General features: G+C 48.9%; 3 protein-coding genes across 4 annotated transcripts; 1 reads left to right on the forward strand and 2 right to left on the reverse strand.

Annotated features, from left to right (window-relative positions):
• Nucleotides 1-24421: 24421 nt before the first annotated feature.
• Nucleotides 24422-29978, forward strand: LOC136451046 (serine/threonine-protein kinase ATG1a-like). 2 transcript variants are annotated; one of them, XM_066451786.1, is made up of 13 exons: nucleotides 24422-24777; nucleotides 24894-25011; nucleotides 25106-25164; nucleotides 25600-25664; nucleotides 25905-25998; nucleotides 26075-26155; nucleotides 26253-26364; nucleotides 26557-26611; nucleotides 27666-27778; nucleotides 27843-28186; nucleotides 28576-28864; nucleotides 28931-29001; nucleotides 29444-29978. In XM_066451786.1, the coding sequence occupies exons 1-13, from the start codon at nucleotides 24532-24534 to the stop codon at nucleotides 29666-29668; spliced, it is 1872 nt and encodes a 623-aa protein (XP_066307883.1). In that variant the 5' UTR covers nucleotides 24422-24531; the 3' UTR covers nucleotides 29669-29978. The 2 variants fall into 2 exon arrangements, with proteins under 2 accessions (XP_066307883.1, XP_066307892.1); XM_066451795.1 differs by having other exon boundaries at nucleotides 27666-27754.
• Nucleotides 29979-30357: 379 nt separating this feature from the next.
• Nucleotides 30358-32974, reverse strand: LOC136451060 (uncharacterized). Its single transcript, XM_066451805.1, has 2 exons — nucleotides 32175-32974; nucleotides 30358-31147 (listed from the first exon to the last, which is right to left on the reverse strand). Exons 1-2 carry the CDS (start codon nucleotides 32972-32974, stop codon nucleotides 30523-30525), a joined length of 1425 nt encoding a protein of 474 aa, XP_066307902.1. The 3' UTR covers nucleotides 30358-30522.
• A 31114-nt stretch (nucleotides 32975-64088) lies between these two features.
• On the reverse strand, nucleotides 64089-64391 carry LOC136470412 (uncharacterized). Its single transcript, XM_066468269.1, has one exon. The coding sequence runs from the start codon at nucleotides 64389-64391 to the stop codon at nucleotides 64089-64091; it is 303 nt and encodes a 100-aa protein (XP_066324366.1).
• Between the last annotated feature and the right edge of the window lie 6816 nt (nucleotides 64392-71207).

The following is a 71207-nucleotide window of genomic DNA, read 5'->3' on the forward strand; positions in this document are numbered from 1 at the left end:
CACTTTGAGCAAGATGTCTCATGGGGATGGACCTCCTCCTATCTTTGAGGGAGATGATTTTCCATATTGGAAAATCCGCATAGAGGCGTACTTAGAAGCTCTAGACATTGGTATTCTTAGAGCCGCCTCTCAAGGCTTCCCAAAACCTCAGGATGCTACTAACCTACAAGGCGATGAGGTTAACTATGAAAAATGGAATGCAAAGACACGAAACACCATATTTAGAGGCCTTTGCAAAGATGTGTTCAACCATTTAAGGAACCACAAAGACGCCCATGCACTATGGTCAGACATTTGTGCGCTCCATGAGGGAACCAAGAGTGAGCGTGAGGAATGCTATCATCTAGTAATAAAAAGCTAAATTCATTTGAGATGCTTCCCAAAGAAAGTGCTAATGAGATGTACTCTCGTTTAAATGTTCTTGTAGAGGAAGTCAATGGGCTTGGACTTACTCAAATGTCACCATCCGACGTTGTGAGAAAGGTCTTGAGTGTCCTCCTCATTGACAAATATGGGCGCATTATGACCATGCTACATCAAGGTGATCTTTCCACCGCTACACCAACACAAATCTTGGGAAAGATCAATGCTCATGAGATGTACATGCACATCACGCCACAAGATGGCTCATCCTCTACAAAGAAGAAAGAGAAGGACTTAGCATTCAAAGCTAGCCAAGATAAGGGCAAAGCAAGACTTGAGTATGAGAGCTCAAGTGATGAAGATGATGAAGAGAGTCTTGCTCTCATGGTGAAGAAGACTGCTAAGATGCTAAAGAAGCTAAACAAGAGTGGCATCAAGTTTGACGGTAAGAAGAAGAAGTTCTTCACTAGCTCAAGAAGAAAGCCAATCTCCGAGATAGATTGCTACAATTGTGGTGAACTTGGCCATCTAGCTCATCAATGCACAAAGCCCAAGAAAGACAAGTTCAAGAACAAGAGCAAGAAAGATGACTCAAGCAATGAAGATGAAGATGAGAAGAAAAAGAACAAGCCATACAAGAAGAGAGATGGTAAAAAGAGGGACTTCTACAAGAAGAAGAAGAAGAGTGGCAAGGCCTACATTGTCGGTGATTGGCTCACGGACATTGATTCATCAAGTGGATCATCCAATGATGATAGTGACAATGAGAAGATGGCCGCCATTGCTATTGATCTTTCATCTTCACCGCCACCATCGCCATCATCCTCTACACACCTATGCCTTATGGCCAAGGGTGAACGCAAGGTATCAAGTGATGATAGTAGTGATGATGATAGTGATAGCGGTAGCGATGATGATGATTCACCTTCATATGATGATCTTGTCAAAATACTAAGAAAATACACTAAGATCATTAGAAAGAGTAGAGCTAAAAATAAAAAGCTTGACGTTAAAAATGATTCACTCTTAGCTAAATGTGATACCTTAGAAAAGGCTAATGTTGAGCTCAAAGAAACAAATGATTCTATATCATCCAAACTCAAGAAGCTCAAATCTTCTAAGAAAGAGCTTAAAGATAAACATGATAAACTTGAGTGGGTGCACAACGAGCTCATCACTAGTCACAACAAGCTAAAAGATGAATATACAACTCTAAAGATCAATTATGATACTCTTGTTATTGCTCAAGAATTCTTACCAAATGAGCCACATGATGCTACTAACCATGTTGTTATGATTGATATAGCTACCTCATGTGATGATTTAATTGATGAGAGCATTGAGCATGGATCTAGTAGCAAAGGCAAGCAAGTGGTTGAGTGCAATGACTATGATGAGTATGTCAAGCTCAAGAGTGATAATGAGAAGCTCATGAAAGATCTTGAAGAGATGAAAAGCCACAACACCATTGTGCTAGAAACTCTTGATCATGACAAAGAGTTGATCCTTGAGAATGAGAAGCTTAAAGAAGAAAATAAGAAGCTCAAGGAAGAGAAGAACAATGATGTTCTCAAGGAAGAGAACAAGAAGCTCAAGATGGAGAAAGAGCATCTCAAGGTGGGATTGAGCAAGTTTGCTAGAGGCAAGCATCTCCAAAGTGAGCTACTCATGAACACCGTCATGAAGATGGATAGAAGTGGCATTGGATATGTGGCAAGTGTAGAGAAGAAGAAGGCTCAAGCTCAACAACAACAATCAAAGCCAAAGCCAAAGCCAAAGAGATGTTTTGAGTGTGGACAAGAAGGCCACTTTGCTCATGAGTGTCAAACTCCACCGCCACAATCCTTGCCCAAGCATGCTAGACCCTTTGCTTTCAATGCTCACTACATGCTTAGAAAAGATTCTAGTGGAAAAATAAAAGTCATGTTCTTAGGACCCCCTAACAAGAGTAGGCCTAAGAAGATTTGGGTGGCTAAGTCACTTGTTGAGAAGGTGAAGGGCCCTCAACAAGTTTGGATTCCTAAAGCTTGAATCTCTTGTGTGTAGGTGAACTACAAGACCAGTGGAAGTCATTAAATTATTGATAGTGGTTACACTCAACATATGACTGGTGATCCTCGTATGTTCACCTCACTAGATGAAGAGGTAGATGGACAAGAGAAAATAACATTTGGAGATAATTCAAAGGGCAAGGTTAAAGGATTGGGCAAAGTGGCAATATCAAATGATCATTTCATCTCCAATGTGCTCTATGTTGCTTCATTGAGCTTCAACTTGCTATCCATTGGGCAATTGTGTGATCTTTGCTTCCAATGCTTGTTCACCGAGAAGGAGGTTGTTGTATCCAAGGTAGATGACAATCAAGTGATATTCAATGGATTTAGATACAACTACTTATATCTAGTTGACTTCACCTTCGAAGATGCAAATTTGAAGACTTGCCTATTTACCAAAACAACACTTGGGTGGCTATGGCATAGAAGACTTGCTCATGTTGGGATGAGCTCACTCAAGAAGCTTATGAAGAATGATTTGGTGAGAGGGTTGAAGGATGTGAAGTTTGAGAAGGACAAGCTTTGTAGTGCATGTCAAGCCGGCAAGCAAGTTGCAAATACTCATCCAACCAAAGCTTTCATGTCAACCACAAGAGTGCTAGAACTCCTACACATGGATTTATTTGGACCAACAACATATAAGAGTTTGGGAGGGAATCTCTATTGTCTTGTGATTATGGATGACTATTCAAGGTATACATGGGTATTCTTCCTTCATGACAAATCTGAAGTTGCATCTTGCTTCAAGAAGTTTGCAAGAGAGCTCAAAATGAATTTGAAGTGAAGCTCAAGAAGATTAGAAGTGACAATGGCAAAGAATTTGACAACACAAACATTGAAGCCTATTGTGATGAAGTTGGAATCAAACATAAAGTCTCCGCAACTTATACTCCTCAACAAAACGGTGTAGTTGAGAGGAAGAATCGGACTTTGATCACTCTTGCAAGGACAATGCTAGATGAGTACAACACCCCCGAAGTCCTATGGGCGGAAGCAATCAACACCGCATGTTATGCATTCAACCGCCTATTCCTTCAAAAGTTCCTTGGCAAGACACCTTATGAGTTGCTCAATAGGAAGAAGCCGGACGTCTCATTCTTTAGGGTGTTTGGTTGCTAATGCTACATCTACAAGAAGCGGCAACACCTAGGGAAGTTCCAAAGACGTTGTGATATATGTTTTCTTGTTGGTTACTCATTGAAGTCTAAAGCATATAGAGTATTTAATCATGCCACCGGCTTAGTTGAAGAAACATATGATATGGAATTTGATGAATCTAACGACTATCAAGGAGCACATGAGAATCTTGATGATGTAGGTGATGAACCATTGAGGGAGGCTATGAAGAATATTCCGGTGGGTGACATCAAGCCAAAAGATGATGAAGATGATGTACAAGTCATTAACCAACCTTCTTCATCAAGTATGCCACAAGATGGTGAAAAAGATGGGAGAGTAGAAAATAAAGACACTCATATCTCCTATGAGCAAATGGTGGTACAAGCACAAAATGTTGATGCTCCATAACCTCTTCCTCAAGTGGTCAATAGAAGAAATACACCTCTCCTACAAGATCATCCACAAGATCTCATCATAGGGAGTCCATCAAAGGGTGTAATGACTCGATCTCAAAAACTTACTTCATTTATTGCTCATCACTCTTTTGTCTCTTGCTATGAGCCTACCAAGATAGAAGAAGCTCTTAAAGATCTGGATTGGATTAATGCCATGCATGAAGAGTTGAACAACTTCACTCGCAATAAAGTTTGGACTATTGAAGAGCGACCAAAAGGTGCAAGAGTCATTGGAACAAAGTGGGTGTTCCGCAACAAGCAAGATGATCAAGGTGTTGTTGTGAGGAACAAGGCAAGACTAGTTGTAAAGGGGTTCTCCCAAGTTGAAGGTTTGGATTTTGGAGAGACCTTTGCACCGGTTGCAAGATTAGAAGCCATCCATATCCTACTTGCATATGCATCACATCATGAAATGAAACTATATCAAATAGATGTGAAAAGTGCATTTTTAAATGGCTTTATTAATGAACTAGTCTATGTTGATCAACCTCCTGGGTTTGAAGACCCTAGATATCCTAATCATGTTTATAGGTTGTCCAAGGCACTATATGGGCTTAAGCAAGCCCTAAGAGCTTGGTATGAGCGCCTTCGAGACTTCCTCATTGAGAAGGGCTTCACCATTGGGAAGGTCGACACCACACTATTCACCAAGAAGCTTGATGGATATATCTTCATTTGTTAAGTATATGTTGATGATATCATTTTGGATCATCAAATGAAGACACATGCAAAGAATTTGGTGAATTGATGTCGAAGGAGTTCGAGATGTCAATGATTGGTGAGCTTACATTCTTTCTTGGTTTTCAAGTTAAGCAAATGAAAGAAGGCATCTTCATCTCTCAAGAGAAATACACAAAAGATCTTCTCAAGAGATTCAAGATGGATGAATGTAAGCCAATCAAGACACCAATGCCTACCAATGGACATCTCGACCTAGATGAGGGAGGTAACCCGGTTGATCAAACTCTCTACCGTTCTGTGATTGGTAGCTTGTTATATTTAACCGCATCTAGGCCCGACATCATGTTTAGTGTATGTATGTGTGCTAGATTTCAAGCTAGTCCTAAGGAAACACATTTAATTGCTGTAAAAAGAATCCTTAGGTATCTTAAGCGCACACCAAGCATTAGCCTTTGGTATCCCAAAGGAGCGTTATTTGAATTAATTGCCTATTCCGATTCGGATTACGCCGGATGCAAAGTTGATAGAAAAAGCACATCCGGAGGGTGCCATTTGCTTGGTAGATCACTTGTGTCTTGGTCCTCCAAGAAACAAAATAGTATGGCTTTATCCACCGCCAAAGCGGAATACATTGCCGCGGGTGCTTGTTGTGCACAAATATTATACATAAAACAAACTTTGCTAGACTATGGTGTGGTTCTAGAAAAGGTACCTCTTTTGTGCGATAATGAAAGTGTGGTAAAACTTACAAATAATCTGGTTCAACACTCTCGCACCAAGCACATAGATATCCGCAATCACTTTCTAAGAGATCATGTTGCTAAAAATGATATATCACTAGAAGGTGCAAGAACCGAAGATCAATTAGCGGATATCTTCACTAAACCGCTAGATGAGGCTACATTTTGTAGATTGCGGAATGAGCTCAATGTACTTGACTTTAGCAACTTCACTAAAAATTGAGCTTGTGTTGTCCCTTGCATTCATTGTAATATACAACATGTTTAATCTTTGGCAATGCATATAGGGCTTGTCTAACATGGTTAAGATAACCGTCGGAAAGCGTGTGAAGAAGCTTAACCTTGAATCAAACTTGACAAGCAACTAGATTTACTTACAAAGTATTGCATATGCACGGATGTGTTTTGTCGTTTTGTTCCATTTGCCCTCTTATTGCCTATTTTCTTAAAAAGAATTATTGCCTAAGGCAAAATATTTTGAAAAATATGAGGGTTTGAGAGAGGTCTCTCACATCAGTCCTAATTGGTGTTTATTTGGATCTTATTCAAGTTGGGACTTGATTGGGAACAGGCAGCACGAAGGAACTTTAAAGATTTGCTGGAAAAGGTGCACTGGACGCTGCTGTCCAGCGTCCGGTCAGTTCACAGGAGGTGAAATGCTGCTGAAGGAGTGACCAGATGTTGCGTTTGTGTGTCCGGTCAGGAAGGGATCTAGCATCCGGTCATTTGAAGAAGGAACAGGCTGTATTGACCGGACCCTACCTGCATCCAGTCATGGACCACTAGACGCGTCCGGTCCCAATTCCAGAGGAATTGGACCTCTCTAGAATTGACCGGACACTGTGTGGTAGCGTCCGGTCGCTACCACCGGAGCGTCCGGTCAGTGGATCTCGCGCGGCTTCAGGACTCTTTTCCGTTTCCTTTCTTGTCATGTTGGGGGACCTATTTAATCCAATCGGCCATACCTGCTAACCTATTCCGCCGTGACCTAGCCCCTGCTCGAGCCGTCGTCGCCGCCGTAGCTCTCCCGTGCCAACGCCGCCGTCCTGCTCCATGCGCCGCCAGTCAATCGTAGCCGTGCGCCTCCCGCCTCCTGTGACCGTGCGCCTGGCTCCGTCAGCCAGCGAGCCCGCTCCAAGCACCTTGCCACGCCGCACGCCTCCCGCGCCTAAGCAACAGCGCGCCACCACCGTGACGCCTGCAGCGCCATCCAACCCTAGCCCTTGCCTCCTTGTCGGTTGGTAAGGCCTAACCCTGGCTTTCTATTTGCCTTGCTTGTGATCTAGATCGATTGCAAATCACTGATTTCAAATAATCCAGGGCCGCCGGTTCATCGAAGTTCTTCGCAACCCTAACCCCAGCCGGTTCCGAGGTTTCCCCCGCGTGACATCTTTTCTTTTCCCGGATCGCTGATCGTCAGGTAGCATGCCTGTCATTTCAATTTCGTACCTACATTACTTGCTTCCTAGGTCTTTCGCATCTATTAGATATATTGTATTTATTTGTATATCCATCTATTCCATCATGCAGCGAGTCGGTGCCATTGAGGTTCCTGTGGCAGTTGTCAGACAACTTGGAGCCAAGCTTGTGAGTAAGGATCGAGGCCAAGCCTCGGGAGTGTCAGTTTGATAGTTGATCTTCATCAGCGGTAGTTCATCCTCTTGTCAGATCAGATGGCTCGCACAAAGAATGTTGGTGGTGGTCCGGGAGATGACGATCGGAGGCCCCCGCCTCGCCAGCCTGCAGGACCGAAAGGCAAAGCCACAAAGCAAGTGACATCCAAGAAGCACAAGTACCCCGACGTAGAGACAACGAGAGAAGCAGCAGTCGCTGAGGCAGCAGAGCGTGCCGAGAGAGGCGGTGCTCGCAGTGGTGTGGTCATTGTAGATCCGCAGCTTACACCAGCACAGAGGGCAGCAGTCGAGGAGGCTGAGCGTCGTCATGGTGGTCCACCTAGGACTGTCATGATGGCAGGATGTTGACTGGCTATTGAGGAGGCCTGACCTCAGGGGGAGTCCCAGCAGAAGCCACAGTAGCAGCCCCCACCAACAGAGCCTCAGCCAGCTCAGGCGACTCAGGAGGGCCAACAGGCCATGGAGACCGAGCCAGCACCCTAGCTATGCTGCTCTGGTCGTACCAGTGCTATAGTTCCAGCGAGGCTAGCTACACAGCGCAGGGGTTCACGCCCACCGCCCAGACCACAGGGTCCGTCTCTAGTGGTACACCTTTACTTGAGGGCCGCAACAGCCAGACAAGTTCGCCAGCTGAGGTTTGTTGAGTTCGATGCGTGGTTCCCTCTGAGGAGGGATGAGAGAGCAACAGAGGGGTTCTACATGCCGCTCTAGGAGGATTTCTATAATGCTTATCTCAATAGTGGGGCAGTGTTCAGATCTCAGTGGGTATGCAGTATAGAGTCTATTATGGCAGCAGTCGGAGAGCATATCCGCCCCTACTTATCATATTTGCCGGGGCTCACAGATCTGATTGGCCGGACAGGTGTATATGTACCATCTTGGGTTTGGCAATTTTATGCTTCGCTCTACGTTGATCCGCATCACAACTTCATTCAGTTTGCATTCAACGGCAGAGATTACAGGGTGATGAGTTTCAAGGCCTGGGAGATACTGAGGCTACAGGATCAGCCTGTCAGATTACATGAGGTATGCTATGGACATCAGGAGCCTCCCAGACGTCCTCATGGAGGGTTGGTACCCCCTACAGATCTGGTGCGACATTGCTTCAAGGAGCCCTTTGGTGAGGGGTCGAGTAGGAACCCTAGTGACCTTACTCCTACAGCGTGAGTGCTAGAGGCCATTATTAGGAGGACACTACTTCCCAGGTTGGGATACAGGGAGGGTCTGACTCGCTTACAGCTCTGGCTCCTTAATGCCCTGATGCAGCAGACTGTGTTTGACATTTGGGACCTCCTTCTATCAGAGATGGAGGATACTATAGCTAAGGGATTCAAGGGTCACAGACAGCTTCCATATGCACATTGGATTACTTTCCTGATGCTCCAGTCTATGCAGGTTTGGACCCCTGAGATGGTTGCAGAGTACAAGGGTGCCACCATAGAGTTTCTAGCATATAACATGGCACAAAGGATCAGGCACAGCACTCCACAGGCACCCGCTCAGCCCAGTCGTCGTCCAGATGTTCTCAAGTTAGTAGCTCAGCAGGATGAGATCATTAGAGGCATAGCCGCTATAGAGGAGCAGCTTGAGGCACAGCAGGGGATGACCGAGTCCAGTGATAGTTCGGATGATGACTATCAACCGATTCCTCAGATACCTCCACGCAGACATGATGCAGAGGCCAGCAGTTCCAACTCAGCTCCACCTGGACCGCAGACGAACCCCGCATTGATTGCCATTCTTGAGCGGATGCAGCGGGAGCAGGCACGATAGGCTCAGGAGACAGCTACCAACTTTGCACAGTTTCAGGCTCGTCAGGACAAGTTCTAGAGGCAGCAGCAGCTCCTTCAGCACTAGCAGTTACTTATGCAGCAGCAGCTCATGGGATTTATGCAACATGTAGTAATAGCACTTGGGGCCCCACTGCCACAGCCTTCGCCCTAGCTTGCTCAGCCTGCCACCACTTCGATGACTCCAGCTGTATAGCCCAGTGGGCTTTAGAGTCAGGGACAGCATCTAGCTCCATTTGCTTCACCCACAGTTTAGGTGTCCCAGTGGTTGTCCTCACTAGTGGTAGCCCCATAGTTCACTCCATATCACACGGGCTTCTCACCGGAGCAGTCACCCTCTCTTTTTGTGCCTAACACGTCAGTCTCTAGGAGTCTTGGAGCATCCTTCAGTGAGTTGACCGGCATGCCTACACCGCCACATATGCATACCGTCGGTCCTTCTACAGCAGCCCCAGTCGCAGTGACTACTCAGCGGCTCCCCTCATCTGTCGCCTCGTCAGATCCTACGACAGACATCCTAGCAGCATCACAGGCAGCACCTACCCTAGCTCAGACCCAGATCGCTTCACAGACATTGCCAGTCATAGAGGGTTAGTCAGTTCAGAGCTCAGGGTCAGATGATGATGGCGCCTAGTTTCATCTTGCTCCACGTACTTCAGTGCCCGGCTCATCCGCTACAGCCCCACCGACCGACCCTTAGGTTTTGGTGTTTGATGCCAAAGGGGGAGAGGGTTCGAGTATGTAGACTCAGGGGGAGCGAGATTTAGGGGGAGCTAGTTATCTAGTAGTTGCTTATTATATACATTTGGAGTTCTATTTGTGTGATACACTATTACTATTATGCATTCGTGTGTTACTTTCATGCATACTATTATATCTATATGATAGTGCTATCTATGTGATTGTGATATATGACATGTGTACTTTCTACTTTGCATTATTTATATGTCATATCACTTTGTGTTATGCTCATTTGCCCTTGCTTTCGCGTTTATACTTCGACGCAAATGAGCTTTATTACTTGTACTCATGCTTAATTCATATCCTTTGAGTATATTGTGTTGGCTTGGGTCATATAAGCTTGCCTAACTCTTTTGTTCTTAACAACAAAGGCTTATATGAACCAAGCCCGTCAAAAACCTCACTCTTTCACATACTCGAGGTGGTATTGTCATCAATCACCAAAAAGGAGGAGATTGAAAGCATCTAGGCCCCTAGTTGGATTTCAATGATTAATGTCAATACAATATTACTATGACTAACGTGTGTTTTGCAGAGGCAACTAAGTTAGGTCATGGTAATGGAGATCGATTGGGCAATCAAGGTGGTCATGCCCCTACGATGGAAATTGTTTCAGTTTTCAAAGGATGGACTACAAGGTTAAGGATGACTAGTTCTAAGTGTCGATTGGAGTTGGAGTGACACTTAGAGTAGTTTAGGACTTTGTTTTTTCTTTGGCCGTACTATTAAGGGGGTATGGACGGGTAGCTTGACCTAGTTGAGTCTAGTGAGTTAGGTGTGGTGCACACTTGTTAAAACTAGCTCTAGGTAGCTCCTATGAATGCCTAAGATCCTTTGGAGCAAACTTCATTCACATATGTTTGAGAGTTGGAAGTGAATGGAGGGTCAAATGCCGACCGGACGCTGGCTCCGGTGCGACCGGACGCTGGCCGTAGGGTTCGGTCAGTTCATTTGATCAAGAGACTGTGTTTGGTGCGACCGGACGCTGGAGAGGTCAACTGACCGGACGCTGAAGTCTAGCATCCGGTCGACTCCAGTAAGGTTCTAGAGAAGGGAATCTGCGACCGGACGCGTCCGGTCAGTACTGACCGGACCCTAGGGGTTCAGCATCCGGTCGAGTACAGTAAGGTTCCAGTAAGGGTTTAATGCGACCGGACACATCCGGTTAGTGGTGACTGGACCCTGCCAGTGTCCGGTCAACACATTTTCACTGGTTCGTGGGTTGACCTGACCGGAGCGTTCGGTCACCCCGCAGAAGCTCATAACGGTTCGTTTTTCAGGCTGTCTTATAAATAGAAGCTCCACTCATGTGTGGAGTTACTTTTGCTCATTCCAACAGCTGAGAAACACGTTTGTGAGTGTCAAGAAGAGCAAGGTCCTAGTGAGGTGATTGAGATTTGAAAATCCAAGAGAGTAGCCTCATTAGTGAATCAAGAGTAGCAAAGTGTGCATCCATCTTCTCATTAGGCTTCGCGTGGTCAAGTGAGAGTTCGTGCTTGTTACTCTTGGTGATCGCCATCACCTAGATGGCTTGGTGGTGATTGGGAGCTTGGTGATCACCCGACGGTGCTTGTGGGTGACCCAACTCAAGTTGTGAGCGGCTTTGGGTGATTCGCCGCGATGAAGTGACGAAGAATCAACCCATAGAGAGCACTTGATCCTTGCACGGATCAAGGGGGAGCTACACCCTTGTGTGGGTGCTCCAATGAGGACTAGTGAGGAGTGGCGACTCTCCGATACCTTGGTAAAACTTCGCCGCGTTCCTCTCTCTCTTTACTTTGAGCATTTACTTTGAGTATTTACTTTGAGCAATTCAATACTTGTCTTTACATTCATAGAATTGCCATGCTAGAGTAAGTTTGGAACATAGGTTGCAAGTCCTTTGTGCGTTAGTTTGATAGAAACACTTTTCTAGGCACAAGGGGTTAATTGGGCTATCCGTAGGATTTGATTATTGAAAGAAAATTTAGAATTAGCCCAATTCACCCCCCTCTTAGGCATCTTGATCCTTTCAGCCTTGAGCCTTTTATTTTTCTCTTTCTTCTTTTCCAAGTTCAAGCCTTTGATCATAACCATGCCATCACCATTGTCATAATCTTTGTCATTGCTTCATCACTTGGAGTAGTGCTACCTATCTCATGATCACTTTGATAAGCTAGGTTAGCACTTAGGGTTTCATCGATTATCCAAAACCAAACTAGAGCTTTCAATCTCCCCCCTTTTTGGTAATTGATGACAACCCTTATACAAAGATATAAAATAAGATTCATTTGAGTTCATGTTGCAGCGCATCACGATGAGTGGTGGGAGGAGTGGAGACCCAGCTTGTAGCGCATCACGATGAGTGGCGGGGAGAGTAGGGTGGCGGCGGTGTGACCTTCCCCTCAGGGGGTTGCACCCTCCCAGCCGATCGTGGGCTTGGCGGCAGCGGCAGCGACGGTGTTGGCAATGATCCCGGTGGCGACGGTGGAGGCTGGGTCGGTGGTGACCCTTACAACCCCTCCCCCAACAATCATGGTGGAAGAGAGGAGGGAGTCCGGGCTCCCTGCCTCACCCGGTGGAAGGACGCATGGCTTGCCCTCCTAGTCGGAGCTATCATGGTCAGGAGGAGACATGGACAGGCTAGAGGCAGAACAACAACCGATGGGCTATGAGGTTGAGGAGGTGGAGATCCCCTACTCCGGTGAGGCGGGTGCTAGGGTAGAGCCATTGGCCATCCCGCCATCATGGGAGTTGGCGGTGGTCTGGTCCTTGGCTAGACCTTCCAGCGGGTCGAGAGCGACCCGTGAGCTGGTGTGGCCTTGCCCCGGTGACCCAAGGAAGGCTAGGTTCATCCTTCAGGATGAGGAGGAGGTGCAGCTGTGGGACATTCTTGGGGGGAGTGGACTCACGATGGAGTGTTATCTCGCCCAAACTAGGGCAAGGCTCGAGGAGGCCTTGGAGCGGGTCAACGTCCATCAGGCAGTTACGGTCAACCTGCCCCACGTCGTAGAGGTAAGTTTTTTGTGTTCATCCTTGACTCCTTGGTCTTTCGTTGGTTGCCTCAGCATGCTCGCTTCTCGTTTTGTAGGGTCTAGAGGATATGTCGAGCAGCAAGTCCCGTTTCCTCCGAGAAGAGCACGCTCAAATGGAGCGGGAGGCCACGGTGTCATGGTAGGTCACCGAGCTGGAGTGCTAGCTGGAGTCCACCCGCCATGAGTCCCAAGACTAGGCGGCCGAGACGATGGAAGCGCAGGCGGCAGAACTACTCGTGGTGGAGCGGCTGACTACTGCTGAGCGAGGACTTGACGCAATGAAGGTCCACCAGGCAGAGACCAAGGCAGTGCTCTAGAAATCCCTAGCGGAGACTGAGGTGGCACTCTAGGAGTCCCTAGAGGATCTGGAGTTAGAGCGGAAGGCCCGGTTGGAGGTCGACCAGGAAGTGCTCACGCTCCAAGGCTAGGTGCTTGGGATGGAGGAGTCGAATGCTCGGCTAAGTGAGCAGGTGACTTGGTAGGAGGAAGGACTCTCCATCCTCGAGAACACCCACCTTGGTATGTACCTATTTCTGTTTTGGTTGATGTCTTGGTTTTTCCTTTCCCTTGCATCTGAGCTTGTCATCCTTCTTCTAGAACTGTGCGGAAGGGTTGGGTCACTAGAGCGGGACCTGGAGATGACCAAGGCGACGATTGGTCAGAATGTGGAGGTGCTAGCCAAGTCCCTTGAAGAGCGACGTGCTCTCGAGGGGGAGCTCGACTAGATCTACAATGTCGCCTAGGTCGTCGTCTCGGAGGTGTTCGGGTCAGCGTCGAGCACCAGCACGCCCACTATCCAACTGGCGGAGGTCTCGGATGAAGTTTGGGCACTTATCTCCAATGGGGTGTTCTATAGGATGTCGGGGGTGCTGACATCGATGGCGACGCACCACCCGAACCTGGACTTTGCTGCCATCTGTAGCGGGTATGCCGATGGCTAGAGCCCGGATGCTGTCCATGCGCTTGGGGAGAGCTTGTTGCCATGTGTAGTGGGTGATGGATGCTCGCCGCGCGAGCGTAGCCGAAGGTGCACATCCAGAAGATGTCGTCCAGCCTGCGGATGGAGTGGAGCCCAAGTCGGAAGCGAATGTCATCCCACCTCCAACCGAGCCGAATGTCGTCCCATCGGAGACCGAGCAGCCCTTATCTTCGTCGGTCGAGCCAGTAGCCTATGCCACCGAGCAGCCACAATAGTATTTAGAGTAGAAAAAAATAGTCAATATATGTAAGGGATAAGTTCATGGGGAAGCCCCCTGTGTAAACATTTTTGTATCCATGAATACATCAACTTTGTTTTGTAATGGAATCACTTCGTAAGGGGAAGCTTGTCCCATACGTTTCTTATTTTTACCCTAGCATAACTTTGTTTTTTATCTTTCTTTTTTGCACCTGCCCGTTTGAACCGTAGGCTACTACCTTAAGAACCCAGGCCTGGCCTGCGAGGCTTAGCTGCTCGTAACCGTAGGTCGTGGCGGGGTGTGATCGGTCGGAATGTTTAAAGCAAAGTTACGTAAGGTAATTAAAGGAATGGACTACCCTTTTGTTCGGGTAAAAAGGTATTTACCATATGATAGTAAAAAAGAGAGGTGGTATCGCACCCCCGTGGAGCCCCCGAGTGACCCGAGCCAAAAGTGTTCAGGCCGGAGTGCTTTGTAGGAGCAAACGTTGAATGAAAGAAAGCGGTAAGACCAAATTTTTAGGGGAAGAAATGGCATAATTGTTCAATGTTTCAAGTGTTGGTGAGAACATTGTCGTTGTCGTCCTTCAGTTGGTAGGTGCCCGATCGGATCACCTTGATTGCCATATAGGGTCCTTCCCATGGTGGAGAGAGTTTGTGTTTCTCCTTGGTTGATTGAGTCCGTCGAAGCACGAGGTCTCTGACCTCGAGGATTCTCCCTCTGATTTGTCTTTCGTGGTACCTACGGAGAGTTTACTGATAGCAAGCGGAGCGGATGACGGTCGTCTCGTAGGCCTCCTCGAGCAGGTCAACTGCAGCTTGTTGAGCCTCCGTGGCTCGGTCATGGTCGAAGGCCTTCACTCTTGGGGCGCCGTGGTCGAGGTTAGAGGGCAGCACTGCTTCAGCTCCGTAGGCCAGGAAGAAGGGTGTGAACCCTATGGACCAGTTTAGGGTCATTCTCAGGCTCCAAAGGACCGCTAGGACCTCTACAACCCATCCCCCGGCGTACTTGTTGAGTCGGTCGAAGATGCGTGGCTTGAGTCCTTGGAGGACCATGCCATTGGCTCGCTCGACCTGACCGTTAGTACGTGGATGTCTGACCGAGGCCTAGTGGATCCTGATGACGTATCCATCACTGAAGTCCAGAAACTTCTTCCCAGTGAAGTTAGTTCCATGGTCAGTGATGATACAACTAGGAACGCCAAACCGGTAGATGATGTCGAGGAAGAATTTGACCGCCTCTTCCAAGCAAATGTTGGTGATGGGCTTGGCCTCTATCCACTTGGTGAATTTGTCGACCGCTACTAGTAGGTGAGTGAAGCTGCCTGGGCCTTTTTGGAGGGGTCCTACCATGTCGAGGCCCCAGACCACAAATGGCCAGGTGATGGGGATGGTTTGAAGCTCCTGTGCCAGCAAGTGCGTTTGCCGAGCATAGAACTGGTATCCCTCACACCTGCGGACGACCTCCTCTGCATCTCATAGCGTGGTGGGCCAGTAAAAACCTTAGCAAAAGGCTTTTCCGACCAGCGACCTCAGGGTCGCATGATGTCCGTAGATTCTGGCATGGACCTCGAGGAGGAGCTGCTTGCCTTGGTCGGTAGGGACGTACTTCATGAGTACTCCTGACGGACTTTGTTTGTAAAGTTTGTTACCGAACATGATGAATATCTTGGTGCGTCGAGCGATCCATCGTGCTTCAGTCCTTTCAGGTGGGAGAACCTCCTCGAGAAGGTAGGTGAGTAGCGGTGCTCGCCAGTTGGCTTGATTGAGTGCCATCATGGCAATGTCGGCGGGTGACGTCATCATGGAGGCACTGGGGGTGGAGCCCCCGAGCGCAGGGTCAGCATCGAGGTGTGTCTGGATCAGACCTTCTAGGATGCGGGTAGACGGTTTGTGAAGGTCATTGATGAAGACCCTGTCCAGAGATAGAACTCGCCAGGTAGCCAATTTTGCAAGAAAATCGGTGGCATCGTTGTCCTTTCAGGGGACATGGTGTAGCTCGATCCCCTAGAATCTATCCTTGAGCTTGCGCACCTCTTGGTAGTATGCTGCCATGAGGGGCTTTTGCAGGAGGACTCCTTCATGACTTGGTCGACGACCAACTCCGAGTCACCACGAACATAGAGTCATGTATCGCTGAGCTTGATGGCGATGCGCAGTCCGTTGATGAGGGCCTCATATTCTGCGGCGTTGTTTGAGGCCAAAAAGTGGAGGCAGATTGCGTAGCGGAGCCTACTCCCATCTGGGGAGATTAGAACCACTCCAGCCCCCGAGCCAAGCGCCATTATGGACCCATCGAAGTACATCGTCCACTACTCGTGGGTGACATCTAGGGTCAGGAGCTCGACCTCTGTCCATTCGGCGACAAAGTCTACGAGAGTTTGAGACTTAATAGCAGTATAGGGGATATACCTAATGTCGTGGCCCATTAGCTTGAGTGCCCACTTGGAGATTCATCCTACGGCGTCACGGTTGCGGATGATGTCTCCAAGCGAGTATGAAGTGACGACCAAGACTTCATGGTCAGTGAAGTAGTGCAAGAGCTTCCAGGTCGCCATCAGCATGGCGTATAGGAGTTTTTGCACCTAGGGGTACCAAACCTTGGGGTCAGTGAGTACCTTCCCGATGAAGTATACGGGTCATTGGACCTTAAGGTGGTGTCCTGGCTCCTCCCTTTCGATGACTAGGGCGGCGCTCACCATGTGGTTGCTTGCCATGACGTAGAGGAGGAGGGGTTCAGGAGTGACGAGGATTGGGGCTGACATCAGTGATGCTTTAAGGCCTTCTAGAGCCTATTGTGCCTCCTTAGTCTAGACAAATGTGTTTGTCTTTTTGAGATGCTTGTAGAGGGGCATCCCCCGCTCACCTAGCCAGGAGATGAACCAGCTCAGGGCGACCAAATAGCCGGTGATCCTTTGTATGCCCTTAACGTTGCGTATGGGGCCCATGTTGGAGATGCCCATGATTTTTTTGGGTTGGCCTTGATACCACATTCAGGCACAATGTATCCAAGCAGCTTCCCCTTCGAAACCCCAAAAACATATTTTTTGGGATTTAATTGGATGTTGAACCTTCGAAGGTTCGTGAATGTCGCGGCCAAGTTTGCGATCAGGTCGCAAGCTTGAGCTGTTTTGACCACTATGTCATCAACATAGACGACGGTTGTTGGTTTCGGCCACTCGACTTGGTCAGGCTAATCGAGCGGGTCGATTTGATCGGTGAAGCATTGCTACATGCACCGTTGATAGGTGGTGCAAGTGTTCTTTAGACCGAAAGGCATGGTTACGCAACAGTACGAACCATACGGAGTGATGAACGAAGTCACGAGTTGGTCGGACTCTTTCATCACGATCTGGTGGTAGCCTGAGTAGGCATCTAGAAAGGAGAGGATTTCACATCTCGAGGTGGAGTGGACTATCTGGTCTATGCACTGCAAAGGAAAATGGTCCTTCAGGCAAACCTTATTGAGGCTAGTATAATCAACGTACATTCTCCATTTCTCGGTTTTCTTCTTAACAAGAATAGGATTGGCAAGCCAGTCAGAGTGGTATACCTCCTTAATGAACATAGCTGCCAGGAGTTTGGCGACCTCCTCGCCTATGGCCCTACGCCTCTCATCATCGAAGCGACACAGGCGTTGCTTGGTAGGCTTTGAGCCCAGGACGAGGCGTAATGCGTGCTCGACGACCTCCTATGGTATGCCTCGCATGTTAGAATGTTTCCATGCAAAGACGTCACGGTTGGCGTATAGAAAGTCGGCGAGTTCGCATTCCTATTTGGCCAGGAGATGGGTCCTGATCCGCACCATCTTGGTTGGGTCGGTGGGGTCGATCCCTACTTCCTTGGTCTCCTTGAGTGGGTGGAAGGCAGTCAAGGAGGTTGGCTTGTTGCAGTCTGGGACTGCTGGGGTCGACAACTCTCTGAGCTGAGGGAGCTCGGATGAGTTGATGATGGCAGTGGTGAGCTCAAAATGCTCATGGTCGCACATGTAGGCGTGCAAAAAGGTGCTACCCACGGTGATGACGCCGTGCAGTCCTGGCATCTTCAGCTTAAGGTAGGTGTAGTTGGGGATCACCATGAACTTGGCATAGCATGGCCGCCCCAAGATGGCATGGTAGGACCCTAGGAAGTCCACCACTTCAAAGGTGAGGACCTTCGAGCAGAAGTTGGCTCAATTGCCAAACATGACGAGCAGGTCGATCTGCCCGAGTCGATATGCCTACGTCCCCGAGATCATGCTGTGGAAGGGAGAGCTCACTAGGTGGAGCTCTGACCGGGGGATGAGCATGGCATCGAGGGTGTCGACGTAGAGGATGTTGAGGCCACTGCCTTCGTCCATCAGCACCTTGGTGAGGCACTTCTTGCGGGCAATGGGGTCGATGATGAGCAGGTAGCGACCTGGTCTAGCGATGTGAGAAGGGTGGTCCCTCTGATCAAAAGTGATCGGAGATTGCGACCAGCTAAGGAAGGAGGGGACGACCGTCTCGTCGACACATGCCTCTCTGTAGCGCACTTTGTGCTGGCGCTTGGAGTAGATGGCATCAGATCTCCTAAAGATCATGATGCATTCCTCAGGGTCGGGAAAACTGACCCCATCCTTGCCCGCCGTGCCTCCTTTCTTGGCTGCTACCTCCTTGCCCTTTCCTTTTTTCGGCCCACTGGCCTATCATAGGAAGCGCTTGAGGAGCTCGCAGTCCTTGTAGAGGTGCTTGATGGGTTAGGTGTGGTTGGTGCATGGGCTATCCATTAGCTTGTTGAAGTGATCAGGCTGGCCCTACTAGGGCTGCTTGCCTGCACAATCGGCCACGGCGACCAACGTGGAGTTGTCCAGTCAGCGTCGATCCTTCTTGTTCTTTTTATCCCTCTGTGTGGAGGGGCCCTCATCTTGATCCTCGCGCTTTGCCTTGCCCTTGTCTCGGCCTCCGTTAAAGACCGCTCCGATCACCTCTTGCCGGAGGCATGGTTCATAGCGATGTCGAGCAGGTCATGGGTGGTCTAGGGCTTCAGACAACCAAGCTTGTAAATCAAAGACTCATAAGTTGTCCCGGAGAGGAACACGTTGATGACGTCTACGTCGATGACATCAGGGAGGGAGTTACATCATTTTGAGAAAATACGGATGTAATCCTGTAGGGACTCATTGGGCTCCTGTTGGTAGCTCTTGAGATCCTAGGAGTTGCCAGGGCGGACATACATCCCCTGGAAATTCCCGACGAAGATCCTCTTGATGTCCGCCTAGTCGCGGATGCTGTCATGCGGGAGGAATTTGAGCCACGCTCGAACAAGTTCCCCCACATAGATGGGGAGGTATTAAATGATGAAGTGGTTATCATCCAATCCTCCGGCTTGGTAGGTGAGCTGGAAGTCTTCGAGCCATATACCGGGATTTGTCTCCCCGGTATATTTGGCGATGTTCATAGGCGATCGGAAACGCTGTGGGAACGACGCTCTCTGGATGCGTTGGCCAAAAGACCATGGTCCCAGGCCACCCGGGCTAGGACTCCGATCGTCAGGTCAGTGACCATGCCTGGGGTACGTTTCACCGGTCCCCTCGATGGTCCAGCCAGAGCCCGTGCCGCCTGCTCTTACCGTCGCCTGATAGATGTCATCATCACGTCGGGCCTGATGCCGGTTTCTAATGATGCTGCGAGCATCTCGGTTTAGCCTAAGGCATTCGCGCACAGGTGGCCAGTGTGGAGCGGGCGCCGGGTCAGGCCGTGGCATAGCTACGGCCTCCTGTTCCACACCTAGCGACTGTAGAGGTGAGTGGATGGAGCGATTCGTCTGGTGCGTCCGCACTCCCCTGGTGTGGAGAGAAGCTGCGAGTTGGTGTCGCGACACAGAGCTCTCTGTCTGTCGAATGGTGGCGGTCTCCACCAGTGCCCGAAGGTTCTGGTGGACCACCTACTCCTATGGGTCGATAGGCTTGGGAAGGCCATGCAGAAGTATCGCCGCCGCGGTGATGTTCTGGCCAGCCTGAGCAAACTATAGGGGATCGTTCCCCCATCGATGATGTTACGCTGAACCTAGCGGGGGCGACCTCGAGCGCCGCTCGCCGGGTTATGCGCACGAGGCGCAACATGGTGTGCCGAGCGCGCCGGCGTAGGTGGCGACTAGTTCTGTCGCCTTTATCGTAGCTCCTCGCCGTGCTCCTACGCACACGCGAGGGCCTCCATGCGAGGGTCTAGAGGGGTGTGGGTCTGTAGAGACTTCGCTACCACCGGCGGCTGTCCTGGGGCATCTACCATAGCGCATTCCCAGGACAGAGGGTGGCTGGGCGCCATGATGTCGCCAATGCTGGAGCCGTCGCTCTCAACATAGTCATCCATGAGGTCATCGAAAGAGGTGGGAGCGTAGCCCACCATCCCCACGAATTTAGATGTGAGAGGGGGCGATGTCAGTATCTTTTGGAGCCCCCATGCATACGCATCCACGGGGGATGCGAGGCCATAGGGGAACCAGTTACATGATGGTCGCGCGTGAGGGCAATGGGGTCCCTCCGGAGAGTCGGTGGAAGATATGTAATAGCGAGTAAAGAGCCATATGTACGTTACTCACAGCGAGGTTTGAGCCCAGCGTAGGCTCAGAGCGAAGCGCAGATGCAGATGCCTCATTGTTGAAGTCATCGGGTGTCCTAGAACCGACGTAGGGCGCTCCTCCTCCAACGAGCGTCGGGACAAGTGCCTCCTCGCGGAGATGAAGTACGCCAAGCCAGTCGGCGATGAAGTCCAGGCTTCCGACGAGGAAGGTCTAGGGTGGCTCGAAGACGGGAGAAACCCACATCCCAATAGGTGGGAGTGTAGGAAACTCTAGCGAGCCGAAGCGAGTCGTATCGCTTGAGCCCGCCATGCCAAAGACGGCAGAAAGGTGGGCCATCCGATGACCAAAGGTGTGAACGTACGACATCTTCCCCACGGACGGCGCCAACTGTCGGTGCGAAAAGTGACCAACTAGTAAATATTTGTCGTTTTGCCGTACGTTGTGACCGGATGTGGCTAGCACTCAATGACACCGTGTTTATACTGGTTCAAGCAAAGTGCTCTACGTCCAGTTTGAGTTGATCGGTGACTTTATTCCTGAGCCTAGGTGCTCGAAGTTTGCTATGGGGTTACAAATGAGAAGGAGTAAGTGGGGGTATTAGAGGTCCGATCAGACTCCGGACCAAAGGGCAAAGAGTGACGGGAGCTTCGGCGTGCGCTAAGTGTTCGAGCATATGCTCTGTGTAGCTTTAGAATGTCTAAAGCTAGCAGAGAGTGAGTCGGAATGATCCGTGTGGTGTTTGTTGTTTGTTGAATCGATCCCTCTTTGGGGAGAGGGCATTTCCCCTTTTATAGATGAAGGGGACGACCTTACAAGTGAGAGAGAGGAAGTGTGTGCTACCTAGTCTTGTTGCCCACACCGTCAGGTACGAGACAGTTTGTCGGCGTTTACAATACTGTTGACGCCCTGATGCGTGTGGTTGGTTCCATCGTATTTTTCTAGTATGGCAAATGTCGGCGCCTACTGTACTGTAGGACAAATATCGGCACCCATAATATTGTTCGTTTTCTGACATGTCTGGAAGGTTACAGAGCACCTTTCTGACATGACCTGATGGTACTGTTCAATAGGCGTGCATGGTACGGTCCTCGGTATTGTAGTTTGACTTCAGCTTCCTACCTTACTTGCTCCGCCTAATTCTTTAGGTCCTTACCGAGCGGGCGTCCCCGTTCGATTGTTTTTCATCCTGCTCCGACCGTGCCGGTCGGAGAAAAGCTATAAGTAGAGGTTCAGTGTACTCTCAGTCGGAGAAGCGGGTCAAAGTCGGAAGCGAGCGTCGTCCTCTCCTTGGACATGCCTTCCGGTCGAAGAGGCAGGCCGGAGTTAGAACCGAGCGCCGTTCCTGCTTGGTCAGGCCTTCTGGTCGGAAATGCGGGTCGGAGTCAGAAGCGAGTGCCGTCCCTCCTTGGCCAGGCCTTCTTGGTCGGAGAGGCGGGCCAAAGTCGGAAGCAAGCACCGTTCCTCCTTGGCCAGGCCTTTCGGTCGGAGAGATGAGTCAGAGTCGAAAGTGAGCGTCGTTCCTCCTTGGCCAGGCCTTTTGGTCGGAGACTGGATCACCCTTCTAGCCTATCGTTTAGGTATTTGGGCCGGCCTAGGAGTTGTGCATCGTTCACAACGTCGTCTGCTAGGCCGAGCTTTTTACCGGGAAGCAGGTCCATGAGGGACCCCGAGTTTATGAACCCGATAATACTTGTGTGGATTTTTATTGTTTGGTAGAGGAGAAATGATTCTCACGAAGAAACTACTTCAATGAACACGGATAAACGACCCTATATATATATATATTTATATTTGTACCTAACATAAAAGAGCGAAAATAATCTTTCTTCCGCCTCTCACTCTCTCCCGCGTTGTACATTTGTCATCCATTAGTCTCTCTATTCCAATCGTTCCTCTGTTGTCTCATCCTTTACTCTAACCATTTATCGCTTTTGTGTTTGGAGTTATAAAATATTTGTTGGTGTTGCACCTCTCCTGGCATGGTTTGGCCACTCGAGCGTGTTCGCGCCGTGGTGTGCTTGCGGGCGTGTATCTTGCCTACCATCTTTTTTTGTACTCACAACATGTACACGCAATAGCCACCTATATAAGTTGAGTAATCTCATCGTTAGGGCCGTACCGCACGCCGGTGGCCGCGACCCCTTCTCCATAGAGCTAGTGTTCGCATTGGCAACCAGGTTGTAACCTTTCTGCTCTGTGCTAACGATGGCCCTCTCTCCCCCACGTTGGTGGTCGAGAGGCCTCACGTTCCTCCCCTTCTACGTAACACTCCTCCATCCCTGTGTTGACCACCCAATCCTTCCCTTTTCTCCTGCACTATCATTAGCGGATCCACGTCTCTCTTTTGCCGATGCGATAGCCGTTCCTCTCCCCTCTCATTAAGTCAAGGTCCGCCGCCATGAGCTGATGGAGGCGGTGTTCGACAGCCACAACAATCGACACCCAGTCAGTTTCCACATCCTCCACGTGGAGGAAGACGATACATGTGAGGTGGCCGTGGTGTATCCACAACAAGCATGGCAAACACCTCGAAGAGTAGTTCCACACAATTGGCCCTACGAGCTCCAGCGTTGAGCCCATCCTCCGCATCAAGTATGTGTGGTGTTGGGTCCACACCGTGTGGAATAGTGGACTAGACGTAGGCAACATTTTATCTCTCCTAGGTGCTATTCTTATAGAGAGCTTATCGATATCGTTATGGGTACCCTTAGGTGTTTGTCACATAGATGTAGTTTTTTCATGACAGACAAAGATCTTCCATGGAGTAGTGTCCACGGAGTATGAGCATCTATGCCTATTTTTCAGAAAAAATATGAGGGTTGGACTAGTACTGATTAGAGAACTTTTCAGGCGAGGAAACTATCACCATATTCGCTTGTTGGTTTCAGCCAGGCTTATTTAACCAGCCAACAGTGTTTTCCTCTCACAACAAACCAGCACCGTCAGCCCAAACCAGCCTAGAAACCAACCAGCGAACACGCTGTATGTGAGATTCCACGAAGTCAGCGAGTTCCTTCATACTGTTATATCGTTCGACGACCATTCCATTGTTGAGTGAAAATTTAATGAATATACATCATCATCATCATCGTTATTACTAAGTCTCAAGTATACTCCCTCCATCCCTTTTAACCGTCGTTTTTGCTTCCCGAGAAACAACTTTAACTAAATATATATAGAATATTAATATTTATGGTACATAATTAATATCATTAGATAGGTCATTGAATCTATTTTTATAATAAATCTATTTGGAGGTATAAATGTTACACGTATTTTTTTTATAAATCCAGTCAAACTTATGGGCACGCAAACCGTGAACAAAGGAAGTATATCTTTGGAAAACGTGACAAATCTGATATCTACATATCTAGATTGACTTGTTTATTGTAATTATTAAGGTTTGTAATAATAGATGCATGGTGCCGCGCGTGCACGTACACTCTAGCTGTTAAAAAAACCTTAGCTGATGGACTTTTCCCATCGAAATCCAAAGGCAAATGTCAACCACAAAAGAAGAAAAGATAAACCAGGATCCAGCGTCTCAGCACCCCACCTTTTTGACGGCCCAAGCATCTCTTCCGCGCGGGCCCGACTCACCGCACCGCACCGGCCTCGACCCGGTTCGCATCGCACACCACACCACACCACCGTCCGACACCGCCGCACCAAACAAAAGTTCGTGGCAAGCGCCGCGTCGCGCGCCACACCTGTCGCGTCAGCAGGGTACCCGACGCGGAGGCAGCAACTTGTCCCACACGAAACCCCTCCGCAGAAAACTTCGTGCGAAAAGCTTCGGAAAGGTCTCCCAGGCCCACACCGGCTGGCCCAGTCCGGGTCCGGCACCCAGTAAATAAAAAATACAGTTGCTAAAAAAAACAGAAACTAGATAGCGGCTCCCACGCTACCACTGACATCTGGGGCCGCTGAACACGCATCCCGCTCGTCAGTGTGACGGCTATCTGAAATCCGAGTGGTTTTGCGCGGAGAGATATCTGGGAAACGATCTGCTGCGGGTGGCTGACGTGCGGGACCGGAACAGATAACTCGAAGACAAATTCACCGCCTCAAATCTGCGCACCCGACCCCGGCGCGGGTCCCCTAATCCAAACCGCCCGTGCACGTTGGCTCCACCTGAACGGAGCCCCAGTAGCCCCCCCAAAACTACTCGCCGGCGCGGCACGGAGGTGGAGGCGGAGACGACTGCGAGTTCGGCGGAGGCGATGGACGAGGAGGAGGAAAGGGAGGAAGGGGAGGTGGGGGAGTACAAACTGCAGAGGGTGGTGGGGAAGGGCTCGTTCGCCGAGGTGCACCGCGCCGCGCACCGCCGCACCGGCACGCGCGTGGCGGTCAAGGCGATCGACCGCCGCCGCGTCGACAAGCGCGTCCACGACGGCATCCTGCAGGAGAGGGAGATCCTCAGGAGCATCGACCACCCCAACATCCTCCGCCTCCTCGACACCATCGACGTACGCTGCCGGCTGCCCCCCTTTGCCAAGTCCCAATCGCGATCGAACTGAATAGCACGCTGCTTAGCGATTTGACACGAGTGTGTTCTGTGTTGCCGCGTGCTTTTTCGCCGCAGACGAAGAAGATGATGTACCTGGTGCTGGAGTACTGCGACGGAGGCGACCTCGATGCGTTTCTGCACAAACACGGCCGGCTGCCGGAGGCCGTAGCCAAGGACTTGATGCGGCAGCTCGGTACGGCCTTAATAGGGATTTATTATTTATTTTTGAGAAAAAAAAGGTTATCTGGATATGCTTTTGACGTTACCCGGTTGTTTTGGATGTGTAGCCGAAGGACTGAAGGTGCTGAGGGGGAGGAACATCGTGCACCGGGACCTCAAACCACAGGTATTATTTTATTCACTTCATTCAGTTTTCGTGGTTGGGGATACTAATGTCCATGGGCGGATCCTGCTCCTGATTTGTCGGTACTACCACCTGGGATGGATGATTGTCAGTTTGTGTACAGACGACCCTGTTCGCTTGAACTACTTCACTGGTACTTTTCAGCGAAGGAACGGTGTTTTTCATGAAACAACAAATCAGCATAAGCCAAATTTCAGCGAAACGTTTTGTAAATAGCCACTAAAATTTAATTGAATGTGTTAGTCTCAATTAATTCCAGTTCCACCTAATGTGAAAGACCACAGACATTTACTGAAAGTAAATGATTACACATTGTACTTTTCCACATGTTCATTTGTTTTGGCTAACTATGGTTGATTACTGTCTTATGTTTCTGAGATACTTGCTTCAGTACTGATCAAGATGCCAAACTTGCAGAACCTTCTCCTATCAACCAACGGTGATGACATCGTATTGAAAATTGGTGACTTTGGGTTTGCCAGGTGAGAGCAGTATGTCCCTCATTATTGCATTAATATTTATTCAAGCACAGTTTTTTTTTGCCGCCTCCACTAAATGGCATGATTTCATCAGGCTATTTATCGTCGCTATCCTTTTCAATCCACAGTGATATTTGTTCATACTGACTTTTATCATCAAAATGTCTGCTTTTCTGAGTACTGTATTATCCTGAACTTGCTGTAACTGAGCAATGTGTAGTGATTTTTTTTTGGTGATTTTAGGTCACTGGTGCATGAAAATTTAGCTGCCACAATGTGTGGGTCGCCATATTATATGGCACCAGAAATTTGGCAAGGGAAGGACTATGATGCAAAGGTTGGCTCATTTCCTTCATTAAATTCGTAGGTTTTAAATAATTGTGTAATTGACTCTACTTGAAAAAGCTTTGCAGTCAGACTTGTGGAGTGTTGGCGTCATTCTTTTTCAGCTAGTCACAGGGAAGCTGCCATTCACTGGGAGTAATGCTTTTCAGGTTTGTTGCTCTTGTATAACATATTCAAATGCATATGACCTAGATGGCTACATGTGCCTGCTAAAACTAGCTGTTGCCCATTCTTTTCTGAATACAGCTGCACCAAAATATCCTGGCTACCGATGATCTTAACTTCCCTTCAGAAATTGAAGCTGATTTATGTCCTGATTGCATTGATTTGTGCAGAAGACTCCTGTGCCGTGATCCAAGTGGGTCTCTTGTCCACTTTATTTTTTGCTTGTGCAAAACAGGCGTGTGTTAACAATTTATTTTCTGCAGCAGTTGTAGTTGGTCATTTCTTGTTTCTTGTGATCGTCCTTGATTCTAAGTCATTGGTGTGATCAGTTCAATTAATTTTTACCAATTGGAAAATCAGGCTGAATATACATTTGGTTTTGCAGAGAAGAGAATAAGTTTTGAAGAATTCTTCAATCACAAGTTTTTGGCTACAACAAGGTCGACTCTTTACTCTGGTTCTAGTGTTGATCCATATGACATTGTTGCACCATCTACATTGCTTTTACTAAAAGAAAAATGCTGCAGTTTTAGCTTAGCAATGCCTGCTGCCCATATATGCAGCTATCCTTATGTTTTTTTTTTTCACGAAGACGGAGGAGATCTGCATATCTTTATATTATGAAGATGAAAATAGGGGGTAAAGAGCCCCTACAAAAAACCATAACCAAAACTAGTCACCCAAAGACAGCAATGCACAAAACACACTCCAGACTCACTCACGCACAATCTTTAGAGTAAACGGAGGAGCAGACGCTTCAAAAGCTAGGGAGGGAGACTGCCAGATCATCACGCAAATAAGGTCTAGTCACTACCAAGCAGCAGGGCTGTCGGCTAAGTTATGCCCTTAACTGCAGCTATAGACTCCAAAGCCTCATATCTTCAATGGCTGAGGCCATGACATTTAACACATCAGGTGAAGAATGTGTGCTTACATAAATTTGAATGATAAATTCAAGTGGTGTATAGAGGAGTAAAGAAGACAAACAGTGCTCACGAACAAATCATAAGGCACATATATGCACTCATATTTTTGTTCTACTCTTGTGCCCACAGATGAATTTTACCTAAGAATTATGCTGGTGTGAGGCTGCATCATGTTTACTTAATTCTTATAAATTTTCAGTGATTTTTAGAATGTTGCATTTTGCACTTCAATAAATGAACATTGCAGCTCATATATGCAACAGCCTGCTGGTTTTTTTCTAGATAGATTTTTCTTTATGTTTTGGAAGAGATTTTGCAACCAGCTGCCTTTCCTTGATTTTTTTCCATTTATGTTTGCAGCAGTTTTAGTTTTTATCATGCCAATATTTCCACCTGCTTTTGAGGAAGTAATGCTTTTAGTGCATTATGTACTTCTATAAATGGAGTTACTCATATGTGCCACAATCTTGCAGCCTTTTCAGATTTTTTTTCTGTATGTTTAGAATAGTTTGGTTTTATCATGCTATACTTTCTTCTGTGTTGAAGCTGACTAATTATAACATTTCAGGAAATGCGACGAATCCTCTCATGCTGTAGAATTAAGGGATAACTGCCAGACAATCACCTCTCCTGTTGCCCTAAAAATAAAATCTGAAAGTATTGAATCTAAAAATTCGAAAGGTACATTACACTCTATCTTTGAATCATAAAGTGTAGGCATTAACTTTTTACATATGTTTTTCAGTTTTTGATTCATGGGAGTGGATTGAGCAAGAATATGTGCTTGTTCCGGTAAACTGTACTTCTATGGAAATGTCTTCACTCAACATCAACAAGTCCACAAAGGATGATACAGAAACAAGAACTGCCAGCTATGATAGGTCTACTGGCAAAGGGTCTGTTCAGAATCAAATCAGAGACTTTACTGCCACAGCTACTGGTGTACATAGCCATGGATGTGCTCCTGTGCTCATTTCCCAGGAGTCAGCCACTGTGGATTGTAGACGAGGGAAGCCACCTGATTATATTACAAGGCTTCATTCTCTGAATCAATATGTTCTTGTTCTTACAGAACTTGCTCGGGAAAAGGTACTACTACTGCTATGCTGGCAACTATCACTGTGGCCCTAAACTTGATGTTCATTATCATTCTGTCTTAGTGTGCTTTTACAGTTCAGTATTGGTCAGGCTTAGACTTCACAATGTGCTTTTTATGTAATGTCAAAGTTGCAGCCTTCAAAATATATTATCTTAATATTCTGTGGCAAAAAATATCTTTCTGAACAAGCCAATGGTATTTTCAGTAGAACTCTTCTCCTTTAATATATATATCAGACAGATATTTGATTTTTCAATGTTAGTCATTTCCAAATTTCAACACTACTATACCCCACAAAACCTCTTTTGAATAATTGTAGAAATGATATTTGTCATTTGATGGATCAGATATGATAACCCCTATTTTCTGTGTCACTCAGCTTTCTAAAGGCCTGTACCTGGAGGCGTTATCAATTGAACTTGTATTATTAGCTATCTGGAAAGAGGCGCTTGATGCATGTAGCTTACTCATGGATGCATCAGATGGTGAAAATTTCTCTAAATCTTCTCAAGAACATTCCCTTCCTAAGAGTGGCCACTCAGCTCTGAATGTAGTGCGAGGGTTGGATTTCACTAGGCCGGCTTCTGTTTTTTCCTGGGTTGAAAGTGGGTTCATGAAGGCATATGATCGCGCAGAGAAGATATCGCATGTATTGAGGAAGAGTGATGGTTAGGAACGCTGATCTTAACACTTTTTTGTATTGATTCTTGATTCTAACCAACATTTTTTTCCAGATAACACCGAGATGCCAGATGCAATGGATGTCGTATTCCAAACTGCTTTGGAATATGGAAAGAGTGGAGCTGTAAGTTCACTATATGGTTTCTTTGATGGTTTCCGTGGAAACATTTAGCTCTTTATTTATGCACACTATGGATATGGTTGCTGCCTTTGTTTTCCCATATAATTAAAGAAAAAAGGAAAGGGAGTTTTTTGTTTTAATATTACCATGAATAGTGCACTAACAACAAGCAAACACATCCGTGACATGCCCAAACTTGATCCATAGTGTGCATAAACTGTGTGATTCCCTACTACCTGTAAACAATTTGCTTTCACTTTTCAACATCTTCAGTAAAATCTGTTAGATATAGATGGAATAGTAGATACCCCTAGTCGGGAAGTATTGCACTTCTATTATTCAAATTATGCGAACATTGCTGTGGGTTTACAGGCTGAATGTATTTATCCAGTAATTGGCTACAGCTGATACTTCCAATTGACTTTTTATTTACTTATCTTTTCAGGCAAATGAAGTTCTGGGACACCAAAGCAGATCCACAGCGCTATACTCAAAGTCTATCATCTTGCTCACATTTTTAGTGCAGGAAGCACCTATGTTGCCACTAAATCCACCGCTGTCCCTTTCGCCGTCGGATCAGCAACGCATCCATAGGTACATAGCTAATTTGAAGAGCCATCTCTGCAGTGCTCAGGTTGCAGGGCAACAACAGAGATCAGTTCATAACTGAACATGCTAGCTCAAGGATTGAAAGATTAATTTATCTGCATCTGGTGAGGCTTTATTGTGCTCTGGTGCAACGTTAGTCCACCATGTTGTTTTTGTCTAGGAGGTGGTATTCAATGCTTTGGTGTCATGAACCTTTGTAAAATTGTAGTTGCCGAACACCATGATACTCCCCACTCTTTTGTGTAATAGATAACACCTACGAGTAACAAGCTCTATATGGTTGTTCCTTACCATACGCCTCTGAACTTGTATATATTTGTAAGTGCCTTGTGCAAACATGTAAATAGAAACTGGTTCGAACCTTTTCGTGACTGCATACTCTCCGATCCTTTCTAGTACCAAGTTTTGCAGCTCTGAAGCAATATCTGTTCTGAGGTAGTATGATGTATGGGAAGTTCCCATTTTACATTACTGCACAGGGGTCATCTGAAAGCACGGTCGACTACACCTTCATTCAGGATTCTTGCATATAAAGATTAGTTGGGCCCATACCACCAGAAATTGGAAGCTGCCGGATAATCTACAACTGAGTACTCTTTGCAAAGTTTCCTTTTTGTTGTGTTAAAGACGTAAGTATATTAATATAAAGTTTATTTATGTAATAAAGCATTGTTTCTAACATTTTTCTTTTTTGTCTATATGGACATCTTAGGCACATATATGGTAAACTGTGTGACAGAAACTAATTGATTGGTTTGTGCAACTGGTGAAGTTATTTTAGTCCGGATCGCTATCGTTGTGTGTTGCATCGTGGCAACCAGCTAATGTCAAACATATAAGATTAGAAAGATGAGCAGAACTCAGTTTGGCCTCATCAAATCAACTAAATGGAAAGGAATCTATATTAATGTTAGATCAAGGTGAGATAATCCCAAAAGCAAGTGAAATCAACTCGTTGGACAATAAAAATCCATCTGGGTCGCTGAGACGGATGAATGCAACTCTGCTTCCAAAATCATCTTCATTTTGCAGGTCCAACTCAAAATCAATATGTGGCAAGGCTCGTCGATCCATATCCATGGCAATTACAAGCCCACTCTCCACAAAAGGCTTAAATGTGTTACACAGTGATAGCGCCAGGCTTTTCCCAAAGGATTTACTGAAACTTTGCAAATCAAGCCCCCAAGCTGTTCGCAGTGATAGCATAACCACATCCAGTGCCATGTCCTTCATATCAGAGCTTCTAGACTCATGGCTCCACGTTCCATCCTCTAACTTCTGAACCCACTCTGCATACTCCTTTGTTCTTCTGGGCCTAGAGTACCTGACATCGTTAATGTAGCTTGCAGATCCAAGACCAAAGGCATAGAAGGGGCGGTTTTGCCAATATGTTAGGTTGTGCTTGCACTCGTATCCAGGCTTGCAGTAGCTACTGATCTCATAGTGGTTATATCCTGCTTCAGAAAGCCGCTTCGAAGCAATCTTGTAGAAGTTTGCAGACTCAGTGTCACTCGGAAGAGGAAAGACACCAGGAGAATACCTGCAAAAAGTTACATATGCATATAATATAAGAATCAGTGTAAATTCGTCTCTTCAACTGAAGCACAATGGTCTTAACAAGGCCCAAACGTACACACACAACAATTAATATTGCTGGTTTGCATCTACCCATAGTGTCGAAATACTACATTATGGAATCACTGAACCTATCATGAAACATGCACTTCGGAAGGATTTTCTTATGCACCGTCCATAATAGGCAACCGAAGTAAACATGCCCTAAGCACATGGTGATAGTAAATTACTCTGCACAAACTGGAAATTTATGGGTGTATATGGTGGCAGATGCCCTAAGTACATGGTTACGCCCAAACTGAATTAAAAGGTGAACTTTTAGTCCACAAACTAAAATAATGTCTTGTAGTAAGCATTGTAAAATTAACAAAGAAAAGAGCGTTACTGACTTTGAGTCAGTTGCCCGCAGGTGGATCATCAGTAACAAGAAGAATGGCATTTTGAACTGTGCTTGTGCTGCTACTTTATGGTGCTTATGGAAAACATATAATCTATTTGTTTTCAGGGGTGATCATGGTCAGGGATCAGTCAAGTCATTGGAGATATCGTGAGGATGCTATGGTGTTGCCAAGTTTCATTTAAGTCCAAGAAGTTGGTGAAGATGGAGAGGATCAATGGGACATTGGAAAAGATGGCAAAATAGCTGCCCAAAGTTGGGGGAGGAACAATACAATGATGTGTGAACTACATCAGATTTGGAAGTCTGGATGGGGCATGGAGATCAGAGCCAGGAGGTCTCTTCAACTACCAGTTCTCTTATGCAGAGTGGCCGGAGTATGAATGCAAAGCTTGAGGCGTTGAGTGCATCGGTGCATCAGTGCAACCGGAAAGTAGGAGGATAGATGGCAGTTCGAGTAGTGCTGCTTGTTTAGCTGAGATTGATTGCTGTGATGATGTTGTTTATGGCAGGGCATAAACCACAAATACACAGTAACTTGAATTCAATAAAAAGTTGTAGAATTCACAACACAGGAAGAAGAAAAATCACTTACATTTGCCCAAACTTGGTGCCCTGCTCAATTTGCAGATCATACACGGAAACGTGAGTGGGCCTTGCATCCACGGTGCACCTCAAGCTTTCCTCCCACATCTCCTGGGTCTGATTCGGCAGCGAAGAGATGAGGTCCATGCTCCAGTTCTGCAGCCCCTCGCACGCCGCGACGATCGCGACGGCCTCGTGCACCTCCTTCACGCCGTGCGCGCGTCCACACGCCCGCAGCAGGTCCTCCTGGAACGCCTGCACACCGAGCGAGACGCGGTTGACGCCGACGCCCACGAGCTCCCTGAGCTTGGCGGCGTCGAACGTGCCGGGGTCCATCTCGATGGAGACCTCGGGGCACGCCGACAGGCCGAACCTGGCCCGCAGCGCGTCGAGGACCGTGGCGACCAGGCGCGGCGGGACGAGCGACGGCGTGCCGCCCCCGAAGAAGACGGTCTCGAGCGGCACGCCGTCGTCGGAGACCGGGCGCGTGGCGGTGACCTCGCGGAGCAGGAGGCGCACGTAGTCGACGATCCTGGGGTCTTCCGCGGCCTCGCCACCGCCATGGGAGGGGGCTGAGGATGAGCCGAGGGCGACGATGGGGAAGTCGCAGTAATGGCAGCGCTTGCGGCAGAAGGGGAGGTGGACGTAGGCGGAGGCCGGGGGTAGCTGCGGTAGCAAGGGAGAGGGAGGGGTGGAGAAGGCGGAGGCGGCGGAGGAGGCATATCGTCGAGCAGGTGGAGGGCGTGGGCGGACTGCGGCCGGTTTCCTGCGTGGGAAGTGGGAGACGAGCGGGAAGGCCAGCCGGAGCATTGTGTGGAAGCTGTGGCGTACGTACCTGCCGGATAGGACCGAATCGGTAATTTGGCCGCGGTAAGCCGCGTGGGTTTGCTTCGAGACGGGGATGCCTTAAGCTGGGCTACGTTGGGCTGTAGCTGGGCTTAGGCTACGAAGTAGCCTATTTGAGTGACAGCGAGCGTTTCTATTCAAGTTGGACCCATTCTTATAAATTTTCAATGATTTTTGGAATGTTGCATTTTGCACTTCAATAAATGAGCATTGAAGCTCATATATGCAACAGTCCTGCTGTTTTTTTCTAGATTTTTTTATGTTTTGGAAAAGATTTTGCAAGCAGTTTCCTTTCCTTGATTTTTTTCCATTAATGCTTGCAGTAGTTTTAGTTTTTCTCAAGCCAATAATTCCACCGGCTTTGGAGGAAGTAATGGTTTTTAGTGCATTATGTACTTCTATAAATGGGAGTTACTCATATGTGCCACAATCTTGTAGCTTTTTCTAGATTTTTTTTCCTTATGTTTAGAATAGTTTGGTTTTATCATGTTATACGTTCTTCTGTGTTGAAGCTAACTAATAATTATAACATTTTAGAAAATGCAATGAGTCATATCATATTGTAGAATTAAGGAATAACTTCCATATAATCACCTCACTAGTTGTCCTAAAACAAATCGGAAAGTATTGAATAAAAAAATTCAAAAGGTACATTACCTATCTTTGAATCATAAAGTGTAGTATCTTCTCGTTAGCGACTTTCTACATATGATTTTTCAGTTTTTTATGGATTGAACAAGAATATGTGCTTGTTCGGGTAAACTGTACTTCTACGTAAATGTCTTCACTCAACATCAACAAGTCCACAAAGGATGATATAGATACAAGAACAACTAGCTATGATAGGTCCAGTGGCAAAGGGTCTATTCAAAATCCAATCAGAGACTTTACTCACACAGCTATTGGTATACAAAGCCATGGATGTGCTCATTTACCAGGAGTCAGTCATTGTGGATTGTAGACGAGGGAAGAAGCCACCTGATTATATTACAAGGCTTCATTCTCTGAATCAATATATTCTTGTTCTTACGGAACTTGCTCGGCAAAAGGTACTACTGCTGCTATGCTAGGAACTATCATTGTGGCCCTAAACTTAATGTTCATCATCATTCTGTCTTAGTGTGCTTTTACAGTTCAGTATGAATATAGTCAGGCTTAGACTTCACAATGTGTTTTCTATGTAATGCCAAGGTTGCAACCTTCAAAATAGATTATCTTAATATTCGTTGGCAAAAAATATCTTTCTTTGTATGCTACTCTCAGAACAAGCGCCATGGTATTTTCTGTAGAACTCTTCTCCTTTAATATATATTATCAGACAAATATTTGATTTTTCAATGCTAGTCATTTCTAAGTTTTCAACACGTACTACTATACCCCCACAAAAGCTCTTTTGAACAATCGTAGAAATGGTATTTGTACATTTGATGGATCAGATATGATGTCGGTGTTTCGGACCGGCGAGCCCTCAACCAACTAGTAAATTTATACTGCGTGTTCCCAATCCCGGATGGTGGTGCAAAGATACACAAGGTTTATACTGGTTCAGGCGGTGGGTGCCCTACGTCTAGTCTGAGAGTTCGATCTTGTATTCCTTGCACCGAAATGCTTATATTAGGGGGTTACAATCAGGGCGAGAGAGGGAGCTAGTCCCAGGTCTCTACGTGGAGCCGCGTGGTTTGCTTGAGATGTTGATCTCAAGCAGCGGGGGAGCTCGTGTGTTCGTCCGTGTGTTTATGCGTGAATTCGTTGGATGGGCGTAGGCCTAAATCGTCCACCTTCGATCCCCCCGGAACGGCCCTGGTCCCTCCCTTTTATAGTTGAAGGGGGGACAAGGGTGATACATGCGCTAGCTACACGGCGTCGTGCGAACGGAGGTGGCATGTCCGAGCCCTGTAGCCTGTTACTGTGGCGGCGTGGTCGATGGAGTGGTCCGTCCTTGAAGTACTGGGGCGACGCGCCGGTCACATCCGATCCTGTGTGTCGTGGGGCTCCAGTGTTATCTTGAAGCGGGGCGTGGCGGTCGACGTGCCGGTCACTGTGTGTTGACTGCGTGAGAAGCCGAGACTCTGTTGGTGCCGAGGCCGAGCCATCATGGGAGGCTCGGTAGACGTAAATCCTGAGGTTGCCGAGACCCTGAAGCAGATTGTCGTGTTGTTTCTAGGGCGGGGGTTAGGTGGCACAGTGTAGTGCGGGTGCTGATCGTGGGCACAGCACCAGAGCATAGTGGCCGGTAATCCCTGCCCCGTCCTGTCCCAGTCGGTATGGCGTTGACGCGACTTCCTGTCTCGTCGGCCGCTCCACAGTGTCGAGCTGCCGTTCGGCTGATATCGCGGGAGTAGTTGGCGCATTAATGGGACGCGACGCGCTGTCGGGGAGACTGGTCGAGGCGGAAGCGACGGGTTGTTGCCGAGCTAGCTTCGAGCGAGACGGAGAATCAACATCTCGTCCGAGGCTTTACGCGTGGGGCCTCAGGCGAGACGGAGAATCGGTTCCCCATCGAGGCCCCCTGTGCGAGGCCTCGCGCGAGGTGGAGATTTGACAGGCCGTCGAGGCCTCCTGTGCGAGGCCAGGAGTGAGGCGGAGAGCCGGTGGGCTCGGACGAGGCCGGGGGTTAACAAATGTCTTACCCTTTGGCTTTGTTTTTGATGGGGTTTAAGTGATTCTTTTGGTATATGCTCGGGGTACCCCGTTTTATGGTACCCGACAGTAGCCCCCGAGCCTCAGAGAGAGCATGAGCGCTCTTCTTGAGGTTTTGACTTGCGGTAGCTCCTGGCGGGATAGTGTTTCGTATTTCGAGGCCTTGGTGGGTGCGCGCGAGCGCACCCACCGGGTGTAGCCCCCGAGGCCCTGGGGGAGTGGGTTCATTCCTCCAGGGTCTTTTTCTCACATTGAGCGAGGGATTTTATCGCATTCGTCGAGCCCACAAGTGCGAGTTCAGGTCGCAGGGTCTTGGCAAGATCACAGGAAGAGCCCCCGAGCCTCTACACGGAGCGAGAGGACGATCAGGAGTTCCCCTAACTTTTTATGCGACCCTCACACTTCCTTTTTGCTCAGAAGGAGGGGTGGAATATGCCAGGCTACCCTCGGTGGGCGTGAGCGGTGACACTTCCGGTGAGCTGTTATCGGGTAAGTCCGAGTGGAGGCCCGTGCCCCGTTCGCTAGGGGTCGGTCAGCGGTCCAGAGACGCACTCCAAGAGTACCAGAGGGTTTCTCTAGTGGGTGCCAGGGCCGTTCACTGGGCCCCGGTGGCTTGGTGCCTCCCTACGGTGGGATTCCATTCGGAGACCTCCCTACCGGTCTCGGACACGACTTTGGGCATCCCAAGCGTTTCGCTTACTTGGGTCTTGGCCCCGTATGGGCTCGCCCGTAGCCATCCCTGACTCTGTTGTCCTAGGGCGGCTGTCGAAACCCTCGAGGGCCCAGCCTTCGAACCCCTGGACCGTAACGGGCTCGATGCCCGTTATCGTGTTTTTCTTGAGTTTTCAAGTGCGGGCTTGGGCCGTTTGTCTTCGTCTTGGGTGCAGGAGGAGCCTCTGAGCCTCCGCACGGAGCGAGAGGGCGGTTAGGGATCCCCCTGACTTTTTTGTTCGACCCTCGTACATCCTTTTCGTTTGGACGGAGGGGTTGTTTGCCGAGCCCACTCGTGTGCGAGCCTAGGTCGCTGGGTCTAGGCAAAGTTGCAGGAAAAGCCCCCGAGCCTCCGCACGGAGCGAGAGGGCGATCAGAAGTTCCCCTAGCTTTTTTACGCCCCTCGTGCATGAGGGTTTGTTTGCCGAGCCCTCCTCGGGTGCGAGCCTGGGTCGCGGGGTCTCGGCATATCTGCAGGAAGAGCCCCCTAGCCTCTACATGGAGCGAGAGGGCCATCGGGAGTTCCCCTGACTTTTTATATGACCCTCGCGCATTCCTTTCGCTCGGAAGGAGGGGTTATTTTGCCGAGCCCCCTTGAGTGAGAGCCTGGGTCGCTGGGTCTCGGCAAGGTTGTAGGAAGAGCCCCTTAGCCTCTGCACGGAGCGAGAGGGCCGTCAGGGGTTCCCCTGGCTTTTTGTACGACCCTCACACTTCCTTTTCATTCAGAAGGAGCAGTGGAATATGCCAGGCTACCCTCGATGGGCGCGAGCGATGGCATTTTTGGTGAGCTGTTATCGGGTAAGTCCGAGTGGAGGCCCGTGCCCCGTTCGCTAGGGGTCGGCTAGCGGTCCAGAGACGCACTCCAAGAGTACTAGAGGGTTTCTCTAGTGGGTGCCGGGCTGTTCATTGGGCCCCGGTGGCTCGGTGCCTCCCTACGGTGGGATCCCATTCGGAGACCTCCCTGCCGGTCTCGGACACGACTTTGGGTATCCCAAGCATTTCGCTTGCTTGGGTCTTGGCCCCGTATGGGCTCACCCGTAGCCGTCCCTGACTCTGTTGCCCTGGGGCGGCTGTCGAAACCCTCGAGGGCCCAGCCTTCGAACCCCTAGACCATAATGGGCTTGGCGCCCAGTCCCTTCGTTCGAAAGGAATCGGGTGGGGGGATATCTCCCCCATCGGCTGGACAACGGCAGGTGCGCCTTTTGAGGCGATTTTCTCGAGGAGGCGTGTAACACCCCGGTGTTATGCCTACATTTAGGCACTGCAAATCACGCATATCATGCATCATCAAGCATCCGAATCATACATGCTTAATCATGTGAATATCAATTGAAACATTGCTTTGAAACATCTAAAACATGCGTGAAACCTGAATGTTGCATACACCTGTTTAGGAATTGTTTTGCCCTGAATTTTTCTTGCTAGATTAGTAAAACATGTTTGGCTACTATTGTAAATCATCTAGCAATGTTTAGTTAAATTTTTGGAGCAATATTTGTATTCAAATTAATTCAAAATTTGGCTTCAAAAATAAATTCCAAAAATTAGGGTTTTGAGCTAAACGTGGACTTTGATGTTACAATTCAAAATCTAGAAAGAATTTGGCTTTGGTCATAAAAGCAAAGTTGTAGAGAATTAAATTCTAAGCAACTTTCATTTTTGATACATTTTTAAAAGAGGTCATTTTCTTGCTCAAAATAATAATTGAATGATAGCATGTAAAAATTCATTGAAAATATATATGAAAAAGGTTTTTCCCTCCTTATCGGGCCGCCGCCTCGTTTCTGGCCCGCCTGCCGAAGCCGGCCCAGCGCGCCAGCAAGCCGCCCGCAGCAGCGCGCCTCCCGCGCCAGCCCACCTCGCCTCGGCCCAGCCCAGCCCCGCGCCGTTCCCCTGCTCACCGCGCGCCCACACGTCGACCGCGGTAGAGGACTCCCGCCGCGTGGCGACACTGTGCCGGCGTCGCCCGCCGCGCGGCAGCCACAGCCTGACGCCGCGCCCACGCGCCCGCCTTCATCTGCCGAAGCGCTGCGCTCCTCTCCACTCCATCCCGCGCTGCCTTCTTTCTTCTCCAAGCCGAGAGCCCAAGCTCTGCACTCGCCGCGCCCGCAGCTCCGCCGGCGTCGAGCTCCCGCACCACCGCGCCATTCCCCGATTCCTCGCGCCCGCAACTCCGCCTCGCCTTCCTTCAAGCCGCGCTCGAGCTTGCGCCGCCTTCTGAGCACAGGTCGAGCCTCCCCGCGTCTCGCCACCGACGGCCATGGCGCCGCCGTGCTTGGCCACCATGGAAGCCGTCTTCCTTCTCCTCTCTAGCCTCGCCTAGCTACCCTACCGCGCTCGCCTTCTCCTCGCACATCCCGTGCGCTCGCCGGCTCGCCCTGCCGTGGCCGGAGATGGCCGCCGGCCGCTGGCCGAGCCGCGCTGCCGTGCCAGCGCGCACACCGGCGAGGCACTCTGCCTCCGCCAGCCAGGCCGGCCAGGCCAAAAGCGGCCGTGGGCCGAGGCCCTACCTGGCCGCCGCGCTCCCCTTTTTCGCTTGGGCGGCGTAGGCCGGTTGTGGCCGTGGGCCAGTTCGTTTCCACGGGCTGGCCCAGTAACGTTTAAGTGATTTGAATTCCATTTATTCTTTATTATTTGAAATCTGAAATAGTTTGAAAAATGTTTGGGTGATCAAACTTGCTCCAAATTTGTTGAAACAAATTTTGCTAGGTTCCTTATCACCAGATCTACTTGGGATAATTTTTGCATGTCATTTTTGGGATACTTTTCTGTAGGATTTTATTTAATCATGGATATTGCTGATAACTTGAAAAATATGTAGAAAAATCTATAGTCTACAGAAAAATATGATTTCAAGTTTGTTAATCTTCTTATGTCATGTACTTCCTAGGAAAAATATGTTTCATGCATGTGCTGTGGAAAACTTTGGAGGTGTAGTTCAAGTACCTTTAATGGCTGATTTTTGTTATTTTTGCTAGAGAGCAAACTTTGTATAAAACATGCATGTGATAATTTTTGTACAGTCATTGTATGCTATGAAGAACCTAGGAAAAAATATTAATTCTGTTGTTTGACACTTTTCACAGTTCAAAGTATTTTTATGTACAAAATCATGCCATAGTTTGTGATTTTTGTGTAGGCTAATCCACTCATTCAAACACCATGAAAATTTGATGGTAGTCTACTTAGAGTAGTACCATGCTACTGTAATTTTCTCAGATTTTTATAAGCACCAGAAATAGAGATTTTTGTTGTAGCCCTAATTAAAAAGAAAATAAAATAATCCTCTTTAATACAAGGTTAGTTAATAATAATAGCTTTGGTGTATCTTTGAAGCATTTGATAAGGTGTGTTGACTTAAACATATTAGTAGTAGAAGAGAATGCAGTAGATGACATGTGCTTGTAGTATAATTTCTTGGATGATGTTGACTACCTTGCGTTTAAACATATCCATTGCATTCATCTCCTTCGATGCACCGTTTGCATAATCACTTACGCGCATTGCATCATACAGGATCGCAAACCGAGAACCCAGTCGTCATACCCGAGGAGCCCGAGGAGCAGCTCGAGGTGCAGCAGCAGGAAGTGCTAGAAGCCGACGAGGAGGACGTTGAGGAACTTCCGGAGTGCCCCGATCACCGTCCGAGCTCCTTCGAGAGAGGCAAGCCCCGGAGCATTTTTCTCCCGGTTTGCAATATTTAATTAAATACTTTACTTTAAATTGATGCATTACGTTCAGGAGTTGTTTGCAACCGTTGCTGCATTATACCTTGCTTACCTTTGTTATACTATATCCTTGTTACCCTGGTATCCATAGTCGAGTCAATGCTTAGCTGGCTTAGACCGGTAGAAGTCAGGTGATTTCCGGTCACCTGCGAGCTATAGGTGGTTACTTGGATCTGCTTGGATGACTATGAAGTCATGGTATAACTAAGTGTTAAATGAAGTTGAGACCGGACGGAGACTTGCAGAGTTTTAGACTGTAGTGTTTCCGTCTGTGTCGATTAAGGACCGACCGTTGTTGGGCCTCGAGTCATGTTGAACGCATGCCTTACATTTAGCTGGCCGGATAAAGTACCTTCCGACCGCGAAGCTGGGAGATTTTTCGGGCCGAGTAGATGTGGTAGGACACGGGGGCGGGATGATAAGGCCAAAGTGCAGTCGGTCGGCCCCCGGGTACATGTGGTTCCTGGCAAACTCGAGATTCCTGGAAAGTTGACTCGGTGATCAATATCTCACTTTAGCGGGTGAGTGAGGTTTGTGTAAGGAATAAATCACCAGCTGGTTAGGAATCGATTCGAATCGCCATCGCTCCTGGACAGTGAGCACTTGACTTGAGTTACTTCATCGTAGTAAATGTTATGGAACACTTGGACAGTTATAATGAATATGACAGTATGAAAGTTGTTTAATGATCATTGGTTATCATTATCTGCTTAATCACATGTTTACTCTAGTATAGGTGCAAATCTAGTCGACAGGTTAATATTAATTAACTTGGCAATAATGCTTTTCGAAAAGTTCTTGAAATGCTAAAAATGCTTCTTTCTGCAAATGAGTCAGCTACCCTACTATAAAGCCCTTCATAATCCTTGGTGTCAATTATTTTCGGTTATGTCGGGTAAGTCAGGCTGAGTACCTTCTCGTACTCAGGGTTTTATTCCCACTTGTTGCAGATGGGCAGATGTATTACGGCTACTGTATCAACTGCCTTTATCCTGCGATGGGTGATGCTTAGGACCATGGGCATGGTCATTCCTTACATCTCATCTGATGCTTTTGTTGGAGATGATCATTCGCTGGCACTATATTTAAACTCCGCGTGAGTGTGTGTGTGTGTGGTTTGAACAAATGACTTCTGCTACTTTTATTCGAACTGGTTTGTAATAACTATGTTAAAACTCTGATGTATCTGAGGTTGTGAACTTTTATGTAATATGTGATGGTGACCGCTAAACTTATTACGATCTTGGCTGGAATGGAAGTTGGTTTGAAATCCTTCGTGATTTCACGGACTATCGGGTTATACGGGCTTAAGTTTGCTAAATCGTCTGCTCTGGCGGATGATTTTCTTACTTAATTTCGTATAATTGGTCGGTTCTGTTACAAGGCGGAACGGTGTCTGCCGCTGCAGTAGTTGGACGCGATGTGGTGTCAACGGATGGAACATAACTATTCCTACGATTAACGAGGAAAAGGTGGGCACGTGGGCGGTAAAATCAGATCTGGATTAACCATGCCGGATCTGAGGGAAACTTCCCCGATTTCGTCGCTCGTCCATTTCGCCTTCATCCTGCATAAATACGCAACAAGCCTCGCCCCTCCCCTCCTTACCTTGCCTGCATTAGCTTTGCCGCCCTTGAGTCGTCGCTAGAGCAGAGAGCACCAGGTGGAAGAAGGGAGAAAGGCGAGGCGGAGAGAGAGAGAGGAAGAGAGAGACTCACTGCCGTGGTCGAACCCTCCATGACACTCATGGCTAGCAACATTGTTGTCATCAAGGCGGACCCTTGGGGTCCATCCGATGTCACCATGGAGATGCTTCAGTCGCTCGTCGACAGCGGACTCCTTCGTCCGGTTACCGACCCCAACAGGCCGGAGTGGATTGCTCCGTCGGGCGAGCCGGAGCCGAGGCTCCGCGACGGTTACGTCGTGAGCTTCGTGTCTTTTTCATGAGCGCGGCCTCGGCCTTCCGGCGGACCGGTTCATGCGGGCGCTCCCGCACTACTATGGTGTAGAGCTCCACAACTTCAACCCTAATTCCATCGCGCAGGCGGCCATCTTCGTCGCTGTCCGCGAGGGGTATCTGGGGATTGCTCCCCATTGGGAGCTATGGCTCCACCTCTTCCGGGCGGGGCATACCACCAAGCCGATGGGTACGTCGGGCATGAGGAAGGCGGTGAGGGCCGATGGCTGCACTCTCCAAGTGCGCCAGGATCGTCAGCACCTCTACATCCTGACCCAGCTCGCGTCAACCAATCACCGCTGGTACACGAGCTGGTTCTATATTTGCAACGATGACGGTGGACTTCCCCCCTACACCGGGCAGATCATGGGGAGTTGCCTAGAGAGGTGGAAGTATGGCGTCCCGAGGGAGGATCAGCCCAAGCTGCAGCCGCTCTTGGAGGGGCTAGAGAGGCTATGGGACCGCGACCTTACTGCGGCTGTGGTCGTGGCTGCCTTCCACCGCTGGAGGGTGCTGCCGCTGATGGCTCGGCGGTGGCACTTGTTCGAGATGAGGCCGAATGAGCCAATCGAGGGCATCCGGATGTCTGCCTCTGCCCTTTCTGACGAGGAAATTCTTCATCGGGCGAGGGAGATGGTGGAGGCAAAGCTGAGGAGCAGTGGCCTAACCCCCTTCGCGATGCGCCCGTCACGGGGGTTCCTCTCGCTGGTAAGTCACGCGCCGCTATAGCCCCCGAGGCCTCCCTGTTTCTCATTGTTTCTTGTTCCCTTATCTGTGTTCGCCGTTCCTGCAGGGGATGAGGGACGTGCGAGCCTCCTCGCCACCCATTCCCGAGGATGCAAGGCGGCGGGCGGTCAACCGAGCGCACGCCGAGGCGCAGAAGAGGCGGAAGGACGCCAAGGTGGCAAAGCGCATGAAGAAAATCCTTGCACGCGAGGAACTAGAGAAGCGCCGCCGGCAGCAAAGGAAGGACGGTCTCCCATTGGAGGCGTCCCCGTCGCTGTCGCTATCGATAGACGCTTCGGACGGAGATGACGAGGGCGAGATAGGGCGGGGTCCCCTGGACCAGCTCCCTGACGTCGGGGAGACGGTGCCCGGGGCGTCGGCAAGCAGCCCGGTGCTCCTAGGGGGAGGAGGAGGAGCTGCCTCGGGGCCAGCAATCGCCCGCCCCGGGGCCGAGGCCGACACGCTCGAGACACGGGCGTTGGGAAAGCATGCCGTCAGCCCGATGGAATCGACGGCAGCGGTGGAGCAGGTGGCAGCGGGGGCGACACAACTGCCTCCGCAGGGGACCGAGGGGGTGCCGGGGTTCGTCGAGGACCGTGTAATAGAACCGACCAATTATACGAGATTAAGTAAGGAAATCTTCCACCAAAGCAGATAATTTAGCAAACTTAAGCCCATATAACCCGGTAGTTCGTGAAACCATGAAGGATTTCAAACCAATCAACATACAAATCAAGATCGTACAAGTTTAGCAAGTATCGTCACATGTTACATAAAGTTCGCAATGACAGTAGGATATATCAGAGTTTAGAATATAAAGTTATTACAAACCAGGTTCAATCTAAAATAGCGGAAGCAAATAGTTTTCAAGTCACACACACACACACACTTTTAGTTCCAATACAGTGCCAGTAGGTAGTCATTTCCAACAAAAGCATCAGAGGAGAGATACGGAGTGACCATTGCCCTTGATCCTAGTTGTCACCCATCACCGGGTACAGGCAGTTAATGCAATAGCCATAGTACATTTGACCATCTGCAACAACAATGGGAACAATGCCCTAAGTACGAGAAGGTACTCAGCTAGACTTACCCGTCTTAAACCAAAATAAAATGACACCAAGGATTATGCAAGGCTTTCTTTAGTGGGCTAGCTGACTGGTTTGCGAAAAGCATAAGCTATCATGAAGAAACCATTTTAAGTACTTTGCATCATCTTTATTATAACCTATCCATCTAGGTAAGCACCTGTACTATAGCAATCACTTGATTAACCAATAACATCCAGTTACCAATTTAGATTTAGCATATCTCATACCATCCAGATAACCATCATTGTTCTATAATAATTACTACGATGCCGTAGCTCGAGTCAAGTGCTCACTATCCAGGAGCGATGGCGATTCAAATCGATTCCGAACCAGCTGGTGATTTATTCCTCACACAAACCATGCTTCCCCCGTTAGGGTCGCTTAGATCACCAATGACACTTTCCAAGTAGCCGCGGGATAACAGCTGGGACCGCACTACCCAGGGACCGCCCGACTGCTAGGACGCACCTTGGGCTCACTCTTTGCGTCCCCGTAATACCCCCTTCAGCACTAGTCTGCCAATCTGGGTTTATCCCGGCTCGAATAGTGTCACTAGCTTTACGGTCGAAAGGTACTTTATTCGGCCAACTAAATGTGAGGCATGCGTTTAACATGATAAGAGGGACGAGCAACGATCGGTCCTTAATCGACACATACGGAAACTAACAGCACCCCAGAACCCGGTCTGGTTGCCTCCAACTTTTTCCGTCTAGTCTCCAATTATCCATCACACATGGTTAATTCCAGGATATCATTCTTTCTATAGCTAAATTCTTCCAGTAACCACCTATAATGTAGGTGATCGGGTTATCACCGATCGCTACCGGTCTAAGCAAGGCTAAGCATTTATTCGATCCTGACCTAACAGGGTAACAAGGTAATAAGGTAGGCAAGGATAGTAATAAATGCATCAACGGTTTCAATCAACTCCTACAACTTAATGCAACAATATATAAACTCATATATATAGAAAGAATTGCTTTTATAAAGTAGGAGACTTAGAATGCTCCGGGGCTTGTCTCGTTCGAACGAACTAGGTTGATGATCCACGCACTCGGGCAAGTCCTCTCCCGACTCCTCTTCCTCTGGCACCTCCTGTGCCTAGACTTCTTGTGGATCTGTCTCGGTCTGCTCTTTTCTAAACTACTGCTAGCAACTCCTCCTGTGATCCTATATGACGCAGATATATGAGTGCTAATGCATAGGTGCATCGAAGAGATGACATGTAATGATCATGATACATGAAATGTAGATGAACATGTTCAACTGTATTGGGCATAGTAGAAGTAAAGCCCTTCTACAAGGTAGCCAACATCATTCAAGAACATGTACTACTATACTACTACTGCAACCATGGTACTAATAGGCCAAGTCACCACAACAATCTAAGATGCTTCAAAGATACACCAAAGCAAACATTATTAACTAATCATGCGTTAAAGAAGATTTGTTTATTTCATGTTAAACTAGGGCTACAACAGCAACATATATTTCTGGTGCTCATAAAAATCTAAGAAAATTACAGTAGCATAGTACTACTCTAAGTAGACTACTATAAAATTTTCATTGCATTTAGATAAGTATAAGAGCCTACACAAAAATGACAAGCTACAGTGGATAATTAAGCATGGAAATACTTTGTACTACGAAAAGTATCAAACAACAGATTTGGTATTTTTCCCATGATCTATAGAGTATACAATTACTGTACAAAAAGTTTCACCTACATGTATTATTCATATTTTTAGCCCTAGAAATTTTACAAGAAATTAGCAATTAATGCACATAACCTACCTAGCCATATTTTCCCACATAACAGGCATGACACATATTTTTCACAGAAAGTACATCTCAAGAATAGATCAACCAATTTGTAATCATATTTTTCTGATACATATAGAATTTACTACACATTTTACAAGATATTAGCAATATCAAGAATTAAATAAAGCTCTATATTAAAGTATCTCAAAAATGACATGCAATATTTTTATCATGTAGATCTGGTGACAAGGAACACAACAAAATTTGTTTCAACAAATTTGGAGCCATTTTGAGCAAGTTATAAATTCCTAAAGCATTTAAATAGAAATCTGAAAATCATTTCTTAAATTCTTTCTGAAAATCCATGTTCAAAACTGCTAGATCCACCCGGATTTCCACCTAGGCGTGCACCCCTATGGCTGACAGTGGCCCCCATTGGTCAGCCGGCCCCACCTGCCAGCCCCTAAGGTAGAGGAGGCTGCGCTGACCGGCGTGAGCTCGCCGTCGGCGAGGTGGTCGGCGATGAAGTCACCACCAACGTGACCTCCTTGCCAAGGCGGACACGGCAGTGCAAGCGGCAGGACTGGAGGAGGTCGAGAGCGAGCTGGCCGACGGCCATGGCGGCGCGGTGGTGCGGCTCACCGTCGGCCGGCCATCTCCGGCCGAGAGGTGGCGCGAGAAGTGGCGTGGGAGCTTCACCGAGCTCAGGCGATGCTCGTGCGCGTGAAGGGAGAGCGAGAAGGAGGACGGAGGGGCGAGGTCCATGGAGCGGAGTACTCCGGTGAGCTCGACCATGACTCCGGCGAGGGATTCTCGGGGAAGGGGAGCTTCCCATGGCTTACCGAGGCGAGCACGTGGTGCGCGAGGTGGAGGCGATGCTCAGGGCAAGACGGAGCTAGACCTGGCGAGCTGGAGCGGGTGAAACGACCAACTCCGGTGATGGCGCGTGGCGGAGGCGAGTGTTGCGGCTGCTGCTTGCGCTGGTGAAGCGAAATGGCGGAGTGGGGAGGAGCACGGTGCGGACGGGCAGGTGAAGGTGAGCGCGTGGAGTGGCGGGGGCCCACCGGGGTGCCACCCGTACGCCGTCGCCGGCGTTCGGCGGCCACGCGGCGGCTGTGGCCTGACGCCGGTCGGGCGCGGCGCGCTGGCGAGCGTGTGAGGCGCGGGGCAGGCCGGGCTGGCTTGCGGTCTGGACCGGGAAGCGAGGCGCGAGGCCCACTAAGGTGAAAATGATCTTTTTCAAATTATTTTCTATTCCTATCCCAACAAATGTAAATTTTGAGTAATTTCAAACCAGTTTCAAAAGTTAGTGTAAAAATAAAGTTGTTCCATTTTTCAAGATCTACAACTTTGATTTTATGACCAAAGTCAAATTCCAAATAGATTTTGAACTATAGATTTAAAGTAAATTAAATCCCAAAACCCTAATTTTGAAGAATTATTTTAAAAGCATAATTTGGCAAAACTTTGAATATAAACTTTGCTCCAAATTGCATCCTAAATATTTCCAAGTTAATTTAGTGATCAAAACAAGTAATCATGGCATCCAAACATGAGCATGGCATTTCACTTTGTTTTAAACATAAACGAATTTCAATCAATTTAAGCACCACATGAAATGATACTTTATTTCTTTCGAAATGAAATGCATGAATGATGCTTATGCATGAGGTGATGATGATTATGCTCATGGGATGAAATGGTAATGCATGCTTAACACCGAGGTGTTACAGCCCTCCCCACTTATAAGAATCTCGTCCCGAGATTTTGAGTTACGAACCATTTGTTATAAAAATCCATATAAGCGTTTTGCAGATATTCTCTTGTTTCCCACGTCGCATCACCATCATCGTGATGACTCCACTGTATCTTATATGTTCTTACCACTTTATTCCAAGTGACTCGGTCCTTAGTTTCCAAAACTCGAACCGGTTGCTCACGGTATTCCAAGTCTGACTTGAGCTGAATGCTCTGAGGTTCTATTCTCTCTTCCAGAACACGCAAGCACTTCTTCAACTATGATACATGGAAGACTGGGAAGATTGAACCCATCGCTTCTGGTAACTGTAACTTATAAGCCACGGGACCCTTCTTCTCTATGATCTTGTACGGTCCTACAAATCTAGGAGCAAGTTTTCTCTTAACTCCAAACCGTTGTACTTTCTTCATTGGAGTAACCTTCAGATAAACGTAGTCACCTACCTCAAACTCAAGCGATCTCCTTCTCTTATCGACATAACTCTTCTGGCGTGACTGTGCCGCTTTCATGTTTTGTTGGATAATACGGACCTTTTTCTCAGCCTCGTCAACAAAATCGATTCTATAAAACCTTCTTTCTCTAGGCTCAACCCAATTCAATGGTGTCCTACGTTTCCTGCCATACAATGCTTCAAATGGAGCCATCTTGATACTTTCTTGGTAACTGTTGTTGTAAGCGAACTCTGCCAAAGGTAACCATGATTCCCATGGACCTTTAGATGATAACACAGAGGCTCTAAGCATATCTTCTAGGATAGCATTAACTCGCTCTATCTGCCCATCTGTCTGTGGGTGGTAAGTTGTTCTCCGAATCAAGCTAGTACCCAAAGCTTTATGAAGATGCTCCCAAAAATGAGCGGTAAACTATGACCCACGGTCAGACACTCTTTGGTATACCATGTAATCGGACAATCTCTGCAATGTACTTCTCAGCATACTAAGGTGGTCGAAATGTTGTTTTGACTGGTAAAAAGTGAGCGGATTTGGTAAGGCGATCTACAATTACCCAAATCGAATCATTCCCCTTTTGTGTGGTGGGGAAACCGGTGATAAAATCCATACTTATATCATCCCATTTCCAATCTGGTACTGATAAAGGTTGCAACATTCCTGCGGGTCTCATGTGAAGAGCTTTCACTCTACAACATAGGTTGCAATGAGCAACATACGCTGCAATCTCCTTCTTCATCTTTGTCCACCAATAACGAGGTCTCAATTCTTGGTACATTTTGTTACTTCTAGGATGGATAGACAGCTTAGAGTGATGAGCTTCATCCATCAATTTGTTCTTGAGCTCTCGATCTTTAGGTACAACCAAACGGTCCTTAAACCATAACACTCCTTGTTCATCCACTCCAAAGTGCTTGGACGGTTCTTTCTTTATTTTCTCCTTGATATGGAATATTCCCTTATCTATTTTCTAACCCTCAATGATCTTGCTTTCCAAGGTACAACTAACCTGGATACTATGCAACACCACAGGATGCAACAAATTGAACCCATCTTCAAACAATGGTTGCACAACAAGAGAATGTGACTTCCTACTTAAGGCATCTACCACTACATTTGACTTTCCCGGATGATAGTGCACATTCAGATTATAATCCTTTATTAGCTCTAACCATCTTCTTTGTCGCATATTCAACTCAGACTGAGTAAATATGTACTTGAGACTCTTATGATCTATAAAGATATTGCACACATTCCCAAGCAAGTAGTGTCTCCAAATCTTTAGAGAATGCACAACAGCCGCAAGCTCTAAATCGTGCGTAGGATAGTTAACCTCATGCTTCCTCAACTGATTTGAGGCATAAGCAATGACCATTCCATCTTGCATCAGAACACATCCTAAGCCATTCTTTGATGCATCGCAAAACACATCAAACGGCTTCTCTATATCCGGTTGCGCCAGAACAGGAGCAGTGGTTAGCAAATTCCGCAAGGTGCAGAAAGCTGCCTCACACTCCTCTGTCCAAACGAACTTATGATCCTTTTGTAGCAAACTTGTCATTAGCTTGGCAATCTTTGAGAAGTCCGGTATAAAACGACGATAGTAACTGGCTAATCTAAGAAAACTCCAAACCTCATGAACTATGCTTGGTGTCTTCTAGTCCATAACCTCTTGTACTTTACTAGGATCCACTAAGATTCCATTCTCAGATAGCACATGATCGAGAAAAGGAACTGTCTTCAGCCAGAACTCGCATTTACTAAACTTAGCATACAACCGGTGATCTCTGAGTCTAGTCAAGATAATTCTTAGATGTTCTTCATGATCCTGTTCGTTCTCTGAGTACACTAGAATATCATTAATGAACACAATCATGAACTTATCCAACTCTGGCATAAAGACCGAATTCATCAGATACATAAAGTATGTAGGAGCATTTGTCAAACCAAAGGACATGACAAGATACTTGTACAAACCATATCTGGTGGAGAACGTGGTTTTGGGTATATCTTGTGGTCTAATCTTGATCTGGTGGTACCCTGATCTCAAATCTATTTTGGAAAACACTTTGGCTTTGGACAATTGATCAAACAAGATATCAATCCGAGGTAGAGGATACTTGTTTTTAATTGTTACCGCATTCAGTGGCCGATAGTCCACACACATCCGTAAGGAGTTATCCTTCTTCTTCACGAACAGTGCGGGACATCCCCATTTCGATGAACTTGGGCGAATCAAACCCTTAGTCAACAAATCTTGGAGTTGTTTCTTCAACTCGGCTAATTCATTTAGAGGCATCCGATAAGGCCTTCTTGAGATTGGTGGTGTTCCAGGGATTAACTCAATGGCAAACTCAACATTTCTATCCGGTGGAAGACCGGGTAACTCATCTGGAAACATATCCGGAAACTCGCACACTACTGGAATCTTGGCTAGAAGAGTAGTTTGGACTGCACAAGTTGTACTGGTCAGATCTATTCTCCGAGGTAAGGTTACTTGAAATGTACCTTCTCCAACAGGTTCTTTGAGAGAAATGCTTCTTCCTCCCACATCAATTACTACTCCCATCTTAGTCATCCAGTTCATTCCTATAATCACATCTAGAACTAGTCCTGGCATAACTATCAAGTTAAGCATATACTACCTGTCTGCTATACACAGGGTTATCCCCCAGATTATCTGATTAGTTAACAGATCAGCCCCAGTTGAACTGATCCGATAAGCACATTCCAATTCAACTATCGTTTGCTCATACTTTCTTGCAAATGCTTGACTTATGAATGAATGCGATGATCCAGAATCAAACAAAACGACTGTAGGATGATTGTTGATAGAAAACATACCAGCTATCATGGGCTCTCCTTCCGGGATGTCATCAATGGTGGTGTGGTGCACACGAGCTTGGTACTGATTCTGCTGCCTCTTGGGATATGGGCAAAACTTCGCAAAGTGCCCAGTTTGATTGCAGTTGAAACACGGTCCTCTTACTTGAGTAGCAGCTCCAGATGAACTACCTTGTCTAGTCTTGGCTTGTGGCACCACCATCTTAAATGGCTTTTGGTTCCTCTGAGGTTGCTGGGCATTCTGATTCCTTCGTTGGGGTGGCCTAAACCTTGCACCAGGGGTAGGCGGACGATACGCAGAATGATTTGCCATCGGGGCCCTTGGCTGGGATGGACCTGACTCAAAAGCCCTCTTGCGAGTCTTGGATGTAGCATAAACATTGTTGTTCTTTTCTTGCTTTAAGCAGTCACTAACAAAGTCATTGAAACCAGTTCTTGTGTTGGTACCGACATGCTTCATCATCTTGGGATTCAGACCTCTCTTAAAACTAGCGATCTTTTTGGCATCAGTATTCACCATGTTAGAGGCATAGCGACTTAGATTATTGAATGCATGTAGATACTGGGTCACAGTCTTGGTGCCTTGGTTCAGTGCTAGAAATTCTCCAAACTTCATTTTGGTCAAACTAGGGGGAATGTAAACTCCACGAAAGGCCTCAGTGAATTCCCTCCAAGAAATGTGGGCATTGGGAGGAAAAGTGGTGCGGTGGTGCTTCCACCACATTCCTGCAGGGCCTTGCAGCTGATGAGCTGCATACTCTGTCTTCAATACTTTTGTCATCCTTAGAACGCAAAACTTATCTTCCATGGTGTTTATCCACTCTTCTGCATCTAAGGGCTCTGTCGCTTCCTTGAAAATTGGTGGTCTGGTGTCCATAAAGTCCTTAAAACTGCTATGCTGATTCACTTCATGTCCACCTAGGTTTAACCCATGACGGGTGTTGTCAGCAATATGGCGCAATGCAGCTTCCATGTTCTGCTGCATGCCCTTCATGTTGCGTTGACTTCCAAGGAACTGTGCGAAGAACTGTTCCGTGGTGTATGGTGGAGGAGGAGGTGGTGGTGGTGGATCTCGGTTCTCATTCCCGGCGGCACTACCACCTGCCTCAGTCGCGTCATACACGGTACGACGAGTGTTCGGCATCTACATATTTCAGCAACAGTAATTATTAGGCGATGTTGTAGAAATCGTAGGTGAATGAAAAATTATGCCATACTAAATTCACTGGAGAGAATAAATTCATACAATAAAACAGGGGCACAATAAGCCATTCCAATTAACACAACATTACTAATTAGATTACTGAAACGCACATATCGCGTCCAATATAACCAAATTGCCAGCATACATACACTGAACTTTTGACGTTCAGATATCGCCACAAACACATCCAAGTTTTCCAACTTTACATCAAGGTCTCAGTCTTTCTACTCATGAGTACATGCCAGACATGTCAACCATGCAAAAGGTCGTCGCAAACAAAACCCTAGTAGCTAGCGCAACAACTACTAGCCTACTCATCGTGGTCGCTATCTAGGTCGGAGATGTCGACATCGTCACTATCTACATCATCGTCGTCGTCATCAGCTAGTGCCTCAGGCTCTTTGGGATCCTCGTCCTCATCGAGATCCATCTCTACGGCTCTAGGCGGAACATAAGGGTGGAGCTGGTTATTCAGCTGATGAACCTCCTCATGTAGGTTGTTGTTGTACTCTTCTATATTGGCCAGCTGCTGCTCTAGCTCAACCTTTCGAGCTCTCAGAACATCTTCTACGGACTAGGCTTCATTCCTCTAGTGGAGCACATGGATCAACATGCGCTCAGCGTTCCTATTGGTGGTGGTCAGACACTCGACCTGCTCTCTCAGTGCACGCACGTCTCCCTCATAGGCTCTAGTCCTCTAGGTCGCCTGATCCCTCTGACGAGTCAACTGAGCCATCCCAGCACTGAGCCTCTCAATCTCAGCATCATGATCCCTCTAAAGCTGGCATCGGTCATCGTGGGCATGACCAAGAGCACCAGACACACGTCTCAGGCTACCTTCTACTCCATCGAAAGCCTTCATCACTGCGAACATGGCGCTCATGGTAGGGTTATCACTGTTCTGGCCTTCTGCTGCACTAATCTCTAGAGATCTTCCTCTTGCTTGCTGCCATGAGTCAGTGGAGGGGTTGCCCCTTGGAAAGACTCCAACTAGAGCGGCTACCAACTCCTGAGGAAAACGATCCATGATATCCCTCAGTATCCCAAAGGCTGCCCTATCAGCTGCTTCTTCAGCGGTCCTGCCAGTTGACACATAACGCCAACCAGTCCACTCAGGGCTATCACCTCGGGGATGAACAACGGCCTCCACAGTAACCAAGAGACCTTCTCCCAACTGCTCATTTGTCTAGAAGTAGCGGGGCTCCATTCCATCAGGATAGCCTACATAGATGAGCACCCTCCACAAGAGTGTAGGCATCCCAAACTCTCCAAGAAACGTGTGGCGCTGATGGGTACGTGGAGCAAGCTGATGGCAGGGAGCTCTGCCTCCGGTGGACTTGCGAGCGGACAGCTTTGTGCGTGCCATCTGTAGCAAATTTGTTTTATTACTCACGTGAGAACAAGTTTAAGTTGTCATTTTTATCAAAATGAGATAATCAACTTATAAGGGGAGGAACAATGCCATGAATGATATGTAACAACATGATGCATGGACGTTCCGTACGTTCTCACAAACTTAGGAAAAATAATAATTGCTAGCAGCAAAGACGGTGGCATACAATGGTCTCTGATAACATAGCTAATACGTACTATACGATAGCGCTGTTATGTACCTGCAAAAGATCCACTTCGGCCCAAACCCTGACAGTATGAAAAATATGCACGAAAGCAGTAAAGTAATCTACTCATTCTACACGCATCCCTAGATACACGTATAACGGTAGCAACTACCCGAACCATCGTCCTATCGATGGCATTGTCACCACAGGACGGAATTTCCCCACACATTGGATACCTTCATACAAACACGCGTATGGCATGTAAATAATCCAGCATCATATAAGCACTTCCCTAGATCGGCAGTGTATCCAATCATGCTCTCACAACTCTCACTTATCGAGGCGTAGAGGCAATGGATCCATACATTACCACTCAAGTGAATGGCACTCATACAATAGCACGCCGTATGAGCAACGAAATAAAAATATGATGCAAAGACCCCCCAAGTCAGTACTTAGATAAGCCACCTAGAGTCCTTAACTGGGCATAAAGGATATGACCACTAGCACACTCTTAAGTTTTTAATTAGAGGTTGAAACACCTATATACTATAGTTTGCAATTAGTTTTGTAGCACAAAACCCTTTTGTTTTAAATACACGCATGAACAGTAACCTGCTAAACCTTGCTTTGATGCCAGCTATAACAGAACCGACCAATTATACGAGATTAAGTAAGGAAATCTTCCGCCAAAGCAGATAATTTAGCAAACTTAAGCCCGTATAACCCGGTAGTCCATGAAACCACGAAGGATTTCAAACCAATCGACATACAAACCAAGATCGTACAAGTTTAGCAAGTACCGTCACATGTTACATAAAGTTTGCAATGATAGTAGGATACATCAGAGTTTAGAATATAAAGTTATTACAAACCAGGTTCAATCTAAAATAGCGGAAGCAAATAGTTTTCAAGTCACACACACACACTTTTAGTTCCAATACAGTGCCAGTAGGTAGTCATTTCCAACAAAAGCATCAGAGGAGAGATACGGAGTGACCATTGCCCTTGATCCTAGTTATCACCCATCGCCGAGTACAGACAGTTAATGCAATAGCCGTAGTACATTTGACCATCTGCAACAACAATGGGAACAACGCCCTGAGTACGAGAAGGTATTCAGGTAGACTTACCTGTCTTAAACCAAAATAAAATGACACCAAGGATTATGCAAGGCTTTCTTTAGTGGGCTAGCTGACTGGTTTGCGAAAAGCATAAGCTATCATGAAGAAACCATTTTAAGTACTTTGCATCATCTTTATTATAACCTATCCATCTAGGTAAGCACCTGTACTATAGCAATCACTTGATTAACCAATAACATCCAGTTACCAATTTAGATTTAGCATATCCCATACCATCCAGATAACCATCATTGTTCCATAATAATTACTACGATGCCGTAGCTCGAGTCAAGTGCTCACTATCTAGGAGCGATGGCGATTCGAATCGATTCCTAACCAGCTGGTGATTTATTCCTCACACAAACCACGCTTCCCCCGTCAGGGTCGTTTAGATCACCAATGACACTTTCCAAGTAGCCGTGGGATAACAGCTGGGACCGCACTACCCAGGGACCGCTCGACTACTAGGATGCACCTTGGGCTCACTCTTCGTGTCCCCATCATACCCCCTTCAGCACTAGTCTGCCAATCCGGGTTTATCCCGGCTCGAATAGTGTCACTAGCTTCACGGTCGAAAGGTACTTTATTCGGCCAGCTAAATGTGAGCCATGCGTTCAACATGACAAGAGGGACGAGCAACGATCGGTCCTTAATCAACACAGACGGAAACTAACAGCACCCCAGAACCCTATCTGGTTGCCTCCAACTTTTTTCGTCTGGTCTCCAATTATCCATCACACATGGTTAATTCCAGGATATCATTCTTTCCATAGCTAAATTCTTCCAGTAACCACCTATAATGTAGGTGATCAGATTATCACCGATCGCTACCGGTCTAAGCAAGGATAAGCATTTATTTGATCCTGACCTAACAGGGTAACAAGGTAATAAGGTAGGCAAGGATAGTAATAAATGCATCAACGGTTTCAATCAACTCCTACAACTTAATGCAACAATATATAAACTCATATATATAGAAAGAATTGCTTTTATAAAGTAGGAGACTTATAATGCTCTAGGGCTTGCCTCGTTCGAATGAACTAGGTTGATGATCCACGCACTCGGGCAAGTCCTCTCCCGACTCCTCTTCCTCTAGCACCTCCTGTGCCTAGACTTCTTGTGGATCTGTCCCGGTCTGCTCTTCCTGAACTACTGCTAGCAACTCCTCCTGCGATCCTATATGACGCAGATATATGAGTGCTAATGCATAGGTGCATCGAATAGATGACATGTAATGATCATGATACATGAAATGTAGATGAACATGTTCAACTGTATTGGGCATAGTAGAAGTAAAGCCCTTCTACAAGGTAGCCAACATCATTCAAGAACATGTACTACTATACTACTACTGCAACCATGGTACTAATAGGCCAAGTCACCACAGCAATCTAAGATGCTTCAAAGATACACCAAAGCAAACATTATTAACTAATCATGCATTAAAGAAGATTTGTTTATTTCATGTTAAACTAGGGCTACAACAGCAACATATATTTCTGGTACTCATAAAAATCTGAGAAAATTATAGTAGCATAGTACTACTCTAAGTAGACTACCATAAAATTTTCATTGCATTTAGATAAGTATAACAGCCTACACAAAAATGACAAGCTACGGTGGATAATTAAGCATGAAAATACTTTGTACTACGAAAAGTATCAAACAACAGATTTGGTATTTTTCCCATGATCTATAGAGCATACAATTACTGTACAAAAAGTTTCACCTACATGTATTATTCATATTTTTAGCCCTAGAAATTTTACAAGAAATCAGCAATTAATGCACATAACCTACCTAGCCATATTTTCCCACATAACAGGCATGACACATATTTTTCATAGAAAGTACATCTCAAGAATAGATCAACCAATTTATAATCATATTTTTCTAATACATATAGAATTTACTACACATTTTCAAGATATCAGCAATATCAAGAATTAAATAAAGCTCTACATTAAAGTATCTCAAAAATGACATGTAATATTTTTATCATGTAGATCTGGTGACAAGGAACACAACAAAATGTGTTTCAACAAATTTGGAGCCATTTTGAGCAAGTTATAAATTCCCAAAGCATTTAAATAGAAATCTGAAAATCATTTCTTAAATTCTTTCTGAAAATCTATGTTCAAAACTGCTAGATCCACCCGGATTTCCACCCAGGCGTGCACCCCTACGGCTGACAGTGGCCCCCGCGGGTCAGCCGGCCCCACCTACCAGCCCCCTGAGGAAGAGGAGGCTGTGCTGACCGGCGTGAGCTCGCCGTCGGCGAGGTGGCCGGCGACAAGGTCACCACCAACGTGACCACCTTGCCAAGGCGGACACGGCACTGCAAGCGGCAGGACCGAAGGAGCTCGAGAGCGAGCTGGCCGGTGGCCATGGCAGCACGGTGGTGCGGCTCACCGTCAGCTGGCCATCTCCGGCCGAGATGTGGCGCGAGAAGTGGCGTGGGAGCTTCACCGAGCTTGGGCGGTGCTCGTGCGCATGAAGGGAGAGCGAGAAGGAGGACGGAGGGGTGAGGTCCACGGAGCAGAGTACTTCGGCGAGCTCGACCATGACTTCGGCGAGGGATTCCTAGGGAAGGGGAGCTTCCCATGGCTTACCGAGGCGAGCACGTGGTGCGCGAGGTGGAGGCGATGCTCAGGGCAAGACGGAGCTAGACCTGGCGAGCTAGAGTGGCCAGAACGGCCAACTCCGACGATGGCGCGTGGCGGAGGCAAGTGCTACAGCTGCTGCTTGCGCTGGCGAAGCGAAATGGCGGAGTGGGGAGGAGAGCGGCGTGGTCGGGCAGGTGAAGGCGAGCGCGTGGAGTGGTGGGGCCCACCGGGGTGCCACCCGTACGCCGTCGCCGGCGTTCGGTGGCCACGCGGTGGCTATGGCCTGGGCCGAGAAGCGAGGCGCGAGGCCCACTAAGGTGAAAATGATCTTTTTCAAATTATTTTCTATTCCTATCCCAATAAATATAAATTTTGAGCAATTTCAAAGTAGTTTCAAAAGTTGGTGTAAAAATTAAAGTCATTCCATTTTTCAAGATCTACAACTTTGCTTTTATGACCAAAGTCAAATTCCAAATAGATTTTGAACTATAGATTTAAAGTAAATTAAATCCCAAAACCCTAATTTTGAAGAATTATTTTAAAAGCATAATTTGGCAAAACTTTGAATATAAACTTTGCTCCAAATTGCATCCTAAATATTTCCAAGTTAATTTAGTGATCAAAACAAGTAATCATGGCATCCAAACATGAGCATGGCATTTCACATTGTTTTAAACATAAACGAATTTCAATCAATTTAAGCACCACATGAAATGATACTTTATTTCTTTCGAAATGAAATGCATGAATGATGCCTATGAATGAGGTGATGATGATTATGCTCATGGGATGAAATGGTATTGCATGCTTAACACCGAGGTGTTATAGACCGGACGGCGTCGGCGGATACAGAGGCCGTGCCTCTGCCGCCGCCGCTGCCTGCGTAGAGGAGGGTCGCCGTGCCAAAGCGGTTGCAGCCCCGCTCGAGGTAAGCGTCTTTTCGGCAGAGTCGCAGCATTTCCGTTCGCCCTTCAGTCTCATGCTGACCGCATAAGTATTTTGTCTTTAGCCGGAAGCAACCTACGGAGGTGCCTACCTTGGCGCCCCTTAAGGCGCTCAAGGTGAGCCCCGGCTCCACCGCCCACTAGGTGGCGGAGGCGCAAGCCGCCATACAACGTGGCGCGGCGTCGATAAGGGCCGACCTGAAGGAGCCAGCCACCCAAGGAGGGGCTGCCGAGGTGACCCCGACACAGACGGGGGAGGGAGCGCCTCCACCATGCGAGGGCGAGGCTTGTGAGTTAGATGGGACCGAGGTCGAGGCCCCCAGGGTCTCTGAGGCCGAGGCGATGGAGGCCGGGGCGCCCAGGACCGCTGAGGCCGTAGCGGCGGGGTTCAGAGCCCCCACGACCACCGAGGCCATGATGGTGGAGGCCGGAGCCCCGAGGACCACCGAGGCTGACGTGATCGAGGCGAGGCCGTCGGCCCAGGAAGTGGAGATGAAGGCGGCGGAGGTCTCGGTGGCACCCTTGGTTCAAGGCCCGCCGTTGTTGCGGGAGAGCACCTGGGAGGTGGAGGTCCATCCGATCTCCTCCGACGATACTTCCCGGGTGCAGGAGGTGGTCGACACCGAGGTGGCTGGCATAGTGGAACAGTCGATTTCGACCCCGAGTGAGGGAAGCTTGGCCCTCATGCGGGTACGACCCGAGCCCCACGGGTGGGATCACCCGCATGTCCTGTGGCAAAGCCGGGACGACCCTGAGGGGGAGCCTCTGTTCACCCTCCAGGACACGGCCGAGGGCGAGCGCTGGGACACCTTCAAGCAATACCGCCAGCTGGCGGAGTGGTCACTACGGATGGCGCTGTCCGTGGTGGCCGACGATCTGCCCGGAGTCGCCTAGGTTCGCGCTTTCTTTTCTCATGCGGTGTCATCTTTTTCTGAGTTTTCTTGTAGTGAATGCCCCCTGTTCTACTTACCCAGGAGCTCGAGACCCGGTCCCTTGGGAAGTCGGTCTTTCTCCGGCGGGAGAGGGATGTCTGGGACCAGGCCCAGTGGCAGAAGGGCCTGCTTGCCGGCGCCAACAAGCTTCTGGCGGCGCGGAGCACGGAGGTGGAGGACCTCCACCTTTGTTGTGCCGATGCAAAGGTCGAGGCGGCCACAGCCTAGGAGCAGATTGCCCCTCTGGCGGCGTGGGTCAAGGAGTTGGAGGAGGAGCTAACCCGCGTGGCCGGTGATCAGGATGCCTTCAGGTCCCGGGCTGAAGAAGCCATGGCCTCTAGCAAGGCTCTTTCTGGACAGCTGGGGATGGAGTAGGGTACGCACCAGCTGATGAAAGGTGCCTTGGATGAGGCCCTTAAGGCGGCCGAGGCTTCCCGGACTGAGGCTATGGTCTAGAGGGGAAAGGCCGAGGGTGAGTCTTGTTCCCTTTATTTAGTTTGTTTTTCTTGTGTTCAGCCCCTAACTCCTTGGTGTGATACAGAGCTAGCAGGAGAGGCTTCCAGGGTGGCCGAGGCTTCCTAGGTCGAGGCCCAATGCCTAGAGGAGAAGGCCAAGGCTTCTCGGGTCAAGGCCTAGCGCTGGAAGGAGAAAGCCGAGGCTTCTTGGGTCGAGGCCCGACGCTGGGAGGAGAAAGCCGAGGGTGAGTCCTGTAGGCTTCCACCCCTATTCTTGCTTGTATTCCTTTGTGCTCAACCCCATTCTATTGCGTTTGGTGCAGAGCTGGAGAAGGAGGTTACCCAGGCAGCCGAGGCCTCCGCCGTAGTACAGGCGGTGCTTGAAACCGAGATCGGGGAGCACGATGCGCTGAAGAGCGCCGCCCGTACCACCTGCGAGGCCCTAGAAGTCAAGGGGGTCTAGTCAGGGAGCTCTCTCGGGAGCTGCCTAATTGCGTTGAGCGGCCAAGTGCGTGAGCGACTCCGAGGGGCGATGCATACAGGCGTCAAGCGCGCGCTGGCCGTCATCGCTTCGCACTACATCGGCGTTGACCTCCAAGCCATCAGCAATGGCTATGTCCTGCCCGACGATGACGAGGAGGCCGACGAGGCGGTTGTGAAGCTGTTGGAGGCGGCGGAGGGCCCCAACACGGCGTTGGCCAAGCTGTTCAAAGAGAAGGTGATCCCTCCCCCACCGCCCGCCGATGCTGGAGGCCCTGAGCCTTGACCTAGGCCCAAGAGGCCATGTAAATAGACTAGGGATTAACTTTGTATCGTGACGCTTGTGGCCGTCGAGGCCTTTTTTAAAGTAATCGTGCGCCTATGCTTTTTAATCGTTTTTCATTGTATTTTCGAGCCTCTGCCCTCTGTATTGTTTCTGAACAAATTTCTTGCAAAAAACTTCCTCGGAGCCTAAGCTACCCCTTGGGCAAAAGGTGGTGAGGGAGTGCCGTAGCCCAGAGGCATAGGCCGTCTCGCGACTCAGCCAGCCTTCTGGCCTTGAGGCAGTCTTTTGGTCCTTGGGTTTTTTCACAATTGACTTATCAGAGCATAATAGAGTTTGGCGTAGAAATTTTTTCGAAAAGCGACTAAAAAATGGTGCATGGGACTTAGGAGGGTCCCCCCTTCTAGCCCCCAAGGGAGGCTCGGTTCTGTAGAGGCAGAGCTGAGCCTTCCTTGTGGTGTTATTGTAATGTCGAGGCCTGTGATGGGCTCGACGGGTTTCTCAAAAAATTAGAACAACTAAAGAACGCTTCTTAATTGTATTCCGAGAAACAATGTACACAATGCTTGGAAATTCTAAGGGTAAAAATGACGTAGCTGTTCTATGTTCCAAGCGTTGTTTAGGATTTCACCCTTCTCGTTGGCTAGCTTGTAGGACCTAGGCTTCAGCACTTGGGCGATGATGTACCGTCCTTCCCATGGCGGGGTCAGCTTGTGGCGGCTCTTGTTGCTCTGCCTTAGCCTCAGCACCAGGTCATCCACCTTCAGGTCTCAGCTCCGAATGCACCGGGCTTGATAGCGCCATAGAGCTTGCTGGTATTTGGCCGAATGTAGCAACACAACGTCTCGGGCTTCCTCCAGTTGGTCGAGGGCGTCCTCGTGGGTAGTGCGGTTGCTTTGCTTGTTGTAAGGCCTGTAGCCTCAGGGAACCATATTCCAAGTCAGTGGGGAGGATTGCCTCGGCTCCGTAGACCAGGAAGAAAGGTGTGAACCCTGTGGCTCGGCTTGGAGTGTTCCTTAGGCTCCAGATGACCGACGGGAGTTCGGCAAGCCATTTCTTGCCAAACTTCTTCAACCGGTTGTAAATCCTTGGCTTGAGGCCTTGTAGGATCATGCCGTTGGCACGTTCTACCTGGCCGTTTGTCCTTGGGTGTCCTACAGCCGACCAGGCCACACAGATGTGGTGGTCATCGTAGAATGTTAGTAATTTTTGGCTGGTGAACTGCGTCCCGTTATTGGTGATGATGGTGTTCGGAACCCCGAACCTGTGGATGATGTTAGTGAAGAATAGCATCGCTTGCTCAGATTTGATTTGATTGATCGGGCGAGCCTCGATCCATTTGGAGAACTTATTGATTGCTACCAGCAAATGGGTGTAGCCCTAGGGGGCCTTCTATAGAGGCCCGACCATGTCAATCCCCCACATGACAAACGGCCATGTAATGGGGATGGTTTGGAGGGCCTGGGCCGGGAGGTGCGTCTGCCATGTGTAGTACTGGCATCCCTCGCAGGAGCATACTAACTTGGTGGCGTCAGCAACCGCCATTGGCCAATAGAACCCTTGGCGGAAGGCGTTTCCGAAGAGCGTCCGAGGTGCCGCATGGTGCCCACAGGCGCCCGCGTACAAGTCCCAAAGTAGGGCTCAGCTTGCCTCGGTGGTGATGCATTATTGGAGGACACCAGATGGACTTCGCCTATACAACTCGCCGTTGCAAAGGACGTAAGTTTTGGCTAGTCGCGCAAGCCATCGAGCTTTGGTCCTGTCACTAGGAAGCTCTCCCTGAGCGAGCCAATCAAGGAACGGGACTCGCCAGTCCGTGTCCTGGTCGGTCTAGGGAGGCTCCATGTCGACTTCCATGACCTCGGGCTCGGCCGAAGGAGTCTCGGTGGTAGAGGGGGCATCGAGCCCTGCGGTGGGCTCGGCCAGTGGGCCCTCTTCCACTATCGAGGCATAGTCGATGGAAGGCTTATGGAGGTCTCTGGCAAAGATGTTTGGGGGGACCAGAGCCTGTGCAGACGCCATCTTTGCTAGTTCGTCCGTGGCCTCGTTGTATTTCCGCGCGATGTGGTTGAGTTCGAGACCGTCGAACTTGTCTTCTAGGCAACGTACCAACTTGCAGTATGCCTCCATTTTGGGGTCGAGATAGTTTGACTCCTTCATGACTTGATCGACGATGAGTTGCAAGTCGCCCTAGACTTCGAGACGTTGTACTCCAAGTTCGATGGCGATCTGCAAGCTATTGACGAGAGCTTCGTACTTGGCTACGTTGTTGGAGGCGGTGAAGTGGAGCCGAACCATGTAGCACATGTGTACTCCAAGGGGCGAGATGAAGAGCAGACCCGCGCCTGCCCCGGTCTTCATCAAGGACCCATCGAAGTACATGGTCCAACACTCCGTCTAAATTTGAGCAGGTGGCAGTTGGGTGTCGGTCCACTCATCCATAAAATCGGCCAAGACCTGAGACTTAATCGCTTTCTAAGGCGCAAAAGTCAAGGCTTCCCCCATGAGTTCGACGGCCCACTTGGCTATCCTACCCAAGGCCTCCCGGTTATGGATTATCTCTCCTAAGGGGAAAGACGACACCACGGTTACTGGGTAGGACTCGAAGTAGTGACGCAGCTTGCGCTGAGCCAAGACTACGGCGTAGATCAACTTCTAGATGTGGGGGTAGCGTGTTTTGGTTTCGAAGAGCACTTCGCTGATGAAGTAAATAGGTCATTGGATGGGTAAAGCGTGCCCCTCTTCCTGCCTCTCCACTACCACGGCCACGCTGACCACTTGGGTCGTTGCGGCGACGTAGAGTAAGAGGGCCTCGTCCCTGGCTGGCGGTACTAGGGCAGGAGGATTGGTGAGCAGTGACTTGAGCTTGGCGAGGGCGTCTTCAGCCTCGGGGGTCCAAGAAAAGCATTCAGATTTTCTCAAGAGGTGGTACAGAGGTAAGCCTTTTTCGCCAAGGCGTGAGATGAAGCGACTCAGGGCCGCAAGGCATCCCATGACCCTCTGCACTCCCTTGAGGTCTCGGATTGGTCCCATGCTGGTCATGGTCGAGACCTTCTCCGGGTTGGCCTCGATGCCACGTTCCGAGACTATGAATCCCAAGAGCATGCCTCGGGGGACCCCGAACACACACTTCTCGGGGTTGAGCTTGAGGCCCTTCTCTCTAAGGCATTTGAAGGCTATCTCCAGGTCGTCGACGAGATCCCCGGCCTTTCTAGACTTGACCATGATGTCATCCACATAGGCCTCGACGGTTCGCCTGATGTGCTCGCTAAAGACCTAGGTCATGCCCCGCTGGTATGTGGCCCCTATGTTTCTGAGGCCGAAAGGCATAGTCACATAGCAGTACATGCCGAAAGGTGTGATAAAAGAAGTCGCGAGCTGGTCGGACTCTTTCATCTTGATTTGATGGTAACCGGAATACGCATCAAGGAAAGACAGGGTCTCGCATCCCGCAGTGGAGTCAACGATTTGATCGATTCGAGGTAATGGGAAGGGGACTTTTAGACAGACTTTATTCAAACCGGTGTAATCTACACACATCCTCCACTTCCCATTTTTCTTCTTGACTAACATAGGGTTAGCTAACCACTCTGGATGGGATACTTCCTTGATGAATTCGGACGCCATAAGTTTCCGCACCTCTTCGCCGATGGTCCTACGCTTTTCCTCGTTGAATCGGCGCAGGCGCTGCTTCACCGATCTGGAGCCAGCCCGGATGTCCAAGGCGTGCTCGGCGACCTCCCTCGGTATGCCCAGCATGTCCGAGGGACTCCATGCGAACATGTCGGCATTCACGTGGAGAAAGTCGACGAGCACGACTTCCTATTTGATGTCGAGAGTGGCGCTGATCCTCAGCGCCCGGTCGTCGGGGCAGGCGGGGTCGACTGGGACGAGTTTGACGGCCTCCGTAGGCTCAAAAGTCCCGGCTCGACGCTTGGGCTCAGGCAGCTGGCTACCGAGTCGGTCAAGGTCGACGATGAGGGTCTCGGCCTCCACGAGAGCCTCGGCGTACTCGATGCACTCAACGTCATAGTCATATGCATGCTCGTACATGGACTCAATCATCATGACACCGTTGGGACCTGGCATCTTGAGCTTGAGGTAGGTGTAGTTGGGGACCGCCATGAACTTGGTGTAGCACGGCCGTCCCAGGACGGCATGGTAGGTTCCCTTGAACCCAACCACCTCGAAGGTAAGGACCTCCTTGCGGTAGTTGGAGGGGGTGCTAAAGCAAACGGGAAGGTCGATGCGCCTGAGGGGTCACGTGCATTTCCCCGGCACAATGCCATGGAAAGGCGCGGCGTCACCCCAGAGCCGCGACCGGTCGATCTCTAGGAGCTCCAGGGCGTTGGCGTAGAGGATGCTGAGGCCGCTGCCTCCGTCTATCAACACCTTGGTGAGTCGAGTGTTGCCGATGATCGGGTCGACAACGAGTGGGTACTACCCAGGATTCGGGACATGGTCAGGGTGGTCATCCTGATCAAAGGTGACCGCTTCCCGAGACCAGCCGAGGTATCGGGGAGTGGCCACCTTAACCGAGAAGACCTCTCGGCGTTCCCTCTTTCGCTGGCACACCGTAAGGCACGCCAAGGGTCCGCCAAAGATCATGAAGGCGTTGTGCACCTCAGGGAACCCTTCGTCCTTGTCGTCGTCCCGGTCGCCGGCGCCCCTCTTCTTGGCGTCATCGTCTGGGAGCCCGAGCTTGGCGTATTAACGCCGGAGCATGGTGCAATCCTCGAGGGCGTGCCTCACCGGGCCCTGGTGATAAGGGCAGGGCTTCTTCAGCATGTTGTCAAAGAGCTCGGGGGCCCTAGGGCCTCGGGGATTCTTGCGCTCCGCGGCCGCGACTAGATCGGCCTTGAGGATCTCCTACTTCCCCTGGCGACCCTTTTTCTTTTTCCTGGGGAGGCGGGGAGCCGAGGCCTCGGTGGCCTCGTCCCTCCGCTTCCTCTTAGCGTCGTTGTCGGGGAAGATGGCCCCAACCGCCTCTTCGCCCGAGGCGAAGTTGGTGGTGATGTCGAGGAGCGTGGCAGCCGAGCGCGGCACGTTCCGGCCTAACTCTCAGACCAAGTCTCGGTAGGTGGTGCCGGAGAGGAAAGCCTAGATGATTTTTGAGTCGCCGACGCTGGGCAACTCGGTGCACTGTTTGGAGAAGCGCCGGATGAAGTCTCGGAGAGACTCGTCTAGTTTCTGGCGACAGCTCTTAAGGTCCCAGGAGTTTCTAGGGCGCACGTATGTGCCCTGGAAATTCCCGACGAAGATCCTAACCAAGTCACGCCAGTCGTAGATCTGTGAGGGAGGAAGGTGTTTGAGCCAGGCTCGTGCCGAGTCTGACAAGAGCAAGGGGAGGTTGCGGATGATGAGTAGGTCATTGTCCGCGTCGCCTAGCTGACAAGCCAGGCGGTAATCGGCCAGCCAAAGCTCGGGGTTGGTTTCGCCGCTGTATTTCATGAGGTTGGCCGGTTGGCAAAACCAGGCTGGAAACTGAGCACCACGGATGGCCCTGCTAAAAACTCGGGGGCCTGGCGCTTCAGGAGAAGGGCTGCGGTCTTCCCCACTGTCGTAGCGGCCTTCTCGGTGCGGATGGTAGCCGCGGGCGGGCCCCTCATCATCGTGGTGTCGTCGCCTGCTGACCACCTCGTGGTCGTCCCATGCCTCGCGTCGGTTGTCAAGGCGGTCATGCAGCAAGGGGGCCCTATTGATTGTCGGCACCTGAGCTAGCTTGGGGCGAACCGAGGCCTCCCTATCCTACCGATACGGTGCCATGGGAAGGTCTGAGGCGCCTCCACGCCGTCGGGAGGCAGAACTCTCGGCCAGCTGCACCGCGGTGGTCTCAAGGAGACCCCGAAGCTCACCGTGGACCCATCGCCCCTCCGTGGTAGAGGCCTCGGGCATCGTGCGGACGAGCATCGCCGCAGCCGCAACATTCTGGCTAGCGCGATTGAAGATTGGGGGATGCTCACCCCTTCATCGTCGTTGATGCGGTGGTGGACGTCGTGGGCCCGCCACTGGGCTCCTCTGCCGTCACCGCGACCCTGCTGCTCCTGCTCGAGAGTGTCTCAGAGCTATTGCAGAAGGAGTCAATCTTGCTCAACCTTGGCCTAAAGCTCATGGAGCTACTCCAGGTCCGGGCGTCGAAGTTGTTCGAGGGCAAGGTTCTCATTCCGCGCTGCTGGTGGGACAATGCGTGAGGGTGTGGCGTCGCCCGTTCCCTAGCGAAGCGGGGTACGGTTGCCTGCCCCCTCATCCTCATCGCCCATGCTTGGCATCCCGAGTCCGACATGGAAGCACTCACGAGTGGGATCGTAAGTGCCTTCGCTGTCAGAGTCGGAGTAGCCGAAGCAATAGTCACTCGGGGCCAGGAAGCGGCGCATGGCTTCAGGGTCGCGAAGCCCGAAGAAATCTGCTCCGGCCCACGCCTCGTCCTCCTCCGAGGAGTCAGCGTGGGTGTGGGTCGGAGCCGTGATGTCGAAGACGAGGGCGAAGCGTTGGCGGCGTCCAGAGGGATCCGCGTGAGCGTAAGCGTAGGAGGCGGCGGCATTTCTCAACCCGAAGGGGTACAAGGATGGTGCCATCGTCGGGTTCTGTTCTACCGGAGCTGGCTCCTCAGGACGTCGCGGGGCAGAGCTTGATGCCGAGGCGTCGTCGTGTGCCATCGGCATCTTTCCCCGGTCCAGGCTCAGGCTAGACAGGTTCCTAGCCAGGGACCTTATGCCAACAGCTGGGCGTGGGATACCGGTGGAGAGCGGCATGTCGCCCTGAGTTCACGTGGTGTTGGGGTGGCCCCGCTCACGTCGTGCCTGGCGAGCGCGACGAGAGCGGCCGCCCGGGCGCCGCCTGCGCCTGGGCTGCGGGTGCATGACGTCATCGTCGGTCGGTGGAGCTCGGGGTGTGAGGAGTACCATGTCATACTCATGCCCTAGAGACATGAACTCTAGGCTCCCAAACCAGATTACCATGCCGAGACGCAGTGGTCGTACGGGGTCTGCCATCCAGAACTTGTTGGGATGACGAAGCTGACACGCAGAGGCCCCTACCTGGCGCGCCAACTGTCGGTGTTTCAGACCGGCGAGCCCTCAACCAACTAGTAAATTTATACTGCGTGTTCCCGATCCCAGATGGTGATGCAAAGATACACAAGGTTTATATTGGTTCAGGCAGTGGGTGCCCTACGTCTAGTCTGAGAGTTCGATCTTGTATTCCTTGCACCGAAATGCTCGTAGTAGGGGGTTACAAGCAGGGTGAGAGAGGGAGCTAGTCCTAGGTCTCTGCGTGAAGCCACGTGGTTTGCTTGAGATGTTGATCTCAAGCAGCGGGGGAGCTCGTGTGTTCGTCCGTGTGTTTATGCGTGAATTCGTTGGATGGGCGTAGGCCTAAATCGTCCACCTTCGATCCCCCCGGAACGGCCCTGGTCCCTCCCTTTTATAGTTGAAGGGGGGACAAGGGTGATACATGCGCTAGCTACATGGCGTCGTGCGAACGGAGGTGGCATGTCCGAGCCCTATAGCCTGTTACTGTGGCGGCGTGGTCGACGGAGTGGTCCGTCCTTAAAGTACTGGGGCGATGCGCCGGTCACATCCGATCCTGTGCGTCGTGGGGCTCCAGTGTTATCTTGAAGCGGGGCATGGCGGTCGACGTGCCGGTCACTGTGTGTTGACTGCGTGAGAAGCCGAGACTCTGTTGGTGCCGAGGCCGAGCCATTGTGGGAGGCTCGGCAGACGTGAATCCCGAGGTTGCCGAGACCCTGAAGTAGATTGCCGAGGCTTGGAGGGAGCAGTTGGTCTCGTACACTGATTCCGAGACTATGGTGACCCGGACTTGACTCCCCACGCCGCGTTGTTTCTAGGGCGGGGGTTAGGTGGCACAGTGTAGTGCGGGTGCTGATCGTGGGCACAGCACCAGAGCATAGTGGCCGGTAATCCCTGCCCCGTCTTGTCCCAATCGGTATGGCGTTGACGCGACTTCCTGTCTCGTCGGCCGCTCCGCAGAGTCGAGCCGCCGTTCGGCTGATATCGCGGGAGTAGTTGGCGCATTAATGGGACGCGACGCGCTGTCGGGGAGACTGGTCGAGGCGGAAGCGACGGGTTGTTGCCGAGCCGGCTTCGAGCGAGACGAAGAATCGACATCTCGTCCGAGGCTTTATGCGCGGGGCCTCGGGCGAGACGGAGAATCAGTTCCCCGTCGAGGCCCCCTGTGCGTGGCCCCCTGTGCGAGGCCTCGTGCGAGGTGGAGATTTGGCAGGCCGTCGAGGCCTCCTGTGTGAGGCCAGGAGCGAGGCGGAGAGCCGGTGGGCTCGGACGAGGCCGGGGTTAACAAATGGCTTACCCTTTGACTTTGTTTTTTATGGGGTTTAAGTGATTCTTTTGGTATACGCTCGGGGTATCCTGTTTTATGGTACCTGACATATGATAATCCCTCTTCTTATATGTCCAAGTTTTTCTGTGTTATTCAACTTTCTAAAGGCATGTACCTAGAGTCGTTATCAATTGAACTTGTATCTTTAGCTACCTGGAAAGATGCGCTGATGCATGTGGCTTACTCATGGATGCATCAAATGGTGAAAATTTCTCTAAATCGTCCGAAGAACAAACATTCCCTTCCTATAAGAGTGGCCACTCACCTCTGAATGTAGCGCGAGGGTTGGATTTGACTAGGCTGGCTTCTGTTTTTTCCTGGGTTGAAAATGGGTTCTTGAAGGCATATGATTGTGCAGAGAAGATATCGCATGTATTGCGGAAGAGCGATGGTTAGGAACGCTGATCTTCTTAACACCTTTTTGTATTGATTCTTGATTCTAACCGACTACAGGATCCGTGCCGATCAAACTAGCTCAACTTTAACCACGTTTATAGTAAATAGTATTATTAGCGTTTATGTCTATAAATAAATTTATTATAAAATATATTTTTAACTAATCTAATGGTACTCATTTTGTATATATCATGACTGTTAGTGTTTTGTATATATAACTTTAGTCAAAATTTAAACCGTTTGACTTATCGGAAAACGATAACTACATTCTTTCACGGACGAAGAGTGTGCGTATCAAGTTTTGAAGCTCCGAAACAACGTCTGCTCTGAGCTACGTACTATGATTTATGTACTAAAACTCCCGTTTTACATTTAAGCCTTGTTTAGTTGGACCCCAAAGTCTAAAAAGTTGCTACAGTACCTGTCACATCGAATGTTTGCGGCCCGTGCATGGAGCATTAAATGTAGACGAAAATAAAAACTAATTGTACAGTTTGGTGGGAAATTGTGAGACGAACGTTTTGAGCCTAATTAGTCCATGTTTGAACACTATTTGCCAAATAAAAATGAACGTGCTACAGTAGCCCCAAAATTCAAATTCACCCAAGGGCTTACTGAACAAGGGTCATCTGAGACTGAGAGCATCTGAAAGCGCGGCCGTGTCTTGACGTGACTAGTACGGAGAATCGAAGGCGGAATAAAGAGAGGCACGGGAAGAGCAGGTTGGTATGGTACCACAAGCTGCAACAAAAGCTCGGTTCGACTGGCCGAAAAAATGGCTGATAGTGTTGCTGATGCTGATGCTGATTTGTTGAGAAAGAAAAACACTGTTGTTTCGTTGAATCAGTACCGCTGATAAGTTCAAGCGAAAGGGGCCAAAAACATCTCTGATGCCCTGCGCTGCTGGGCGAAATGTTCCCTCTCGTGGAAATTGCGGTTTAGCTATTGGCTATTGCGTTTGTTGCATAGTTCCGCAGCGAACACGCGGCCTGTGACTCCACTCGTACCGGGTGGTGACTAGTGTACAGGTACTACAGTAGCTGGTCCTTCATGTGTGTGTGTGACTGTGTGAGACTGGAAGGATGAGTTTTTCACTGGACCAGGCAGAGAGATCTCTGTCAGCACAATTAAACGGGGGCGGTACCGCTCGGTACTTTGGAGCGGCGTGCATGCATGGCTGTTGGCGTATGGCTGGGGGCTTGCCTGCCCGTCACCAGATCCCGGCAGTAACCGAAACAAATCTCTCCAATTATTTCCCGGTCGGCGCATGCATGCAGACGCGTCCAAGCCCCGCGCCCCCGCTCGGCCGCTCCCTCTTCCATGGCGACGCAGACGCAGACGCAGCACAGCATCCATCATTCCAGCGTCTTGGGCTCCCGTGGCTGCATCTGCTCTGGGCGGAGGGTAACGTCACAGCTGACTGACGGCCGGAAACCGCATGGTAAATACTCCTCTCGTAACAAGTGCAGTGCGGTTCTTAGAGTTTAAAATTTGTCTCAAAATAAGTGTATATCTAGATATAAGATAAACTAATTTTATGTATTTTTCTACTTTCTCTTTTCCCAAGATGCAATGATTACACTTTTATAGAGGCATATTCCCTCTGGAAAAAAAAATCATTCTCGCTTTCCAAAAAGTCAAAAACTTTTAATTTGACCAAATATATTTAATAAAATATTAATATTTATGATACATAATTAGTATCATTAGGTATCGTTGAATATACTTTTATAATACTTATTTGGAGATATAAATATTGCACGTATTTTCTATAAACCTAGTTAAAATTGAGAAAGTTTGACCAACACGCCGTAGCAACTCTTTTTCCGGGACGAAGCGAGTATACGTAATTTCTCACTAATCTTGACCTCCTCGTCTAAACTGCACTTATCTGTACAGTATTTCCGTACTACTGTCTCTCTGCGTGCCTGCCCTGCCCGGTCCCGTACGTCACTCTGCGTGTACAACAGGTGCAGCGAGCAGTCGAGCACGCGTGCCATGCCACGGCTGACACCTTCCTCCCCCACCCTTGGCCTTGTTTAGATTGAAGTTAGAAATCAGTATTTGGTATTGTAGTACTTTTGTTTGTATTTGATAATTATTGTCCAATTATGGTCTAACTAGGCTCAAAAGATTCGTCTCGTAATTTACAATCAAAATGTGTAATTAGTTATTTTTTTATCTACATTT

This window comes from Miscanthus floridulus, chromosome 1 (assembly GCF_019320115.1).
Source record: "Miscanthus floridulus cultivar M001 chromosome 1, ASM1932011v1, whole genome shotgun sequence".
Taxonomy (NCBI): Eukaryota; Viridiplantae; Streptophyta; class Magnoliopsida; order Poales; family Poaceae; genus Miscanthus; species Miscanthus floridulus.

What these genes read in the sequence shown, in the direction of transcription:
- LOC136451060 (XM_066451805.1), bottom strand. Translation starts at nt 32,974, where the DNA reads ATGCTCCGGCTGGCCTTCCCGCTCGTCTCCCACTTCCCACGCAGGAAA. An exon ending in GGCACCAAGTTTGGGCAAAT is followed by an intron (nt 31,148 to 32,174) that starts GTAAGTGATTTT and finishes AACTTTTTGCAG; the next exon opens with GTATTCTCCTGGTGTCTTTC.
- LOC136451046 (XM_066451786.1), top strand. Translation starts at nt 24,532, where the DNA reads ATGGACGAGGAGGAGGAAAGGGAGGAAGGGGAGGTGGGGGAGTACAAA. An exon ending in CAGAACTTGCTCGGGAAAAG is followed by an intron (nt 28,187 to 28,575) that starts GTACTACTACTG and finishes TGTGTCACTCAG; the next exon opens with CTTTCTAAAGGCCTGTACCT. An exon ending in AATATGGAAAGAGTGGAGCT is followed by an intron (nt 29,002 to 29,443) that starts GTAAGTTCACTA and finishes TTATCTTTTCAG; the next exon opens with GCAAATGAAGTTCTGGGACA.
- LOC136470412 (XM_066468269.1), bottom strand. Translation starts at nt 64,391, where the DNA reads ATGGCGGTCCCCAACTACACCTACCTCAAGCTCAAGATGCCAGGTCCC.